Source organism: Panicum hallii, chromosome 7 (assembly GCF_002211085.1).
Source record: "Panicum hallii strain FIL2 chromosome 7, PHallii_v3.1, whole genome shotgun sequence".
Lineage (NCBI taxonomy): Eukaryota > Viridiplantae > Streptophyta > Magnoliopsida > Poales > Poaceae > Panicum > Panicum hallii.
Window position 1 is genome coordinate 43,798,729 of NC_038048.1, and position 68,490 is coordinate 43,867,218.

A 68,490-nucleotide genomic window follows, 5' to 3' on the forward strand; every position below is an offset into this window, starting at 1 on the left:
TAATTAGTAGTGTGCACCGGCCGGTGGGCAGCGTGCAAGCATGATTGCAGGTTGCAGCGAAGAAAACAATGTTATTATTGACCCGGCGTATAAACATGATGGGACTAGACTATTCGCAGGAAGAGGAGGAGCTCCCATGTGGCTCCGGCTTATCCATAGGTTCGCGCACCGTTTGTTCTTTCTGTTCTGTAGATATGGAGATATATGTGTACAATGACTTTTGCTCGAAAAAAAGAATATGTGCAATCATTTCCTGTGGATTGCATTATTGTCCTGCCAGTATATACGGTGTATTTTTCTATAAATTTTTGTCAACGTTGAAATTTTTTAACTTAGAACAAAAACTAAAACATCATATATTATTATGGAATGGAAGGAGTAGCTAACTAGTAAACTCCAAATTAAGGAAAAGAGTGAGATAAAATAATTCCCTATTCATTTTTATGATCCTCTCTGACTGTCCAAAATCATTACGATGCGAAAGTGAGTTTCAACAAAAAATTAATAGCTACCATACTATTGGATTAACTGTTGTTGGGAATGAACTTTTTTTTGTGCCTTTGATAAGCATGGACCTGAACGGTTAAAATATGCCATAAAAAAAGATCATCGGAGGGAGTAGCGAAAAGCCGAGAAAGGTCGAGAGTGGGAGCAGAGCTTCTTGAATTTTGATGGCCAGGGAGTGCATGGCCCCACCTGCTAAAGCAAAAGCTCGTAGGGCATGTCTCCTTGTTCTTCTTGTCCAGTGAAAAGAAAAAATAGGGCATGTCTCTGCGTTATTAAAAATAAATAGTGGTTCTCTGATTTTTAGCTGCTAGGCGGACCAATATTTAGCATTGATTCATATATAACTTATTCAAGAATATAGATGCCCAATATTTTCAGAAGCTCACTCACTCGAGCTCTAGATTGGACTCAAAGTAACAGGGGCCTACTCTGATATCATATCAAGCACTTTGTTAAAAAGATATCGAGTTAATTGATGAGAAAAAGGTACACAATATATGTGCAACAGCATCATATATATAATTCTTGGTAGAAAATTCCTTCAAGGGGGAATTGAGCCATTGATGGATATCGATACATGGACTAGATCGTCCACGTATGAACCCTGGATTGTTTTTTCAGCTCAACTCAATATGAAGGCATTTGAATTGCCCCCATCGCGTTGGTACGGATTAGTACTTCTTTGACGCTCACTACTTTGTCCTCATTTAACAGTCATAAACCATAATTGCAGAGAAGTATTGAACTGCATTATTTCTACGTTGATGGTGACATACGTATACTTCAGAACGAAAGTGATTTACATTTGAGAATACATGCATTATGTGCGTAATTAACAAGCAATCATTGTGTTGAATACTTAACCGCAAGCATGTGAGATCATCCTTTTATCGCGACTGATAAGCATGTCGGGTGTCGATTAATTATCATCAATCAATCAATCAGTCCAAGTTCGTGCTCAAGTCGTCAATGAATAGGTCTCATGATAGACTTCCACAATCTCGAACACGCAACTAAAAGCCTGAGTTGCCGAGGAGAGAAAAAAAAAGATAACCAGAATTAATCAAGCATCTCCTCATGCTGCAACTCCGCCGGTCCTGCAGCATGAAGCTCTTAATCTAAGCAATGCCGCGTCTCTGAGACCGTTGAAGAAAGAAACCAAACTATATCGGCTGTGTGATACTGGAATGGCTTGAATGACCACCCCGGCCCCTCTACCTCTGGACCAATAATTTGCCTAGTTTATATATGACCCGTTCCTAATCAGTATACGGAGTATCTCTCTGATCGCCCTCTGAATGATTGCTGAATATACAATCCGTACACAGCCACTCCTCACGGCAGCCAACTAGCAGTTAAGCCATGAGCTCAGCTCCTAACCCCAGGTGTCGCCACCCCCATGTGTGGGCCGTTGTGCCGCCGTGGTAGGCTGCACCCGGACCGGCCGGCCAGGACCAGGACACAACCGCCACCCCCTCCTCCCCAAGTGGATCTAGATCCTAGAACGCCTCAGCAGCTCCAGCGGGTCGCGTGACAAGATGCACCGGCCGTTGCGTCGTCCGTCCCCGTCATCCTATCCTGTTCCGCCCTTGGCCGGCCGGTCGTTCCTTCGTGCGTCCTGACGCCGCCGCCGCCTCCTGCTGCTTCTGCTTCTGCTTCTGCTTCTTCTTCTTCTTCAATCGGAGCACTCATGAAGATTCTTTTCGGCGTTTACTACAGTGCTAGATTATTGTCCTTGGTTGATCTGATGCCGCCCCCGAGGCTGGAGGCCGACCTGATCTGATTAGCACGGGGCGACTGGACAGGTAGCGGCTGATGGTCGCGCGTACTGCGTGGAGTGGAAGCACCTGGCGGCCAATCAGCGGAGTGGGAAACCGGAGTTGCCAGGGCCACATGGCTGCCGTACCAGGAGCGACCCTGGCATGTCTGCGAAGAAAAAAGGGACAGAACTCAGAAGCACCCATTCAGATTACTACAGTAGATTACTAAGCTCCATCTGTCAACGGCGAGCTCTAAATAAATTCGGCCCTGTGCGCTGGACGCGATGAAATGCTCGATGTCGGCGTAACATGCGCCCCGTTTGGAGCGTACGGTACGGATCGACCGGCGCTGCCTATGATTCTGCCACTGACACGGACTCCGATTAGTGGTTGGACTCCGATCCATCACCAGCCACACCCTCTCAATGATTCAGCTCACTTTTATTGTATCTATCCTGGAGCTACGCAATAATGCGCCTTGTTTATTTAGAGTTCGGGGTTCGTTCGGAATCGGAGGATCATGCCGGGACGATGCCACTGGCACGATCGCATCACGCACCCGCACCTGCTCTGCGCCTCTGCCATGTCCCTCCGTCCTTGGCAGGACGTACGGCCCAGCTCCGTCCTTGTGCGGCTGCGCTTGCACTAGTCTTGTTTAACTGAATAAAAAAAGATAAATAAAGATTGAGGAAGAAACGTAGAGCGCGTTTACGAGAGCTCCGGCTCCATGCTTCAAGGGTGGAGCCAGAGCTGGAGCAGATGGAGCTAATTCTCCATCTGCTCCACTATTCTATAGGCAGAGTTATAGAAACGGCTCTTACCAAAGCTGTTTCACCTTCTTTCTCCGTTTGGTAGGACTCCGGCACAAGCTGCTGAAGGAGTCCGGAGCCAGAGCCCTCCGGAAGCGCCAGTAGTCTTTCTCGTGAGGCCTCCGCGGAAAGGACGCGTCGGCGACATCGGACCCGCCGCGCCACAGCTAATTGCTTTGGAATCAGCCGTGTGGCCACGTGGCCGGACGATGATCTCGGGCTTTCGGCCACGGGCGAAAGGGGACTCGGCAAAGCCGGCATCGATCGGATTCGGGACCCAGGAGGTGGCGGGCATCGCTCAGTTCCAACACGGCGAAAGGCCCAGAGGCCAGAATGCGCCCGGCGATGCCCGTGGGCCGCGGCGGCCGAAACCGCCTTGCCAGTCGCCACCAAGGCACCAACGACTGCCTTCTCGTCCCTGTGCAACTGTGCTTATCGATCGTCGTCTGTGCCACCCAAGTAGTCCTAGAACAGGCGACCAGCTGCTGCTAGTGCCATACAAGCACATCGGCAAAAGACGAGAGATTAACCTACACTGGTAGTGCATTCCACTTCCTTTTACTCGAAAAATCTTATTGCTTCGATACCAACGCGAACGCCGCGCTTATTGCTTCGTACAAACGAATGGATCAAATGGACACCACACGTACAAGGATGCCCTGCACCCTCAGATACTATACGTCGTCCATAACTGACACTCCCAGGCCCACACGACACGAGGGAGGAGGAGCCCTCTTCACACCGCCGGCCGGCCGCCTCCGTCAGGGCCATCAGGAATGGAGACGGTCGTCGGGCAATATGACGCGCGCGGAGTCGCCGGGCTCGCAGACCAGCACGCGGCGATCCGCGGGGATCCTGAACACCAGCTCGGGCTGGGCCTTCTCGTACTCGTCAGCGACGTACGCGGCCGCCTCCTCGGCGCGGTCGCTCTCCACGATCGCCAGGCAGCAGCCCCTGAAGCCGGCGCCGCTGAACCGGGCGCCGAGCACGCCGGGGGCCTTCAGGAGGATCTCGTACAGCTGTATCATCTCTTTGCTCCCTGCAGGTTTCGGACAAACCATTGCATCACGGACAGACACCTGACGAACAACAGCATACTGGTGCCAGCGAGGCAGTGAAATTGTACCGCATTCGTAGTTGAGTATGGAGCTACGACCAGATGCAGAGATCAGCTGACCAAGTTCTTGCAGGTTCCCGCGAGCCCATGCATCTCTGCCTGAACAAAGGTCGGCAATAAACTGTCAGGTTGTTGCGCATCCATTTCAGGCGTACATGGAGATACAAAGTAAAGAGTGAAGCATCAACCATTTCTGGGCAGCATAACCAGAGTAACTGTATGGTCAACGCGAAATAAGCAAGTAATCAGTAGCCAGTAAGGAGAACATGGCAATATACCCAGCCAGTTCTCATGGAATAGATTGGGATATTGCAAACAACAGATGCAATGTATATGCTGATCATTATTTTGCATGTGCACAGGTCAATACATGTGCAAGACCAGTTTAATCATGAATAGTTATTTTTGAAATGGCATAATCATGAATAGTACAGAGTAATACTAGACTACTAGTAAGCCCACTATGCTAAGATATGCAGTGAGTGATATGATGAACTGTGAATTTGTATATATCATATATGCGCATGGAACCATATCATAAGAAATATTTAAACTGGTGAATCAAATACATCGAAATGCATATACTAAACATGTGATTAGCTCACCCTTAGCAACCCGCTTCATTTCAGAAAAGTAGTGCTCAGCTCGCCTGGAAAGATTTTCTTCCAATACACACTGCAGGAACAAATCATGTTGGGATCGCATGAAAGAGTTTAAGAAATTGGAGCTAAAAGTGATAATTACCTTCTGGGCCTCATAGACAGCAGAGTCAACTGTAATCACAGAAATAATGGATTTCAGACAAATTATACTTCTACAATGGGTCACAACAACTAATATTTCATAGATCATGTACCGTTGCGAAGTATATTTGATGCTTCTTCACAGCCTGAAGCCCTGAGGATTCAAACAAAATATAGTCAAAAAAATTGTCTGCATTATGAACATGGCAGCTATTAAAAGATACTGTAAAACAATAAATTTCAACCCTTTTATAGCTGAACATAAGAGTATTTTTTTCTATGACCAAACTCAGCTACACTAACAGAAGAACTCACTGCAAAAGAGCACGGGCAGCCTCTTTGCACTCAAAAACTCGTGTATTATATCCACGCTTCTTCGGCAGATTATGTTGCAGTCCTGAAAATGCCAACAAAATCTTGAATGGTAGATGTCCCTGAGGCTGCTGGCTTTTACTCAGCTCCGAGAAGTAGACGTAGGAAGGTGAAGCGGTCTACTCAAGGAAGAGAATCTCAGTCACAACAAATGCGAATGGAGAACACTGTAATGAACACCATCCAACAGACTTATGCATGAAAACACAAAACACGCTAGGCAGAGTTAACACAATCAAGTGTCCCGAAAGTTTAGAATCATCAAGAATTTGAATTTATGTAAAGAGATGGTACTTGAGAAAAATTTAAAAACTTTAGGAGGAACTAGGTGCCTTGACAAGGATTTGATCTAGGCGTACATCCACACCCACAACCAACTGAGCTACTAGGGCAAAATTTCATCATCCAAACATATATCATAATACGTGTTTTCTTAAATAAGTAAATAACTCAACATTAGCCTTCGAACATGATTAGAAAAGATTATATCAGATAAAGAAATAAAATAAGTATTACCTTGCAGTCCATGAAGGTGAGATAACCATACCGTGACAACAAAATGGCAGATGGATCTAGAATGCCATTTTCAAGACCCAAATATTTATTTTCAATGGACCTGACAAATAGGAATACTGAGTTAAATGGACTGCTGAAACCCTAATGCCCATTAATTTTATCCTCGTAGGATCTTAAAGGAAAGGGAAAAACTTACTTATCCAACTGAATGTTATCCACAGATGATACAACCAGATCATTTACATTTTCTAAAGAGAGCAAATAGGCAATGCCAGCCTGTTGAGCATATACAGACAATTAGCTTATGATCATATCACTGGTCAAGATACCAATTTTCTTAAAATATTTTTTGAGGGCATAGGGGAATGTAATAGAGAAAAATCAACTTCACAATCTTGCATAAACCTTCATAAGGTCTCCAAGAAACATAATGTAAGATGGGTTTCAATTTATATGCTTGTGAAGTTGATTTTCAATTTATGTGCTTGTGAAGTTGATAAAGTTATATAGCAGGATTTAGTACATACATAACATGCAAATAATTTAGAACCATGACCTATCTCCTAATTCAATACTAAATTCCAAAATACAACATATAGGTCTAAAAATAACTTTTCTCAAGTAAATGTATATAATATATCAGTTAGATTACCGCTGCAGAAGAACTAAGCCCTGAGCTATCAAGACCTTTCACACCAGAAATATAGCCTATGATACCCTACAAGAAGTCATTTGTTAGTGTTTTTAAAGTATAAGGTAATCTGGACTGTTTAAGACATAAATGCAATGGGTTTACCTTCCTGAGATCATATCCATTATTCTGCAGTGCATAAACAGCACCTCTTGCATAGCTTTCCCAGTTTATGTTCTCTGGGTTATCAATAGGCTTTTGTAAGTCATCAACTCTGGTGCCCAAAAAAGAAGATGGAACATGTATGATGCATGTTAGCTTGGTGGTATTAAAATATGAAGTAACCAAGGATCAAAGTATAAGGAGTCCTATATTTTATAAGCAATCTTTTCCATCAGATTGGGTTAGCTCACTATGCTTTTTGATGGTTAGAGTGAAAACTTTATAGATTTGTATGGTGTTACCTGAATCGTATAACACCTTCAAATTGGCCAGATCGGAGTAAAACCTGAAATAAAAAAAAAGGCTTGCTGGTTTTATAGATAATATGGCACTAAGTCGAAATCATCAATAAAATTGCACAAGAAGAACATCTACTTTGCGCATAGACCATATGTTTTCCTTGTGATGGAACATTTATCAAATATGTAAACAAGAAAATATGAATACAAAAACATAGAGAGCCCAGGAGCCAGGGCAGTGCGATCTATTAGTTCAATGCAAAGGATTTAACTTGTAATTTTTTTTAAACAAAAACTTCAAGTAAAATTTAGTAATTTACCAACCTCGGAATCATTAGAGGGCACAAAACCAAGGAGTACTCCATAGTTTATGGTCATTGCTGTGACAATTCCACCCTATCAGATTGCACACGAAAATTTAATAAGCAGAGTGTGATGATGTCAATACAATGTTTCGAGTTACAATCAATGGGGTAGCAATTAGCATAGCATTCAAGCATTCATCAGAGTGAATTTGTTAGTTCATGCACTCTGATCAGTTAGGCTGCCTTTGTCATAGTTTTTTGAAAATTTTACCAAATTGGTTAGTATGAGGCTTGTACTAATTCCAGTCAGTTCAATATAGTACGCATCCAGCACAAAACAGAACAATGCATCCTTAGTCAGTGGCACAGTTGACTTGTTATGGTGCAATCCCCACCGTTATTTACTTGTAATAGGTTATACATCTCCTGCCCTTTCTACACCCTAAATCAAATACCTGAACTGGGGACATGTTACAAATAAAGGCTTAGCTTTTATTAGCAGTAATCAGTTTTCACCACCAAATCAAGCCATAAAGTTCGTTCATCACACTGTTGCTATACCTAGCTCGATGCAACTTCCAAACATTTGACCAATAAGTGGCCTAATATTGTCCTGGAATTCTGGACATCATCTAAGGACAGGGGGCATCTAATAACCAGATTATCAGAAGTCAGTGACCTAAAATTATCGTGAAATCATCAAAGGTTGGCCAATGTTGGAGTTGCACTAGGTCAATATATCTCAAGAATAATACAACAATACATCCATTTATATTGCAACAATGTGAGTATGTGACCTGCAGAATATGACATATGTTGTCATCAGAAAATACAGCTGAAAGATGTCGACTGGCAAATTCGGGTAACTAATCACAACCTGTACTTTTAATTTCTCAATCCTAATCATGACTTTAGCTTCTGAATATTATGAATAATATAGTAACCAAAAGTCACCTGATGATCAATGTGAGCCCCCAAAGGGCATATTCTGTAAGGGCAAGCGGCAACCCTAACCTCACGTTCATCCCTTCCACTAATCTCCACAACCTTCTTTCGTACAATGTCCAACTGCAATACCAGCAACAAGATGTAAAAAAAGAGAACATTGCTATACACTAACTAATGAAATGAGCTTAAGGTCAACAGCCTGCACTAACATGTGGTTTCACTAGTGCAGCTGCAAAAATGAAAGATATTTGAGATCAAGCAATTTTGATGAGATCGATTTCCATCTCATTTATTTGGCTAGTTGCACGAATACATGAGTTCATTGGAAAATAGCATATATGGAAATAATATGCGCACAACCTCCCTGACTACCCAAACAGTCATAACCCATATGATGCTTGCTTATTTGAAACCAGGAAGATTTAGGTTTCAATTGAGACCAGATGAATTATTGGAAAACGACATATCATTATACCTCAACACAACTCATCAACGACAACACATTACCCCAATAGACACTGCACATCTTCGTTTCAGAAGGGAAAAGGTAGCACCCTTCCTTTCTATCTTCCACACATCATATGAAGCAAAAGCAGGGCAGGATCTTATCCCAAAATGCACCGTATCTCAATAACTACCACCCAGCATGCCCCCATTGATTCCAAGCTATGAAAGGTGTCTCCTGTGCTGAAACTGACACTAGCAAAAGGGAGTGCAATGTGTTTAGCTAAAAAGGAATATTCGCATGCACCAGTGACCAGACTACCAAAACAACACAGTAGCAAAAGGGCCATCAACTTAATCAAAATAGACGCATCAGCAATTGGCAGACATTGCAGAACATCCAGATATAATGCATAGAGATCAATTAACCGACAAATATATGCAGTGTTGCCAAAGCTGTCAACGGAGCAGCCATCGGTGGCCGCCCCCGGCGCCCGAGCGCAGACACAGCTTGACAGCTATACGGCATCGCACAATCTGAACCCGCGGCCCGAAGCCTCGCCCCTGAATCCCCCGAGGCGGCAAAATCTACGCCCGCGAGACCGAACCCCACAAGCTACACCCGCGATCCCATGCGAATCGCCCCCTGGTCGGCGCGCAATGCCGCCAGCCCCTCACCTCCTCCTCCGAAGGCCACCGCGCCGGGCCTCCTCCTCCTCCACCACCACCACCACCCGGCGCCACCATTGCTTGGCCGCCTACCTACCACCGCTCGCGCCCTCGCCGCGGGCGGCTCTGGCTGTGGTCCCACGCGCGCGCGCAGGTGTCGGCGCGGCCTCGAGTGGTGGTGGCGGGCGCGTGCGTGCGCGTGTGCGGGTGCGGGTGCGGGTGCGAGTGGTGAGATCGTAACCGTACGTGGTGGGGTCGGCGTGAATGTGTGATTGCTTGCTTTCGCTTCAGCATCCCCCCCACCCATTTATCCCCCGCGTCCGCTCGGCGACGGCGAGTCCTCGGGTTGGGCCGGGTTGGCCTCTTTCCAACTTCCATGGCTGCAATTAGCGATTTGGGAGAGAGTAGCGAGTGGATCAGTGAGGACGCAACAAGATGTTTAGTGGATCATCACTCCAACACTTGCTCCCCATAACACAAGTGGTAGCGTCGGCGGCTCCTGCCTGAGTCCCGCAGCGCTGGAATTGGGCGTTTTATTTTTTTTTATTCTTCGAGGATCGTGTGCACCGGACTGATTTGCTCGTTCAGATCACCGCTGCTCGATGCGTATAGAGGGGATTTTCAGGCCTTGAGGACGAGGTGCGCCGCTGTGATTTTGTTGCATTCGCAACCTGCCATCGGCGGCCAGCTAGAGTTCGGCGCTCGCACATGTCACCCGCCGGATGTACAAAAGAGCGCAAGCGATTCGCGAGGACAAGGACAGAGCAGACGGTTCCTGTGCAGCTCAGTGTTGCGCGCTTGCGCAACGGCCGTGAGCCCGTGATCTGCAGCGCACCAGACAGGATGGTGGGATTTGTTCTCTCCTTCAGAGATCAGACCAGGAGCGTCAGCAGGAGGAATTCAGGAGGAACGAACAACACACACTTGCTCGTCGCCACGGAGGCCCACTCCAGGTTTGAGTTATGGCCCACCGAGATATTTCCCGGCCGACGCAACACGCAGGCCGGGCTGTGAGCCTAGCGGCCGCCGCCGTCGTGGCCCCGACCCATCTCGCTCAAATCGTGCCAGCCCAACACAAATAGCCCACTCGCGTCAGCCCAACTTACCCTATACCTCTCTCTTCTGGGCAAAGGCAGCCCACAGCCCAGCTTGACCCAAGGTGATATTCCGTCGCTCCATTTCAGAGTCAATACAGGCGTAACACACGCAGGTAGAAGTCGCTCGGCAGTCGGCGGCAGCGGAAGCAGCAGCATCGGGAAGAACACGAGTCGCCATCGCTGCGCACGAACAAGCTCCGGCGACTGACCGCGACGACGGCGAGCCGGCAGCACTCGGCCACGTTTCCTGCTTCCGGCGGCTACTAGACGAGGAATCTTCGTTCGCGGCGCGGCTTGCTTGACCAATCGAACGATTTCCCCGGGTGGAACGGCGAATGCCGGTAAGAACACGCTGGTGGCTGGTCGATGTCGATGCGAATTTCCAATCTCGTTGTCGGAAATTATCGACTAGGCCGAGGAATCTGTGCAGTGGTCGCGTCTCCCGTGTTATGTTCAGACCTCTACCAAGTTACCCAGTCTTCGTTCTCGGTCGACATTGGCGGTGGGATGTGGTCACTGATCCTTGGGTGCAAGCAACTTGGTACTCTGTGTAGCTAGCAGGTCCTCCAAGACCCCAAGCGATCGATCTCTCTCGATCTGTCGCCTCAACTGCGACTGCGAGCTCGATCGATTTGCACCGCGCGATTATCGGACTGTCTCTGTCAGTGAAATTTCTTGGTTTCGTATGGACTGGGATTCCTAGTGCCAATGACGACGCTGAAAGCTCGAGCAGCCAGCCAAGTAGTAGCACTGTTGTAGGAAAGGTAACAGCTCAATTTCAATCACTGCAGTGAGAAGCATGGGACTGGAACCGGAGTGTCAAGTGCAGAAATGGGTGTGCGCGCTAAACGGCACTTGCTGCGTTCCAGTTTCCACCAAGAAACTTCTTGCCTGCGCTTTTCATGCATGCAGTCGCAAATACTGATGCAGTGGCGGCTCCTGCCTGCGGTCGAGCGACACGCGCGTCCTCGGAACTGTAGCACGGCTTTGGGACTTTGGGACCGGAAAAGCTGATGCGAAGCTCGATCGAGTAGAGGTCGGCACGCGGGTCGCCGCATGCTCCAAAAGCACGAGACGCGAGGGTTCCAAGCTAGATGTTACTGTACCAACGAGAAAGCTGGTAGTGGAGATAGAACAAGCTGATAAGCGGGCTCCAATATGCCTCCATGCATGCATGGATCTGATGATTATTAATTATATCAACATGCATGTGTACATGGCTAGCTTGCTGGAAATTCAGCGGTAAACAAAGCACAGCTGATGAAACTTCTTCCAGCGATGACATCTCGTATGTAGCCGCCAACCCATGCATGATCAGCGTTCAGCTTTGAAACATCCCTTTCAATTCCTCGTGCGCAACCCCCTCCTTGTTGAACGGTTGCGATGTGCGTGTGAACCTTATACTTCCATGAAAATTACTGTTATGGTGCGAGCGACTGTCATGTAGCCATGTATCATGTATCCAGACATTATTGTTTCCAAGGATTTAGGTATACAAAAATGTTCGTCCAACGAAGCAATGACAAGACGAATGCGCCTATGATGTGACGGGTGTCCACTTCTAATTTCAAAGTCGGGTCAGCGGATTGACCGTCGGTTCGCGACAAAGAGAGCCTCCTACGCAGGGCTATAGCGAGCTAGGGTTTGACCGTGCCAACTAATTTAACCGCCAGCGGTGCCACTCCAGTTTCGATGGGGCGGTAGATCGCTGCATGCATGCTCCGCACAGCATGCAGCACAGTCTCCAATTTCGATGCTTTTGGGGCCTCCTGCCCAACGTATCTTTTTGCATGCAGCGTGCACCGGCCTAGGAGAGGAAAGTCAGACGTAGACCACCAGCCAAGAATCTCTAGGACGTACAAGTACCGTTGGTACTGATGTTATACCCGTACGGATCAAATGTAAGTTACCATTGCTGCAATGCTAGTTAGCTTAAGTTAGCAGTTGAAGGCTACTATACACTACCAGTACTATGCTAATTAAGGGACCGGATCAATTAACCTAAAAAACACTAGTGCTAATTTTGAATGTTAAACTGTAACATCCTAATTTTCAATTTAGAAATCTTAATAAAGTTTGTTAGATTTATTGCAGGATCGTTAAGGTTTTATTTAATTTATCTTAAATTTAGAGCATTTATCGTGAACGATAAATTAATATACTTAGCCATAAAAATAAATGTAAGATAATATAGATTTTGTGCATCTCATGCCGCATTGCATTGTTTTATTTGTTTGAGCTCAGATGAATTTAAATTTCTAAATTTGAATTCGAATGAATTATGCTTGTCTCTTTATTTCAAAAATCTTTCTCTCCTTTTCTTTTCCTCCTCTCTTCCATTCTTTGGCCCGGCCCAACCCTCTCTCTTTCTTTCTCTCTTTTCCCTTTCCCTCTCCCCTTTCTTTTCTCTCTCGCCCGGCCCAAGCCGGCCCAGCCCCCTTTCCCGGCTTGCTCCGCTCTCTCTCTTTGCCACCAACAGGCGGACCCCACCTATCGAGGCCTTCCCCTGCCCCCGACCGAGTCGGACTCGAACTCGAATCCGACTCGGCCGCGCCGCCTCCCCATGCCACCTTGGCCCGCACGTCAAGGCTCCTGGCCGCCTCTATATAAGCGCAGCCAGGACTCCCCTAGCCCCTATCGAGACGCAGCCGCCGCCTTTGCTCTCGTAAAACCCTAGCTGCGTAGCAACCTCTTTCGAGCTCTCGGTGCCGCGTGCTGCGCCGCCGTTTCACCACCCTTCCTTAACGACCGAGCGCCGTAGGAGCTTCGCGTGGAGGTAAGGATCTTCATCGGTCTTTTTTCCCTCTTTCTCCCCCTTCCTCGGTGTTGGAAATTCCTTGCCGGAGTACCACTGCGCTCCCTCGCTGTCGTTCATGTTCACCGCCGCAGCAAAGCTCCGAGCCGATCCCGCCTTCGTGTTTGCCATCGCCCTAGACCTCTCCCAGGCCAATCGCGAGCCAAAACCATGGCTGGAATCGCGTTTACGCGATTCTCCAGCGAGCCCACCGCCGCTCGACGCCGTGCGCTGCCGCCAACCACGCCGACACCGCCGCTTGAGCCCCCAGCCGCGCCGAGCCGTTCGATCTGGATTCCACGTCCAGTCAACCCTAGACGTTTTTGCAAAATAGCCCCTACATTTTATGAAAATCAACCTGCAGTCCGCCCTAGTTCAAAAGTAATTAGATCTAGGTCCTTTTTCTTCTATTTTAACCCCTGCACTTTTACAAAATCCAACCTGTTGTCCCTAACCCATCGGTTTTCAATATAAGCCTCGAGTTTAAGGTTTATTTTTTTAGCCCTCAGTTTCTTCATTTAGAGCCCCTTTAGTTTTAAATCTTTTACAAATAAACCCCTGGAAACATGTTTAGCCATAACTCCTCCGTTTTAGCTCCGTTTCATTGATTCTTGCGCTCACGCGATCCTTGCGATGTGTACAGCAACTTTATAACCTTATTTTATTCTATTTATATTTTTTGGTGTACTGTTTCTTATTTGATGTACTTGCTTGCTTGTATGAACTTGTGTGGTGCGATAGACAGTGTGCAGTTCGAGGATCCACAAGACCAAGGCTTTGAAGATGCCCCTGACCGGCAGCTTTGAGAAATGCAAGTGGTCCATGATCATATTCACGTCCCAATAATTTTCAGTATACACATATTTACTTTAGATAAATGCATGTATCTATAACATGATGGATCCCAAACTAAGGGTATGCCTAGTTTCAACTGTACTTCCTTGTTTAAACCTAGGTTGTTTACTTTATATCATAGCTATGCTAGTTGCTCATCTATTTAGACTATGGTTGGTTAACTTGGAAGTAATGCTACACTTGTTTTACTTCATGTTCCGGAATACTTTATGGTGATAATTATAAGATTATTATTTTAATTGAAACATGGAAAATCACCTAGGAAAATAGTGCAACAACAACACTACATGGTTCTGGTCTTACCTAATTAATTAAAAAACTTAGCTTATAATAATCTTACCGAAAGGGCAAAAGGGGTTGCATCGTCGGGGTATAGCTCGATCCTCTTGAGGTTATGACCTGGTCCTGGTTAAGGCGTCTTCCATATTAAGGAGAGTTATGACCGGTTTGACTTGAAACCTTAGCAGATTGTCCTAAGTTAGGGAATCTTTATAAAGGTCTCGTAATAAACCCCTGCCACTCACCTCAGAAGTGTTTAAGGGCCTTGCAAAACCGGGCATCAAGGGATCACGAGTTGTGGGTAAAGTGTACGACCTCTGCAGAGTGTAAACTGATATATCAGCCGTTTTCACGATTAAGAGCGGCTTGAACCATCACATGATAATTGAACTTAAAGATGATCTAAATTGATGTTCTTTATTTATATTGCTGGTACTTATCTCTTTTACTTACTTAAGGGTTTATGGTATATACTTACACTTAGTTAATGCCTGCTAAATAAAATTTGACCAACTAAAAGTGCTTATCGCAGTCAAACCATATCAGCTATTCCTTGAAATTAGCCTTGCATGTCATATAATTTACTACACTTGCTGAGTACCAACCATAAGTGTATTCACGCCTGCTTTATTAAAACTAATGCTGCTCAGAACAAGATAATTGTCCGGAGTTCCTTGAATATTTCAAGCAGTTCTAGGCGTATGTCTCCCAGTCATCTGCCTGTGAAGTTAAAGCTCCGCTGCTAGTTAAAGACGCTCATTTATTTGCTTAAGATTAAGATTTTCGGTCATATAATAAAATACTTTAATACTCTCTCTCGTTACGATATTATTTCGGTTATACACTTATATCGTCTATGTATGTATGTGTGTAAACTTGATCCTGCCGCACATATAAGATACATCCGGTTTCTTGTTAAAACCGGGTGTGACATAAACCTTGGTCTCCATAAAGTTTTTGACATCCTTTATCTGAATTCTGGTCCTACTAGGATAACACTCAGAGGTCAATTTGTGTAAATGTGACATTCACTTCCATTTCCATTTATGATTTAGGACTGCCGCCTGGGATCGATGGGGCTACTGCAGTTGTTTCTCATTATCCACACAGATTTGAGGAGATACTCCCTCCTCCGTTCTCTTTTGATAGTAAAAAAAAATATAGTAAGGAGATCGTAGTAGAAGAACTGAAGGAAGTCCTAGTGAATTACAACAGCATGCATGACAGTTGATCGCGTTGACATCTAGGTGTAAGAGAGGAACAAAGTACATGCATGCGCATCACGAGAGCGGTTGTTAATTCTGTTTCAGCTGCATCTCAGAGTTTAAAGTACTACTACTTCGCTAACTGTTGGCTAGCTAGCGGAATAACTGCATGTTCTTTTTCTTTCGAAATTGCTGTATCACGTTTCCGTTCATAAATGTCTCGAGCAAGGCCGGCTACTAGACAAATATAATTCAGAGGCACGTACGTACGGTAGTGTACCCGCTCCAGCAGAGATCGTCGTGATGCCAAGGAGGAATCCACATGATCGACCTGCATGTTGCCGAGCTAGGGGTAGAAATTCTATTCAAACTCCCATTGGGTACTAGTGACTGCTAGCTGTTTATTTGGTTTATATATTATAGGAAAATAGAGTAAAGGGCTTCCATGGTTACAGTCTCACAGGGTGTGTTGGTTACTTGGTCTATTTCGATCTGCCTAGGAGTTATGCAGACCAGCCCAAACCAGGCTGTAGTATTTTGTAGGTTTGTTTAGTTGGTTGCTTATTTTAACTTGATCCGTATAAAATTTTGTTTGGATGGCTACATTGCTCCCTGGGCTGCACTATTGTAGCTAGACTAGGACCAAAACTTGACCGGTGGGGGTACTGTGTATAGCCTGCACAGCCGGATACGAGTCTGGGCCGGGTACACCCTTACGCAGCCTACCAATCACAACCATATACATGCATGCCAATGCTCGAATGCTAGTGTCTCTCCTTCCCTAGGGCATCTGGATGTATGACATCCGTGTCTTGTGATATGATCACACGATTTGAGTCTCGCCACGTATCACCGGGGCTTGCTGTTATCCCTTTTTTTTCAAAAAAAAAGAGAGAGACAAAACAGGCGTTGTTGTGGGGGTTTCAACGTTTCACCTCCTGGCCTGTACTTAAAAACACACTTGGCCTGTGCAAATCAAACTGCAACTTTAATTTCTAGAGGCTACGATCGCTTCTGAACAATATTATAGCAACATTATGAAGTGGAGGTACTTCCACATGTGTACTACTTAACGAGTGAAAATAATTGCGTTTGCTTAGTTGGTTTAGTGATGAGAGATGCTCCTATTAGTGCCGATCTTACTGGAGCTTCAAGTGTGTCACGTGCATCACCGCAATTTGCGACTAATTTACAACGAAAAAGGAACCGTAAAAAAAACCCCAAAAAATGTCGTTGCACATCGGTTTGTCACAAGTCACAACCATCTGGCCGCTGACTCGCTGTGAGGACTCCACATGACAGAGTGCCTAGGGGAATACATACGTATTAACAGGAGCTGCCACAAGTGTCAAGTGTTTTTTTTTTGGTTGGGGGGGGGGGGGAGGCACGCCAGGGAGCCACATGTCAAGTTGTCATCAACCAAGTGTCGATCATGTTACATCTCCAGATCAAGAGCACAACACACAGATGCTTTCATCTGCGTCACGGGGTTCATGAAACAAGTTGTAGCTAGTAGGCTTTGGAAAACGAGGAACGGGCCAAATTCTCAGAGCAGACACTACTACCACCTAGTAGGCAGTAGCGACGCAAGAAAGGTGAAAGGGAATCCGCCGCTACACTGACCAAAATGATTGGTCTCCTGCCGGTTCGGTTTCCCCGTCGTGATCCCGAGTAATAATAATCCATCAATCTTACCAACCAAATAATGATCATCAGCCTAACTCACCCTTGCGAATAAAATCAGCCACCAACAACTCCGGCAGGGAGACGACGACGATGCAACGAACCCCCGGCCTCGCCATGAGACACTTGCCCCCGCGTTTAACCACCGCAGTAGCGGTGTTCAGACTTTGGTTAAGCATTCAGACTAAAAAACACGCAGCCATCATGTGGTACGTTCGTACAGGACGACACGATCGATCGGTAGCGCCGGTGCAGGAGAAGAGATGGACGACGCCGTAGATCCCGAAATCTGAGGGGGCGGGGGGGGGGGGGGGGGGGGGAATGCAGGCCAGAATACTCTATCCAAGTCAATGCTGCCATTGCCAACCGCCAAAATGATTAGAGTCAATCACAGGCAGCTGGCTGGCTGAGCTGAGGAAATTAGTGCTAGTATAATGCCTGGCTGGTTCATTATTCAGTGTGATCATCACATGTTGCTAGCGCCTTCGATTACCTGCCATGTTCTGAACTCTGATCCCTCTCTCTCTCTCTCAGTGCGTGCATCCAGCAGCGAATCCAGAGGAGGAAGAAGGAGAGCGTGCCCACCGGCACGCATGCAGGTCTCGCTGGATTCCTGGCCGCCCAAAGCGCTGAGGCTCTGACGCCCGCGAGCTGCTGTGGATCTGCAGTAGAGGCTAGAAAACTTGGTCAACTGGTGGTTTTGGAAGCAAGGCTTTGTTGGTAAGGTAAGGTCTCCTTCAAAGGAGATAAATCAGCTAGCTCGTAAAGGTGCCACATTAGAGTTTTACCCACGTGTAAGAGAGAAAGAAGAGGTATCTCTTGTTTAAAAGATAATCTCATGCGCACGTATCTAAATTAGTAAGATTGATATGTGGATCTTTTTAGATGTATGAGCTGGTGTCTGATTCTAATTGTTGAAAGATATATCTTTTATACTATCTCTCTTATATGAGCATCTCCAACACATTAATCATACCTCATACCCAAAATACACACTCTCTCCATTACCAATAATAAATTTTGTATTTTTTATAATGGTTGCTACAACATATTACCAAAATCCAATCATCAAGATTAGGGTAGACGGAAAAATTCTTTGCCATTTAGGTGAGAGAGATGTGTTTTGGTGATTACCAAAAAATACTTTTAGGTAATAGGGATCAGAATGGTAATTTGCTGGAGTAACTCCAATTACTAAAATATTAATCTTTTGATTAAGGATAAGTAATCCGTTAGAGATGCTCTAATTGTTGAAAAACATCTCTCTTATATATGTATGTGCTAGCAGCTGACTGAATAGGTCATAGGGTAAGCTCTGCAGATCGGCGGCACTTCGTTTGACTGAATATTGGGTGAGCGCAGGTGACGGTAGATTTGCAGCGGTTTTCGATCCGTTTTCCCTGGATCTGAACCGCCTTCGGTGCTTGAGCTCCTCGACAGAAAAGAAACAAAATTTCAGATAAGTTTGCACATTGCCAGACTGACGCAGAACGCCGCATTTTGCCCTAGATGGCATAGCCAAGCCTATTCAGATTCCCCTAACTGGCATTCTCTTTCCTGCAGAAACCCCGACTTCATTATACCAGGTAGTTAATTGGAATAGAGAGATAGAGAGAGAGAGAAAACCACAAAGAAAAATACAAAGTGGGACCCACCGGAGAAGCCGGGACCCACACCCCACTCCTGCCTTTAAATCCCCCTCTCCATCGGCGCCGCAGAGCTCCCATCCCACCAGTCCACCACAGCATCCCAACGGAACCCGTTGAAAACGCACCAAGGCCACCATAATTTCCGTCCCCCCAAGTTCGTAGCCAAGAGAAGAAGCGGAAATGGAGCAGTCCGGCGCCAAGAAGTCGAACAAGATCACCGAGATCGTGCGCATGCAGCAGATGCTCAAGAAGTGGCGCAAGCTCTCGGTCGCCCCTAAGCATCCCGGCTCGCCCACCGCCGGCGCCGGCGCCGATGGCAACGGCGGCGGCGGCGGCAATGCCGGCGAGAGCAAGGCCAAGAAGTTCCTCAAGCGGACGCTGTCCTTCACGGAAAGCCCGCCCTCGGGCTCCCCGCCGCCGCCGCCCAAGGGCCACCTGGCTGTGTGCGTGGGCCCCGCGATGCAGCGGTTCGTCATCCCGATGGAGTACCTCAAGCACCGCGCCTTCGCGGCGCTGCTGCGGGAGGCCGAGGAGGAGTTCGGGTTCCAGCAGGAGGGCGTGCTCCGCATCCCCTGCGAGGTCCCCGTCTTCGAGACCATCCTCAAGGCCGTCGAGAAGAACAAGGACGCCGCCTTCTGCTACTGCAGCGTCGAGTACGCCGCCGACGAGGTCGCACGCGGCACTCCCAATAACCCGCTCTGCAGATAGGTGGAGCTCAATAACAAAACAAAACAAAAGAAAATGTTCTGTTTTTTCTTTTACATTTTTCTTGTGTTTTGTAAGCGTGGTGTGGTGAGGGATGAATCGATAGTATCTCCCCCCACGGAGTAGAATTACTGCCTGATTTTATCGCTGTTGAGCTGAGCTGATCTGGACTGGGTAATGCAGCCACCATGGATGCAACTGAACTGAACTATGGAAAGATTGATTGGAAATGAAGGATTTTTCTGTGTTCTGTTGAAAGACAATGGGTAGGAACTATCCCTAACAGAAAGTTTTTTTTTCTGTTCATCCTTTTGTCATCCTTGATTTGCAGTAATTGATCTTCTAACTTGAAGTGCATCACGGATGTTTATAAAGAATCTTGACTAGTTGGGCATACTATATTGTACTTCATCAGTACATTTGTGTATTATTCTAATGAAACAGTTGCAACTTTGGAATTAATTTGTGTGTAGATTGATCAGACGCTGGAATATCAGTTTTTATTAAAGAAATCACTTGTTTTTTTATTCAGCCGAGAGCCTTTTAACTGATACTCTCCCTGTCTCGAAATATAAGGTGAATTTTGTTTCGATAGGACAGGACTTTGACCTACAATTGCTCTATTAATACATCATTGATATAATTCGGAATCATGATCATGATTATGTTCTTTTGAATACAAATTTGATAGCATACATTTTGGGTCACAAAATATATGTTCTGATAGAATAATCATTGGTCAAATCTTGCCAAAACTCCTTAAAGAAACAAAATATGCCTTTATATTTTGAGATGGACTACTACTCATTAGGGCAAATTATGTGGTAAGGCTTCTTTTTTCTTTTTTTGAAACATGTGGTAAAGATTGATGAAGACTTGCCTGAACGAAGGAACGAGCAACAAGCTCTGATACTGATACCCTGGAAATTAGCAGCCAGTCGTTTGGTGGAAGAACTACAAGGTCAACACAACCTTCAAATTTCTGTAAAAGGTTACTGGTCCTAGAGCAATGTACCAGCACATTTAGTTGATTTTTTCCAATCAACACCTAAGTTTCCTTGAAACAAAATATGGAACCACGAGGGAGATTCTCTCAGCATAGTTGTAAGAAGGTGACATGCTTTAAACAGGGTTGGGATAGGAGTTTCAACGGCTTCTGCTCTCACCAGTCCTCTACTTGAAGCTTGGCAACTTACGAACAAGCAGGGAATCAACACTTGAGTCCTTTCATCTCCTCTCTATAAAGTCCATCGAGGCATCGAGTCTATATTTTCCTGATGAAATTCAGATTTGGCTCTCGTTTGCTGCATCAGGTTCTGTATATTTCATGGTTTGGTTTTTCAGATTTTCATTCTATCTTGAAGGAAAAAGGTTGGGACAATATCTTCAGACTTCAGCTCTCAGAGCTTCATGTTTCTCTGAACTTACCATTTCGTTTCAGTTTCATCTTTCATTTTCTCCTCTTAAGCAATACTGTTTCTCTAATGATCTCTCTGTACTAATTTTCCTTTTTTTTAGGTCAATGTTTTGTCCGCTGTTTCCCACCTTTTTCGTTGGCTTGAACGCAAAGGAAAAGTGAAGTGCCTTTTTCTCAATTAAAAGGAACAGCCTAATGATTTCATCTGTCATCTTACCAGTGCATTTCCAATAAATGTTGCGAGAAAATTAGTCCTTCAAGCAGGAAGAGATCTCCATATTACTCCAAGAAAAGTGGCGTCAGACACCTGATTGCTCGCCGACCATTCCTTCTCTCAAAAAGGTCCATCGGCTGGTCCAACAATTCATCTCGATAAGGCGCCGCAGCTTCGCCTCCCAATGCAAACGCATGCGGCACCTCGCGGGAGGTCTACTGCGCCTACGTTGAAATTCTGGTTAGGAGCACAAGGTTGTCACGCCCGAGAAGCGAGATGCCGATCCCCTGGAGTCCAGCCCAATTATGCATGCTTCTTTATTTTGAAAGCTTCAGAAGCTTCAGCCCAACTCAATTATCCAATGGCAAGGATACGACATTGTGAACAGATGCGCCATTTGTCAAGAAATTGGCCTCGACTACTTCACACACGCATCTCAGTGATCAGGAGGGTTTCACCTTCTGGAAGGAATGGCTTGAGCTGGTCAATTGTCAAGACTGGAAGCTGAGATTGACTGTTCTGAACATTCAGACTGTTGACAACTGCAATGCAAATTCTCTCTTATCCGGTTCTGAAAAATGAACTGCCGCCATTTTCAACCGTTGCACATCTGAACTCTCTTTCTTGGATTTCATGCCAATCCCCAGGAGCCAGCGAGCCTCTCGAACCGCAAGAGCCGGCCATGTGAGCCGGGCGGCCGGCGAGTGGGCATGTGCCCTGCACGTTGCGAAGTGCCAGGCAAGTCATGGAGATCGTCCCCGTAGGTTGGGGGCGGATTAGTTTTATGGCCATCGATGGGTCGCCTCCAGCAAGCCATTGCCCGAGTACCTGCAAGGACGGTCCTTCTGATGCGGCTCCAGTACTTGCACTGCGTCTGCGTTGGATCCCACGGATCCATTGAATCGCGGTTACCAAGGCGCGCGCAGCACATTGCGTCGCAAACTACCAGTGGTTGCCTGCTGCCGCCGCTTGTTTCTCGGCAGCCGGGTCGCCGCATTGTGGGATTCACGCGACTGCGGATGAGGAGAACCGGCCTAGGCAATCATAGACAGTAGGATACTGATTGATCTCCTCTTGCTGTCGTTGAGTATGCTGAAAAGGAAATAAGGCTAATCACAGTGGGGGTTTTATGGCGAGTTTCATAGCATTAATTACTACGACACATCAACATTTTTGATGATGTGGCACTCATTTAATGAGGGAAGAGAAGGAACCAGTTTCGTCCCTACGACACTCTGCTAATTTGTTTCCAAGACGTTGGAAATGGCGTGAAACGACCACTATGACCGTCGTTGTTTCATGGGGGATCCCGTACCATACTAGATCAACTAGCATTTAATTACACTGGTTAGCTTTAGAAACAGTGAAATAAAACTCTCCATCGAGGCATAGTGTTTCATTCATTCTCCAAGCTGATGTGGCATTCTTGAAAATAGGGATATGAAACCTTGATGAGCCTAAGAGCAGAATACAAGCTTTGCTAAGTAGAATACGTATTGCAGATGATTGAAAACTTTTTTTTAATTCCTTCCGCAGAGAAAAGAATTGACATTGAAAATAAGGCTGAATTCTGAGACATCAGTGACATGTGAAATAGACCTCCTTTTCCTTTCACATGTAAGGCGCAGAATTTTCCAACAGAGTTGGAGCTGCAGGGAAGTAATGAAAGCAACAATTTGCTGAATGGCTTATCATGGAACTAAAGAAATATTACTGAATGGAACACAAAGGAAATTTTATTCAACTTTTCGTATTTACTTCACAGTATAAGATTCCTTTTTTTTGGAATATCAGTGCAAGTTTGAATACTGAAGAAATCAAAGCTTACAGTTAGGCTGCATATTTGGTTGTTTTCTGAAGCAGTTAATAATTAATTGAAAGTAAAGAACGGCGGATCACTATCGTTAATTGACAGGCAAATGATTACCTTCCTTCATCTTTCTGAAAAGAACTTTCTCGTTGTTGCATGCAAGATGGGGCACAGCAAGTTAGCAGCAACAAACAACCACCCTGCTCACTGCTCCTGGCCTACTGACAGTTATGCGGCTGAATCAATAAGTTGGATCGGTTTCATTTCTCGCAAACATCGAAGCGTGAACGAAATGAGCTTGCCATGCAAGGGCATGTGACAGGGCACCTCGATTTGAAGGCAACAAACAGCTCGCATTACTTGTTCTGCCCTGCGGCTGGATGGCCAAGGAGATCTCGTTCATGTGAAGTTGTTCGCAACTGTCAATGACACAGAAGCATGAGAACCTTATGCAAGTTGTCGTTGTTTTTGCTGTTGATTTGCATGTGTTGAGATATGGAGAAGATTTTTGCTGGTGTTTTTTTCCCCCGAAGTTGTGTCTGAGTTGCCTCCTGCACAAGAGAACTGATGTTAGAAGTGAAGAGAAGAGGCACGTGGTTCTACCAAAGAAAGAAGATATGGAAGAACATATCCTAAATCCTTGGACATTTTGTCCCAAGTTTCATGTGTGCAAGGAAGAATAAAAAGGCTTAATTCTGATACTTATCATGTGAGAAGAGATCAAGGTTTCTTTCAGGACATGTTCAGCATGACTACTATATCTCTGAAAATGGAAGAGAAACATTGATTATGATTTATGACGGCGGTACCCTCGATGACTCTGTTGTTTTTTAAGGTACAATGTCTTCCTAGACTAAATAGAGCTACCAGCATACATCACCTAATACTGATATCATGCATGCCACAGGATCTCATCTCATATTTCCTGCATCTTGTTGTCGTAAGGATGTCTAAATCCTTGTAGCCTAACCGCAGCAATGCAACAGACGAAACTGTGTAGTTTCAGCAGTTTCCCGAGGAGTGAGGTTTCAGGTTTCTTCAGCGCGGACAAGATGACTTAGCATGACACGCTATCAGAATCACCGTTTGATACCGACGGAGCAACGGGGACAGATGAATCACTGACAGATCAGCACCTCGTTCGCAGCTGCATCAATTCATGAACACGCATGGATTCAGACATCGCGTCCATGCTATCCACGTGATGGAAGTACTAAAAGGTTTAGGCTCCATGTTTTGCTGTCTTCGGTGCTAGCTGCCATAAGGATCCTTTGAGCAATTACAAAGTGTACGGGAATAAACAGGCAAGAGAAGCAATTCAGAAATGTTCAGTACAGCTGGTCGGCCCTACTGCCAGGAATCGGATGCATTCAAGCTGCAAACTGCAAAAGCGAGCATCGAAGCATATGAACCTTTCCACAGCATCTGTTTTGAGCAAATGAAGGTGCCCATCATCGCATCATCGCGATGTCATGAAGGTGAGTGACGGAGGCGCAAATGGTCAAGGAGAGCCAGAAGTGGCGCTGACAGTCGCTGCTGCTTCCGTTTCCATTTCGTTCGTTGCCGTCGTGTTCCCTATGGAGCTATGCTCGGCGTGTCGCGCTATTCTCCATTTGGGCCGAGTTTCTCAATGGGCCTACATTGGCTCGATAAGGCGTTTACTAGATGGGCCCATTACAGAAGTTGGGTCTGTGTTGTGCTGTGTGGCCTTGTTGTTCCTTTGGGGTCGGCAATCGAAACCTCGGAATCAAGCCCAACACCATTTTGCTTCCGACCGTTCCACTGCACTCGCCCTCGTCGCCGTCGATGACTCGCATCACCGCGCCGCCGCCGCCGTCCTCGCCCCCGGGGTCCCCGCCGCCCATCCGCCACTCGCCGGCACCGGAGACCCCGCTCTCCCGCCGCCGCGGCCGCCACTCGCCGTCCCCGTCCCTCGCGCTCACCCCCTCCTCATCCGCCTCGACCTCCGCCGCCACCTCCTCGAGGCCGAAGCTGCGCCCCACGCCGAAGCGGGCCTACGCGCCGTCGCAGTGGGTGCCACTGTCCTCGCACCCCGACTTCTTCAGACGCGACGGCGAGGGCGGCGGTGGCGCCGCCGCGTGGGACGCCACAGCGTCGCGGCTGTACGCGTGGGACCCTTCGGCGTGCGGCGCCCACCGGATAGGCGTGCGGATTAGGGACCCGGAGGCGGAGAATGAAGGGGAGGAGGTCGCCGTGGAAGCCGCCGTGCCTTCCGAGGTGAGGCGTTTCCCTTTGTGCTCGCGCTTTTCTTCTAAGGCCATGTGAAAATGCTAGGGATCGCTTCTGTTCTATCTGCAAGTTCGATCTGATAGGGACGTATGTTTGAGAAATCGCTCTAGAGACGACCTCAGTATGCAATTCACTGCCACCTTAATAATAACTTTTAGAGCACCTTAGTACTAAATTTGCCAGTGAAGCTTCTGTTGCTAAGCTGTGCAACAGTCTGCACATTGGGATTGTTAGTGCTGCGAGTGTTAGGTAGTACTTTTTGCCGTACAACCTTCTGTGATGGCAAAGACTAGAAGAGGCAGGAATTCCTTCCAATCTCTAGTTTGAAGGGCCTTTATCCCTCTTTCCATTCTGTTGAGCCTGTTATGGAAACAGGTTAGTATGCAAGCCCTAGTATACAAGATTGAAGCTTCTATACATGAGACTGAAGTTGAGCACCAACTTAGGTGCACATTTCTATATTCTGGTGATTCTTATGGGTATCATATTCCATGGTACCTCATTCTGATTTATTACTTTTGCTGTACAGATGTTGATGCCAGAGACTGATCTTGGTTATGTGGTCACTCATGTGTCACTCAACACTGATGGTTCATCACTGCTACTTGTTGGATCACATAATCTAAGTGTCCTGTATGTACATGAGAGGGTGTCTGAAGATGGTGATACAATCATATGCAGGTATATATCTGCTCCATTATGGATTTTATCATGTATTGATGACATTCACTTTTTCCTTCATTTCCTGACCCATTATTTAAGTTGCAAAACTAAAATTGCAACAAAATCAATGGGAAAACATTTTCCCGACGTTCCATTAGTCGTGCACCTGAAGATCATTTTTCTACTTGATACTGTTATAGCTAGATTATTAATTATTGGAGAAGGCGCCCCAAAAGTTTGCATTCTTGTACCCTATAGAATAATGAGCTGTTTCACTATATCTTAGCTTGTTTTTGGTGTCTTTATTGCACTACAATATTTTCTTTCCCTACATTTGACTTATACGAAATTCACAACAGGATTGCACTAATTGCTTCCCAGATCCTACCCAGTAACAATGATGGCATAAAAGTTCTGCAGGCATCTTGGCATCCTTTTAGTAACAACCATTTTGCAGTTTTGACATCAGATGCTGTTTTCAGGTATGCTAAATGAACTTTGGTTCTATGTGGACAAATGCCATCATATTACTGTGGAAGCTAGGCTTCTTTGTCTTCAGTTTATTAGTCCGTGGGACTGAAAAAGATGAGAAGCATGTCTCATGCCAGTTTTCCTATATTTTTCTGTATAATTCTTTGATAGAAAATCAATAAATCATTATGCAGGTTATTTGATCTATCATCCGATTTAGAGCAGCCAGAGCAGGAATTTTATCTGCAGCCAATACTACCTGGAAAATGTCAGAATGCTTTGGCAATTTGTCCAGTAGCATTCTCTTATGGGAGTGATCATCTATGGGACAGATTTTCGGTATGTCACATAAATAAGCTTATCAAGATAAGGAAAAACTGAATTGTTGATATTGTCTATATTAGGTACCAAGGAGGGGAAAAAAATCAGAATTGGTTTCTTATTCATCTGGATTATTATGGCAACTAGCAACAAAGTATAACATAGTCATTTTCCACTTAAAGGAGATAATGTGGTCTTGTTCAAATCATCCTTGGGCAATTTACTTATATAATGTACATGATTTGCGCTAGTGACATTTCTGTACAATGATCATGGGAATGACATGCTATTTTTTGTTTGTTTGTTTGTTTGTGTGTCCACACTGTACATATAGTATTTTTGCTGTGGGAATCTACTCCTGCACCAAGTCATAACAAAGTTACAGAAATACATGGCATGGTTAGTGTTTATCGAATTTGTTTTGAAGTTAACATTTGGACATTGCCCACACTTTATAGTTACCATTTAAAAGTGTTTGATGGCTTATTCTTCTGCTTGATTTCACATGCAAATTAAAGCCCATCTTTATGCAGGTTTTCATCTTATTCAGTGATGGTTCAATTTTTGTGCTATGTCCTGTTGTTCCATTTGGAAGGTAATATGGCTTCTTTGTATCTAATTGTTGAACTATTTTGATTTTTCTATAATGCCTGACATTGTTGAGCTACAAATTTTTATATTATTTGTATTTTGCAAAATGAAAATATGGTGCATCTGGTAGGCAATTATGTTGAAATTTAGTGCCACAGTATAAATCCACATGCACTTTCTCTATCTGTGAGTTGATCTTTACTTTTGAGATTTGCTTTTCTATGATGCAGTGACTATAGCAAGAAACATATTCAAGAAATATATGAAGATGTTAATGCATTTGGATTGAAATCTTCAAATCCAAATGTTGTCACTAACTCACATTTGGCCATAGCTTGGTTGGAGGCAACATTTCCTGACTTGTTACATCAATCAACAGATACCAGCTTGCTGATGTCAAAAGCTCATCCGTATGCGCCTGTAGATGATTCTCTAACTTTACAGGTCTGCTTCTACCTCAACTTTGTGATATATTTGTCTGATATTTTCTTACCTTTAGTTTTAGTTACTTTTTATGAAATGCTGGGGCGTGGGATGCTAGATTTGTAACTTGTCCTATACTATTGCATCTATTTGGTCACTGTAATATCAAGCGAATACCTTTTTAAGGAAAGAAGCGGATGGCTATGTTCAAAAATGAGATATAAGACTCAGTTGCGTGCCAAAAAAAGAAAAGAACAGCGTGTTTTCCAGTATATAAAAATCCAAACTTTTGGGGTCTGTTTACAGTGTTTATTTATGTCTGAAGAAAAGGAAATGAAATGTACCTTACTTTCAATATGTAAGCAGCTTCTACAAGTTAATCTATTATAAGCCTTATGTTTCAAGGAACAAGTGCAGTTACATACTAAATAACTTATCTGTGATTGCCATTTATTTATTTCAATTTTTTGAAAGGAAAGTCACCAAATATTTACTGAATCAAGAAGTGAGCTTGGAGTGTTGTTCATTTATTTGGCATTCCAAATTCAAATTGCTATTGTCTATGCCACTATTGTTCTATGCTTTTCAATATGACGCTCATGAATGACCTACATTGATCCGGTTGATCACTCATGCAGGGGCCTCTTTGTAGAGTTTGTGAGGAAAACAACGAATCTGAAGGTAAGAGCAGCAGTTGTGAAGGCAAAGCTGTAGGTTTTATGTACAGTTCTGCTGGCAAAGATTCAGTTCTTGTGACAGCATGGGGTAGTGGACAGCTCCAGGTTGATGCTCTTGCTGATGAAATTCAACCGCAGTGGAACATTGGGATTCCTACTCGCCTTAATGTTGATTCACATGGACATATAAAGAGTGTTGCCATGATATGTGACTCCAATTCACAAGATCCGTTGGCCTTGAGATCGCATCGACCATCCAGTACGGGATCCAATGTGAAGAGCAACATAGAAGCTGTTTGGATGGGGCATTCTCCTCCTTTGCTAAGGCTCGCAATTGTGGATTTGGCACTACCAAAAGCTCCCAGTGATAGCTCTTTGTCCTTGTTTCCGGATCCCCTTGTTCCAGAGAGATTTTATTGTGCTCATGGTGGGGGGCTTGACATGGTCACACTGCACTTCCTACCATTTTCATACCCTGAAATGGCTTCAACGCCACCCTCCGTGCATCCTATCCTCACGACAGGCAATAGTGACACAAGTTCTCCTTTCCTTTCTGGATTTGTTACCATAGCTGATGCATATGGTCATGTACAGTTAGTTGGCATCACATGCCTGGGTGAGTGCTTTGTGGTGGAGATGAAGGGTTGGAAGGAACCAACACCTCTTCAGCTTGACATAGATAGCAAGAGTATTAAGGATGTGGAGCCTCCTGCAACTGGAATGATCAGCAAAGAGCTTATTGCTGGTCCAGACCCACCCATACTTCCATCTTCATCAAGCCTGAAGTCATTGACCCCTGACTCTATTGAAGGAAAATCCACACTTCATCACTATATTAAGGTCTTCCATGAGTACTATGTGGAGTACGGACACAAGGTATGGAATTTTTACCATGATAGTAGGCAGCCATTATGATATTTGCATATTTTTTCAGACAATAAAACATGCTATTTGCTATTGTTGGCCTATGTGTGGTGGACAACCGAAATCACTCAGTTCTGCAGATACCTGAAATTGTTAAATCCATCACATCATTACTGATTAGATAATAATAATGAAGGGATGAGAGGAAATATGCTGATCAAGAGTTTAATGATAATTAGGTTTTCATTGAGCTCAAGGAGCATGCAGACTATGTGAAGACAGAACTTGAAGACAAACAGAAACGCTTACAAGCAGTGAAGAAATCACTTCTATCCATAGAAACCAAAGACCAAGAAATTAACAAGAGGATAGATCGGGCTTTCAAGGTGTACGAATTGTTGGAGAAGCGGATAGATAGCTTCAAGATGCTTCCTGCTGCAAATAAGAAACCATTATCTCAGGCAGAGCAGGAGTTCAAGGCACAGCTTGGTCTGTACATGTGTTAGCTGACTTCGCATTCTTTTCCTGCAATTTCATGTGCTAACAGAATTTGTATCTGCTAAAACCTTATGCAGATAGGTTTGCTAATGTGGAGCTTGATGCTTTACGTTCATCTATTGCCGCCCTTAGCGCGAGGATGAAGCGGTTTGCTCAGCAATCCGCGGGAGGTGTAGCTGGCACACGAGTGGTACCGTGGCAGGCACCAAAGACGGGACGAAGCCATATTTCAGAATCCCAGATGTCACTGCTGAAATCTTCACTCGAGAAGCTCTCGCTCCTTAATGAAGAGAACAATCTGAAGCTTCGGATAATCGATAATGAACTCAAGAACAAGGAGCAATAGGTGATATGTTGACTGTTGTTGTCCAAAGGCAAAAGTGCAGTTGTGTGCACAAAACTAACGATCTTTTGGTTGGCAGGTCTTGGCAATACGTGAATTTCATAGAGACGGCTTGCTATCACACTTCTATGTGTTCAAGGTCTGGTGGACCTGTGAACTCGCCTGAATGCAGCAGCAACAATTGGTTAAACTTTTCAAGGGAAGGTTGCACACGACATGATGCGAAGTGTTAATCAGCTAGCACTGCAAGTGGGGTATCAGGGTGATGTAACTACCAGAAGCTTGTGTTGATAACTATACTTAACTAGTCCCCTGTAGTTCTAGTTCTTGCATATCCGCGAATTGTGATCACAGTGTATTTCTCGTACAACGTTACGGAATTACAAACTGCTAATCCAATGCGTTTTGTGGGTCGTCCAGTGGTACAACCGTACAGGTTTAGATGATCGGTGATTGAGGACGGGTTTGCCTCTGCCAGTGCGTCGGGCAGAGTTTCGGGTTCCTCAGTTCGTCGAAACACCATCAGAATTTCACATCAGTCTGTCACGTTCGCATTTCCCCTTCCTCATACCTTGAAAAGTATAATTTTCAGGCAAATGCCAAAAAAAACTTTGCAAGAGTATACTTGGGTCAATCCATGTAGAAAAATAACATCGCATGCTCTTAGCTTCCCAGCATTCGGAAATTGTGCAATATCAGCATTGCAACAGAGAATTAAACCGTGGTAAAAACGTGTTCCAGGCACATATTACATCACAGGAAGGAGAAAGCAGGAGGGAGGGTGGGGCACCCAGGCCCCAAACATCGATCCTATAACGCCAATTCAAGTAAATTCTCTACTCATGATTTTACTAAGGTCTTCCAACCAACAACAAATTTCCGCACACTACATACTCAAAAAGGGGGGGAAAAGGAATAAGCAAAGGTATAGCAGCAACAAAGGGATTTGTAAGTTCAGGCCACCAACACAACCCCTCTCTACAAACCCAGGCATCTACGCTTACGAGGTGTACTCGAAGGGTTGAGGTGGCTGCGGCTCCTCATCGACAGCCATGGCGGATGATCCTGATCCCTGCTGGCCTGCAGCAGCTGCCGTGTTGCCTGTGGTTGCTGTGACTGTTGAGGGGGCATCAGTCAGTGCGAGGTCCTCAGCCTCCGTGGGTTGCAGGTCCCTGAGGAGGATGAATCCAGAGGGAGCAGGCTTCACCGGGACGTATCGGCTACCTTCGATGAACCTGATGAACTTCTCCTGGGCAGGAATCACACGAGCCGGGTTTGTCAGGTGCTGGAAGGTTGCCTCAGGTTCAGGGGCCTTCTTCTCTGCGGTGTTATCAACCTTGGACCAACAAGAAATACAGTTAAGTCGATGGTATCCTTAACTATACAGCTCTAAGCCAGCTTATGTAAAACAGCAAATTCATCACGACCAAGTAGGTTTACTAAATGTCCAGTAACAAATTATACTGACTAGTTGTTTATGAGCTTACCTCAGCTAAGCATTTGGGAACACCATTTTTTAATACATGATTATTGATTACTGTTGCCTAGTCTCACTCATTGATGTCAACACATAGAAGAAAATGTTTTTATAATGAAGGAAAAAAGTAGATATTTATTACCTGCATCGCATCAGCATCCTTCTCCTGACTTTTAGCCGTCTTGCCTGAAGTAGAACCAGAAGCCTCTTCCGTGGCCTTCTCCTGGTTAGCTTTGCTTTCTGCGTCCTTCTTTGCCCTAGATTTCGCCTTGGCATAAGTTGACAAAATAGCTGTTGGCAGCTTCACGGTTGAAGTGGTAGTCTGCTGAGTTGTCGGTTTGGGATACTCAAAAAGGGACGGTTTAGCATGTGACAAGAACTCAAACTTTGGCACTTTCAGATCAGAGTTGAGCCCAATGAAGGCTGTTGGTGAGAAGGCCAGGCTGATGAAATATAAGAGAGGATACCAGTACCAGAACTGACTGAAAACAGCGAGACCAACCACAGCAGTGAGTTTGTCATGCTTGTTCCTTGAGAGGAGCTTGATTGTGACATTCCTACCACCAGCATCAAGAATACCAGAAGCTAGTATGGCACCCATTTTGCTCATGGTGTCCTCATGCTTGTCAAGAATGATCTTTTCCAGCTGACGCCTGAATGCTCCAACACGAGAATCGAAGGACTCATTGGTCTGGATCATTACCATAGCCATAGCAATGAGAGCTCCCTGACGCACGAAGTCAACGACATCTGATGTAAGAGGCTCCAGCAAGGAGATGGCATCACTTAATCCGGTTCCTGCACAAGATATCCCAACAGCTAAGGCTGCACCATAACGAACATGTGGGTTGTACGACTCAGAGAGCAGGGACACAATCCTTGGAGTCTGCAGAATCACAACAGTAGGTGTAAAGCACCGATTAAAAAAGATGTATTGACGCTTATGAGTGAAAGTTCATGTATGATAATCCACGGCAATATAACTACACAAAACACATCCACGTCAATATAACTACACAAAACACATCTAGTTAATCATAAGGTAACCAAATGAAACCTAGCAACTAATTCCACAAACCTGCTCGGGTTCATTGTATAGAACAAATCCAAGAGCCATAACTGCAGTCCTCCGAACATCATCACTGACATCCGATACAGCAAAATGCAACAGCTGGTGGATAGCTTTGTTGTTTGCAGTTCCCCTGTAGGCTAGAGCCAATGCATACATACCACCATAACGAAGTATGGGATCTTGATCTCTAGTCATTTGTTCAATCAAGGTGTCTGCTTCTTCTTCCCTGCCATATACTGTCAATGCAATGCCCAGAGACAAACCCCTAGAGAGAGTGTGAGAGATGTCAAAATAGGTGCTTCTTTAGAAATACTGTGCAGCTATTGAACAGCACTGACCTTATAATCTTTTCATGTTGGGTATCATGTGCATAAGCAAGCATCTCACTAGCCTTCTCGCTGGCAGTCCCAACCATGAGCAAGCCCATGCCAATACCAGCTGCCTCACCAGCCACAGCACTGTCTGTGTAAAGGACATTCTTTATGTCCTCATATATCTCCTCATCAGCAGTTCCCAAAGCTGCAAGGCCAAGTCCCAAACATGCACCATGTTGGATGACCTGTAATGCATTGGCTTGGAGTTAGCAAGTATGCATGAAATGAATAACAAGAGAAAAGAACAGGAAGAAACAATAATTACCTCAGCACTGGTGTTGCGAAGACTTTCACGGAGGAACTGTTTGATTCCTTCACCATGGTTGGCATGAATCAGACCTAACGCATAGAGGGCACCACCTTCTGAATATGGACTGCCACCACCAACTGCACCGCTTTGAGGTAGGTAGGGGGCCATCAAAGCCCGGCCCTGTTGAAGGTGGCCTCTATGAATGACACCTAGTCCAGCAGTGGCACTGAATTTCGCCCAATTGGTTGCTCTGCTTAACCACTCCTGCAATATAACACCAAAATGAGATAGTGCAATGGCTAAAATCTCCATATGATGCAGAGACAGCAAGTAGAAGAATAGAAGTACCAGGTTCTCTCTTAGAAAGGTATCTACAGTAGTTCCTGCATGCATGATTGCATTGGCACATATAGTTGCACTGTGGCAAACACTGTTCCTCATTTCCACAGCCTGCTTAATTGTTTTCAGAATTAAAAGATCGGACCTGTTGGCAACCGCATCAAATCAGTATCATGTGGAAAAGCTGTATTCCCAAGGCCAGTTGTCACCATTTAACAAGTAATAAATCACTTTACCTATTGTGGCTATATAGAAATTGCAATGTCAGCTGAATAGAAGTCTCCCCTGATAGTATTCCTTTAATTTTCGCAAGCCTGTCGGCATGTGCTATCGCATTTGGATCCACAGTGTGAGCATTTCCATTCGGCGCAGTTGTGTCATCTCTCATCTGAACATCCCCAGCTGTTTCTGTGCCTGTACCCGCACTAGCAGTTTGATCATCTTGTAAAGCTGACCCAGTGTCAGGGTCAGATGGCACAGGAGTCGGCGAGGTCAGACGATTTCTCACATTCAAAAGGAAGGCCTGGTTTTCATTCTCAACAAGATCGAACGCAATTTGATACGCGAGAAGAGCATCATCCTGGAGAATGAGCATGATATCTCATGTAAGCAACTGCAAATGCCATCAAATAACGCAGCAGAACAAAGAGCAAAAATGTACCTTGCTTCCAGAAAGCAGCTTGTCCAATATGCTTGCGACAGTTTCTGGCTCACCCAAAAACATCAGACACTGGCAAATGCTCAGATAATCTGGATTTGGCAAAGTTTGGTATATTTTAACAAGACAACGGAGAACCTGCAAAGAGAGTGAGGAATTTGATCGGTCAGTCAAAATACTATACGTCAGAAATAGTGACAACTCTAAAAGATCCATGCATTTCCATCCAACAAAACTCTGTGTGTGTTAGACATGCTTTTACCTCAAAGCGATATTCACGGTGATTAACATATTGATGAGAAAGGTTGATGCAATACGATAGAGCCCCTTGAATATTATCACACCGAACAATTGCTTCCTCCAGCTTATCCAGCCTCCTGCATTCAACAGCCATACCCATGGCCTGTTGATATTTTCCATCAAGGATACACCTGAGATAATGAATTAACATTAGGTTCATAACCCATCTGATGAACTGACAGATATCACAAAACAATAGGATATTGTTGTACTTTTCAAGCATCCTCTCAACAATGGCCTCCAATCGAGGATCAATGTCCTCTTCCTCCTCTGTAGCTTTAGAGGCTCTGGTCTTGATACTGGCATACTCATCTAATGCTTTGGCTGAAAGAGAAAAAACAAAAATGCAACATGATGACCAAAAGATATTACGATAACAGTATCATCATAATAGCTCAACTCAAGACCCTTCTCACCTAAAAGAGCATGGGCATAATCAGAATCGTCGGAAACATCAAATAGGGGTCCAGCACCAAGTGCATATGACAGCGAATCATTTAACTCTCCCAGGTAGTAAAATACCTACATGATATAGAACAAACTTCAGCATTGACAGTGAAGAAGAACGGCCTTTTCATAGAAATATAAAAAATATCGAGACATAATACCTTAGAAACGACTAGTGCTGCAAGTTGCCTCTGATCAAACTCCTCATCTTCATACAAGCTCTCACTGCAAGAAAAAGAAAACAGTTGGAACCTAATTAGTGACTTGAATTATTGGAACTACAAGAAAAGGGCACACTTTGTGCTTCCTCAGTCATGAACTAATCACCGAAAAATATAGGGCCAGATGGAGTTCATTGTTTGTATGTTACCATCCTAGTATCTAGCATTCTAGCTCCATAAATCAAAATCCAAGTAAAATTATAGCTACACTGTATCAAAAGGTCAGATAATTTCCATGAAGCAATCATAATCATATAGTGAAATACTCAGCGAATACAATAACAAACAAAAATTAAAGTCAGATCACATACACAAGGGCTCTCCATGTGGAACAAGCATTCCAGAAACAAGAAATTTGTAATATAAAAGAAAACAACAACTATCACGACACATAACCACCTAGAAACGATAAGCTTATCATACTGCAACCGAATTGTGCATTTACTGAACAGAACAGGGAAAGTCCTTATTGCATGAAATAGATTTGATAAAGGAAATGATAAACGTGCATCATCATCGGTTGAAACCATGCCGATACTTCCCACCCCCAGTTCACAAAATATTTCCCTTATATTTTAAAACATAATGGAAGTCCAAAATTTTATGATCAATCACCACTTCTCAGTTCACTCCTACTGATATCCCTTCTCTTGAGGCAAATAGCTAAATCTCCCCACCAAAACCAATACTAATCCAAGCAGGGGTAAAAGCTGCAGAAGGTTGGAATTTTTACTTTGGAGTACCAATTCAGCTACAAGAACCAGTATATGTAGGTAGGATATCACACTAACGAGCATATGAACGGGAATTGGGCCTCTAGAATCCCCATCTAACAGATCAGAACAGGCCCATGACCCTACGGTTCTCTTGCACAAACGCCTGATCGAACTGAACGAATCGAGCAACAGCTACAGAATCTAGGGCAGCGTCCCCTCCGTAGTCCTCATCAACCAGTGAGGCAGATCGAAACACTAAGAAGTCCAGCTAAGCTGCGGCGGGCGCCCGAACGAATCGCACAAACACAGCAGCTACATCGGCGGAAGCTAGGCACGCGCAGCGGAAGGGAACCGGGGGGACGAGGCAGTAGCTACTGGGACTCACATGGTGGGGACGCTGGTGGAGATCTCGGGCCAGAAGAGGTGGACGACGGAGTTGAGGCTGGCGAGCGCGTGCAGCTTCAGCTCCGGCGCCGGCTCCTGCAGCATCGCGAGGAGCCCGCTGGCGGAGCTCACCGTGGCCACCGCCGCCATGGCCGCGCTGCCGTCCGTACGCCGCCGCCGTCAAGGAGGTGCGAGGGTTTGGGCGTCGCGAGTTCTGCTTGGATGAGTCGGCTCGGCGACGACACTATACCCTGTAGATGGCAACGGGTAAAATGCGGGATACTAACTTTATAAATCCATACCCGCACCCGCAACCCGCCACGGGCACGAAATGACGCCCATAACCGCTATCCGCGGATATCCGTATACCCGCGGACACACCCGTATACCCGCAATCTTTAGGAAATCAAGCACACGTTACATTTCAACAGCAAATAAACACCATTTATTTAAGAAAATAAATAAATCTGAGCAAATAAATGAACTAGTCTCATACATAATGAATACATGATACATCACACATTAACATAAACAAAACGCCTGATTTGAAGGAGGCATCTATATAGCCTGATCTGTTATGAAATATATTCCATATTTTGCTTTTTTATGTTACAGATGTTAATGCTCTTCTATATAAATTTGATCAATCTGAATATAGTTTGGCATAAATTTGATCAATCTTAATATAGTTTTACTTTGTACAACTTAGAATCCCGAATCCGCTGACAACCTGTCCACAGCAAAGTTAAACAAAAAAATTGTCCCCGATCCAAAGATACCGAATGGCATCGCAAAGGATCTGGAGCCGGTATAATCATTGCTAGTAGAGCAAGCTACTGCTGCTAGCCGTGCCAGGAATCAGGATAGACTGCAGTCTTCAGAGAAGATGCAGGTCTGCAGATCACGTCGATGAGCCTCGGCGGTCACGCACTCGTGTTGGGCAACCTGATGATGGCGAGAGAAATTTGCGATTTTGCTTGCACAGCTGATTACCTAGATCTGACGAGTATAGATGGCAACGGGTAAAATCCGCGCGGATACTAACTTTATAAATCCGTACCCGCGTGCTAAAATCCGTACCTGCACCCGCGCCCGCAACCCGCCACGGGCACGAAATGACGTCCGTAACCGCTATCCGCGGATATCCGCATACCCACGGGCACACCCGTATACCCGCAAGCTTTAGAAAATCAAGCACACATTACATTTCAACAGCAAATAAACACCATTTATTTAAGAAAATAAATAAATCTGAGCAAATAAATGAACTAGTCTCGTACATGATGAATACATGATACATCACACATTAACATAAACAAAACGCCTGATTTGAAGGAGGCATCTATGTAGCCTGATCTGTTATGAAATATATTCCATATTTTGCTTTTTTATATTACAGATGTTAATGCTCTTCTATATAAATTTGATCAATCTGAATATAGTTTGGCATAAATTTGATCAATCTTAATATAGTTTTACTTTGTACAACTTAGAATCCCGAATCCGCTGACAACCTGTCCACAACAAAGTTAAACAAAAAAATTATCCCCGATCCAAAGATACCAAATGGCATCGCAAAGGATCTGGAGCCGGTAGAATCATTGCTAGTAGAGCAAGCTACTGCTGCTGGTCGTGCTAGGAATCAGGATAGACTGCAGTCTTCAGAGAAGATGCAGGTCTGCAGATCACGTCGATGAGCCTCGGCGGTCGCGCACTCGTGTTGGGCAACCTGATGATGGCGAGAGAAATTTGCGATTTTGCTTGCACAGCTGATTACCTAGATCTGACGAGCATATAAACAGAGTCGAACCAACCACGGCGAGGCTCCCGGTGCCGGATGCCGATGCATGCAGAGATCATCCCTGAGTCTGACGATTTCAGACCTCGGGCCCTCGGGTATGAGGAGATCAGCGGAGACAGAGGAGAGGGCGAGCGGTGGAGGGTGGGATCTGCTCACCGGTGTCGAAGTTGGGGATGGCCGGTGGCGGCGGGGATGGGCAGCGGATGGGCGACGGACGGCGGTGGCGATGGGCGATGGCGGCGGCGACAGGGGTGGGCGACGGCGGCGGCGGGGACGGCCGGCGGATGGGCGACGGCGGCGGACGGCGGCACGGCGCTTGCGGCTTGGGTCGCTGGGTGAGGTGGCCGGGTGGTGGGGTGGTGCCATGGGCCGTGGCGGGCTGGCGGCTGGAAACCCTAAAATCGTGTGTATATATATAAGGGTACTCAGGCCCACGTGTCACCGAGTCTGGCGGGTTTGCGGGTTCGGGTATCAATTTTTCAAATCCGTTAGAAAATATCCGTTGGGTTTAGAGTTGTACCCGCGCCCGTGCCCGCGGGCACAGATCCAGACCCGTATCCGCGCACACCGGGTTTGGTATCCACGGGTACGCGGATATTTCGTACCCGTTGCCATCTTTAGACAACACGGGAAGCCCGAGTGAAAACAATTACGAGCGCAAGGTGCGGTATGCAAATATAGAGACGGTACGAGGGTTGAGTTGTCAGTGTAATCGGATTCGAGGATAAATTAAAGTACTTCTTTCGCTACGGAAAATAAATTCGGAAATTTCTGTATTTTTTCAATATATCTGTAGACAAACTTTTCTATGTAAAAGATAATCCATACACTTATTTAAAAGATAACAAAAATAAAAATTTGTTAGGCAATATTTTCTAGTATCCAATAAATAATCTTTCCCTCAGCCTGTGTGCGATTGGTTACTTGGCCTATTTCTGGCCTGGCCAGGAGTTATCCAGAACTAGCCTAAGCCAAGCTTATAGTATTTCATGGGTTTATTTGATTGGCTGCGTATATTGTCTTGGCCCGCGTAAGATTTTATTTGGATGGTTGTATTGCTTTCTGGGTCACACTGTTGTAGCTAAGCTGGGCTAAAACTTGGCTAACCGGGGCGATGTGCAACCTGCACAACTGGAGACGAGTCTTATTTATATTTTCCAAGCCATTTGCACACCTGCAGTCTGCCTAACGGATCTATTTAGACTACCAAATATCCAAATCTATGGGGCTGTTTGGAGTGGCGCCTAACCCGCCACAGCGTGCCTAACTTGTGGCGCTCAAAACGGCCGCCACACCTGTGGCGGAAAAAGTGTGGCGCGCCGTGGCGGGTTAGGCGGCACTCCAAACAGCCCCTATGTAAGCCCTGTAACCCTGTAACCTTGGGTAGACTCTTATGCGACCTACCGATCACAATCTCTATGAATCTATGAACGATACTCGTCTGCTCACCGTACTTGCGCATCATATCACTCCACTAGTTCTAGATATGCAATTTTTGTAAAAGTGGTGACTTGTAGAAAACGACCTATAATTCATGGTTCGTAATTTTGCATATCGAGAGTGGGAATGTGAGGAGCATGTTGATTTTCTATCTGCATGAATGTTCCTCTATTCATTGTTGTTTTGGGCAAGCTAAAATTATCTTACAATGTTTCTAGGGTCATTTGAATTTACAATAATTATACTTTCTTGTAAAAGTAAGGCTAATATAATTGTTAAGTGGACTTATTCTTTTCAAAATCAACAACTTTAGTACCCGGTGTAAATAAAATTTTGTGGTTTTGTTGACGTATATTTGGATTCTTCTTTCAAGTTAACTAATTGCATCTAACTTGTTACAAACCAATCACTTGATAAATTTTATATAATTTTTACAGCTAACTTAAAGTGCTAATAAAATGCACCGTTTATGTTTTGCTTGGAGGTTTGTCGCATTCTCATTGCAGTTCATCGTTGTCTTAGCTTTTCACCGGCGAACAAAAAACAGAATGTGTAGGGCACAAGTGATTTGTAACTAAGTAGAAGGGCAAGCAAATCAACGAGCTATTATTTTCAGTTTTGTAGTGTTTCAACCTTTGGCTCTGACCGAGGTTAACATCGAGTCGCTATTAAGAAAAAGAAAACGACCTGGTTAATATCGAGAATTAAAGACTGTTTCATGTAAGGGCCTTTGTAAAAAGTGCACGGGCGCATCTGCCATGAGAATTGAGTGACGAGGAAATTATCCATGTGATCTAAATTCTTCGCCCTCTTTTTACCCTGTCCCCCTGAGTATTCACTGTACAGTCCGCACCTCGATTTCTCCTCCGTCAGATCTGTCCAACAGCTACTTGGAGTCAGGAAAGGTAATTCCTATTAGCACAGAGTTCTCACGAAGCTTCCAAATATTGCCACGTTTGGTCAGATAAGTGTTAATCGTTAGGCGATTTCTGCTATCATGATACGCTCCTTTCTTTGCATTCTTCAAATTTGAAGCCGCCGTTTTTCCTATGATCCCGCTGCCGCTTGGTCGGCTTGGAGCCCATCATGCAGCGCCATTAGAACACCGCACCTATATTACTGATTCCTGGAAACAAAGGTGCGTCTGTCTTAATGTCAATGGCTGCACGCCATATGTTCGGCGAAATAGCTGCATGCCTTAATGCCTATATGAGATGTTCCATAGGGGTATGGACCAAGTACTCCTTGCTTTGATGCGAATATAACAATGTTCTTACAAAATCAGCATGTAAACATGATGTTGTTCGAATCATTAGAATTAATTAATTATTTCCTTTTACCAAGCAGTTCTTGCATTCAGCACATAGGACTCTTATCCATTGCTTTCATGGAGTCCAAGTTTATAGCATGATATTAGGAGCATTTCGTTAGACCACATTGATGCTAAAACTGCGTAGTTTTGCTGTACACATATCTTAGATGCTGTCTTCGTTAATTACTTTCTTCCACACAGGAGGGGTGAAGATCAAAGTTACACTGCTTACAAGAGAACACCCAATGCCTCCCCTTCTGCAGGCATTCATCACAGATGTAGGCCTTGGCCATGTCCAATTCAAGCTCATGACTGTGTCGTGGATCGTTCACTTGGCGAGGCAGCTTGTCTCCTTCCTTCCTGAGCGCTTCATCCACCTCAGAAACTCTAGATTCCGTGAATGGGAATGCTGTTGCACCATAAGCTGAAATTGCTGTTCTGCCATCTGTTTTTAGAACTTTACCATCCAAACCAAGTATCAGGAGTGCTGGGATGCCCTTGATAGCGAAGACTCTTGTTAGCTCTTGTGTGGCAGTGTCAGAATAGGGAATGGCAAGCCAAGGCATTGCACTTAGGCTTGCTTGGAATTCCTCTTTGCTGCGGTCTATGGAAATGAAGATAACCTCAAAACTTCCAGGTCTCAATATCTTCAGCTCATTGTACACCTCCATCAGCTGTTTCGTGAAGGCGCGGCAAGGTGGGCACCAGTGTGCCCCAAAGTACAGGCCGATAGTCTTCCCAGTAAGGTCAGCTATAGAAATCTGAAAAAAAACATTGTCATTGGAGGTTGAAATTTGAATAAATGATTAGAGTGAATAATGCAAAGTAGAAATGGATGTAAGCCTAATGTATGAGACACTTAATATGGCATCACTATTATCAACAAGTGCACATTACTTTGGAAGTGTTGTTGGTTAATGATGTTCTACAAGAAAATTATCTGAAAATTTACCCCGGTGGTTGCTACATTTTAACCCATTTAGTTTGCTTATACAGTATTAAGAAGCTACACTTATTTTTCATCACTAGTGTGTTTTATGCTTTATATGGCAGGAACTATAAGATAAGCATAGATTTACGGTATCTATTTATCTTCCATTTCCAATTAATTTGGTACCTTCTCTTGCACAACAAAATTAGTAAGATCCTGATGCATAAGATCACGCTCTCCTTGCTGTAGTGCCTTTCTATTATCTGCAAAATTGTGTTATTACCTGTCATGGATATGCCTACTGACATAAGCCTGTATCTTTTTTTTTTCTCATGTATGTATCTAGACCGTTTTCTCACCTGAATCATGCGCTGGTTGTTTCACTTTTTTTTTTAAATGCAGTATCAAACATATTACTGATTAACATAGGCAGTTGATGAGTTTTTTGTTCACCTTTATGCCATCTGCACTTATGACATAGTCTCTGTCCTTGCAGCCAAGAAGCTCCTGAAGCTTACCTCCTTGTCTCCTGGCATCATCCATGGCTTCCAGCTCCCCTCTCCTCTTTGCACTGAAAGGGTATGCATCTACTCCATACTCCTCAACCAGCTTCACTACATCATCTTCGAATCCCAATCCACCAGATGGTGTTTCTGACAAAGGAATCAATGCGGGGATATGCTCAATGCCGAAATGGCTGCACAACTTTCTCCTTAGGCTAGTGTTGAATGGCAAAGCGAGCCATGGCATGCTTTTGAAGTGATTCAAGAAGCTGGTCTCGTCATGGTCAAGTGATATGAAGATTATTTCGATATTCTTTCCAGTGTTCCGGAGCATTGTGTAGATTTGGACTAGCTTTGGGGTGAAGTTCCTACATGGCCTGCACCAGTGAGCTGAGAAGAAGAGGCAGGCCATCTTCCCTTCAATGGAGGACAGAGGTACTTCCTGCTTTTTCATGAAAGATATCAAATTCCTTCAGTCGGACATACTTGGCTAAAGAAGAATTATTTTTCTTTTCGAGAACAAGCACAGCAGAATTTTAACGCATGGTTAGACTATAATTTAGTTTCAAAATGAAACAGTGAGTGGTATTATTTTGGAAGAATCATGCAGGTACGTATGTTTGCAATTTAACCTCAGCAAATACTTCCTTTTATACATGATGAGGAAGTAATGACCACAATGACTTTCTCCTGGAGAACAGCTATAAAATTGATGTTTGTTTACTATGGTAAAAGCTTGCATGCATACCGACATGTTTCAGAACAGTACAACCATAAACTTGCATAGGAACTAGTTATGCAGAATAAACTGAAAAGCCTGCACTTTATTTCCATGAGAGAACTATAATAGAAAACAAACTTCATTTAGGACATTGGGACAAAACCAGAAAAAAAAATTGAAGATCAGAGTTCTATAGCAAATCCTATAATTCCTCTCACCTTTCCTCCATTGGATAGAAGAGATTCAACACCAGGCAGCTGCAACATTTTCACATGTTTCTTCGCCTCTTCCTCTTCTTCCATCCCTCTTCCTTATGTCGTGTGTGGCAATAACAAGGAAACAAGGAAGAACGTTTGGTTTGTCTTATGGTCTCGTCGTAAACACCGATGCTTCAGGTTTTAAGGATGGCCGTTCCTAGGAATGGCATCTTTGGCATGTTGTGTGCGCAATTGGTTGAGTAATATTCTAGCCATATATATGTGCTTTCCAATATCCCAGCGGAGGGTGCCGCAGCCGTGGTGAAAAACAGCGAGGTCGGTCGGATAAGGATAAAGAAAGGCGACGGGCAGCCGGGCACCAAAGCTGAGCGAGTGCGCATGGGACGGCAAGCAAAGCAGAATGGTGTGCTCATCCTCCAATCGGCATGGATCCTGATGATGTGGACGGCAAGCTGCTGCTTGCTCCGGCCCGTGCAATTCGCCTTTGCCGCAGTTGCTGTCAAATGTTCTCCCGTAGAGAGAGTACCCTCCTGTTTATAGTATTGCAAATTGTAATCTGGATACGCTCTGTAAATGCAATGCAGTTTCTGAACTCTGCTGATCTTGGATGTCTGTCGTTCAAACGGTTGTCCAAGAACTGGCACCTGCTCGCCTATCTTCGTTGAACCAGAGAAGCGGCGTACTACTACTGGGCTGCTGCGTGTCCTTTCGGCCCAATAATGATGGTCCTGATACAGAAGCCCAGTTGGCCGCCAGGCGTCTAGTAGCCCAATGGCGGCAGAGGCCAGCAATCCTCCGTCCACCAACTCGCCCGTCCGCGCGCAGTAGCAGAGGCCACCGGGCGCAGGCGCCGCACCGGAAGCGATCAGGCGGCGACGCGGCGCCCACCAGCGCGGCCGCGGAGCGGAAGCGCACGCGCCAGTCGCTGCCGCCGCACCCCGCAAGCCACGCCGATGGCGCCTACCCCCACTTGCGCGAGCGGCCAGACTCCGCGTGCCGTGGCAACTGCTGCCGCCGCCGTGCTCCGCCGCGCCGCGTGCCGGTTCCGCACGGCCCCGCGACGCTGGACGCCGGCCGGCGCCTCCGCGCCGCGCGCCGTCCCCGCAACGAAATTTACGAGCCCCCGAGCTGCTCAGTTCTCCGCCCAAGGGTGTGTTTATTTCCTAGGATCTAAAGTTTAGACCGTCACATCAAAGAGAATCTTATCATTTAGAAGTATTAAATAAAATCTAATTATAAAACTAATTGCAGAACCCCAGGGCTAATTCGCGAGACGAATCTAATGAGATATATTAGATCATGATTAGCGGATGATTACTGTAGCATCACTGTGACAAATTATGGATTAATTAGGCTCATTAAATTTGTCTCGCGAATTAGCATCCATCTGTGCAAAAAATTTTATAATTAAACTTTATTTAATACTTCTAAATGATAAGATTTTCTTTAACGTGACGGATAGAGAGTAGAAAAGCAGCGGCGCCCGGCCAATCGCGTGATCCCAAGGACCCCGGAGAGGCGACGCCCAGTTTCCTTGTCGGGACTCGGGAGCCGAGAAGCATCCTCGCAACCGCGCACAGGTCTCTCGACACTCGACAGACAGGACGACGACTCGCGGGGTCGTTGGGCCGTTTGCGAAAAGCACAAGGCCTCCCTCTATCATTCTGCCTGCGTCCGCGTTGCCTTCGCCTCGAATCAACCAGACGCTGCAGGCGCGGCCTGGACGTGTTCTCTACGTCGCGAGGAAACCGCGTGTACGCGCACGGTCGCTGCTCTGACTCGGCCGGCAGCCTTCACACAGCTTCCACACTGGGCGACGTGCACGTGCGGAGCCGCCTCGCTTTTTCAGCTTCGTCCAAACTTCCTTCCCAAGAATGAGGTCCACATCGTCACGTCGTCGTTGTGACTGCGTCAAGATGGTTTGGCAAAGGGGGGATGAGAGCGACCGACCGATCATGCATCGGGGGATAGGGCCGAGCAAGCAAGGGGAGGGGATGACCATCACCAAGTACTCGCAATCTTTTTGCAACTCGATGTCGACCTCGCTCCGATGGTTTTCACATGGGGTCATGAGATCCTTGTCCCTATTTGCAAAGCGCTTGCTCGCTTTGCCACCAAAATGCAGCTTCTTTTCTTCTTTTGCCAATGCAAGTATACAACCCACAGAAATGAACATGTCCGACCACCGCAACACAGAGAAGTCTCATACAAAATCATCATTGAAAAAAAATCCAAATGAAAAATTCTAGTTTTTTTCAACAATGTTCATGGGATGGTTCAATTTTACTCACATATATTCACATATTTTTAAAAGAAAACATACGAAAATACACCGGTCTGCTAGGCTTATGGTCGTCACAGGCGTGGCATGAGCACGGTAGAAAGAAAATAATAATAGTATAGATAAATAGTAATGGCAGAGTTCTGAACTCAAATAATTATAATAGCACGCATCCAATTAACCCTGTATTATACCCGCTTCTTCTAAAAAAGTTCAGTACTGCAGCTACCAGCCTACCACTCAGGCTGGTGCCAATGGGGGACGATACCGCCCCCCTATCGCCCCAGCCCAGGCGAGAGACGGGCGAGAGACAGGCGAGAGGGAGAGAGAAGGCGGTAGTGCTACCGCCGGGCGAGAGCGGGCGCTCTCGCCCACGTTGGCAGGCGCGGCGGGGCGGTAGGCGGGCGAGAGGCAGGCGGTGCGTTGGCGCGGCGGGCCCCGGGCGAGAGGACGTGACGTGGCGCGTTTTGATTGGTCCATGCGGACTATCCGTTGAACTAGCCGTTATTTGACCGTTTGAACTCCAAAAAATTCAAAAAAAATTGCAAAACATTTCAAATTTCATCTCCAGCCCCTATAAATACCCCACCCGGTTTTCACTCCTTCCACACCCCATTTGAGCTCATTTCTCTCCTCTACAATCCGAAATCTCTTCCACCATGACCGGTTGGTCTCCAGATTTTTATACCTTCACCAATCTCTTGCAGTCCGACGGGTCACAATCATCTCCCCAAGATGACCCTTCTCCGATGCATCGCCGTTCCGATGTCAATTCTTCGCCGCAACCCCGGGCATTATTCCCCCCTGCTGCACCTCCGGCTCCGGGGGCACCTCCACCGCCATATCATTATCCGTACGGTCCGTACTCATACCCAATACCTCCATATGCTCCCCCTCCGTATGCTCCACCTCCACGCACAAGTAGCGGGACTGAAGGTCCGTACCCACCACCTTCGTACGCTCCACCTCCATATGGTCTATACCCACCACCTCCGCACGCGGCACCCATGGTTCCAAGCTCCGTCTCCGTTGAGTCTCAAAACGAAGGAGCGGGAACGATCGAACCAAAGCGTCCAAAGAGACTTGACTGGACGATTGCGGACGAGGAAAAACTGGTAATTTAATTAGTGTTAATGTATTTAAATATCGTGTTTTTTTATATAACTAACAATATATTTGGGCTAGGTACATGCTTGGGTTTTTCACTTGAATGACTCTATCACCGGCAACAACCAGACCGGTTCGAGTTTTTAGGGTCAAATAGCGAAGACCTTCAACTCTACCGTGGAGCCGTCCCATCATCGCACCGCAAAGCAACTGAAGGATCATTGGACCGTGTGCAACCGCGAGGTGGCCCTGTTTAATGGATACTACATCCAAGAAGAAAGAGTACGTCAGAGTGGAGCAGACGATGCAATGGTCATGGAGGGGGCAATGGCGAGGTACGAGAAGGACCCGAAAGTGACGACAGCATTCAAGCACCATCATTGGTGGAGAGCTGTTCGCCACGAACCCAAGTGGGCTGCGAAACATGGTCCTGACAGTGGATCCGATGTGAGTAGCAAGAGAACCCGCCTCGGAGTTTCGGGTGAGTACAGCTCCGGCGGAACAGAAGATACCGAGCAGGACAATGAGACTCGTCCAATAGGCCGTGATAGGGCCAATGTGGCTAAGCCGAAGGAGAAGGCTAAGGGGAAGGAATCCTCATCAAGCAGTGCGGTAGGAAGTAAAGTATTTGCAATGAAGAACACGTGGGGTGGGTTAGTGAAGGCTAAACTATTCGAGCAATGGAACATAATGAAGTCCCGATCAACCGCGGATATGGACGAAGCAGAAAAACGCACTCATTTCAAGGCTATCAAGATGGTGGAAAAAGAGTTTGGACTAGACGAGGATTCGGAGAAGGATTAGAATTTTCTTTTAGTTATTATGTATTTTGCTATTTTTAATTGCGATGTAATTTCCTTTTTTAATTATGATGTAATCGGTAATTTTTTTAGTTGAATAAAATTAGTTTATTAAATTATTTTGCGTACGCGAACAAAATAGAGTGAAATAATTAAATCTGGAAAAGAAAAGCTGACGTGGACGAAAGAGAAGTGAGAGCTAACACTATAGCCTCTGCATTGGAGGAGTAGGGTGAGAGTGGGGGCGAGAGCTGACGCGGCGGGGCGAGAGTGAGGCGATGCACTACTCAGCCCTCACAAGTCACAACTCGTCACCCTCGTGTCCTCCTCCACTCTTGTGCAGGCCCCTCTTCAGCCTCCACCACGCCACCGCCCTCCGCGCCGAGCCCGTCTCCACCGCAACTGCGCTTTAGTCCTGTCTTCCTTCTCTCGTTGGTCCCCGTCGTCGTCTTCCGCCGCAGGAGTGGAGTGGGCAACTGGGAATCCACCTAGGCTTGGATTGACTTCTTCTGCTGGTACGGAAGCCCTTGCTAGTAGCTTGTCATCTGCAGAACCTTCTCTTTGCTGTGATCCCTTAACTCCAAACGTTACTTTGTTGGATGGATGCTCGATTCCCTTCGGTTCGTTGCGGCTTATTTGCTTGGTGGAGTGCTAATTGCAGTTTATTGTTCCAAAATTTTTCAGGGGTTCAACTGCCCGATGCTAACTTCGCCCATGGTCAGTTTGTTATGTGCTCCAATTGCTTTTTAGGGCATTTTAGTTTGAGCAAATGTAGTTGCAGAACTTCTGCCGTTTATAGCGCTTCATGATGTATCCCTATTCATTGCTCTTCAGTCTCCCCTGAAGAAATAGCATTTGTTTGCTGTATAGTGTATAATGAGAGCTTGTTGCCGATGTCCCGATCACATGAAATTTATGTAAATTTAACACACAGAATCTGGAACGGTATACATATATTTATTCAGTATGATCAGAGCCGCTTGTTTTAACTAGTTAAAGCAGCCGTTTATTCAGTATGATCAGAACTTGTTTTAAGTTATGCTGCTTTGCTGAACTCACATATGATTGTTCCTTTTGAATAGATGTTATGGTGCTATCGGAATCACAGATTGTAGTTGAGAAAAATCCTTCCACGAGTGTGGATGCCAAAGATCAGGTTATGGCAGTAATGCTTGTTCGTTGTTTTCCTCTTTTTTGCTGAACATGAAGAATTACTAACAGTAATATTGCTGTTCTATCAGCTTGTTTTGAGCAAAGATAAAAAAATATCTACTACTGTGGTGCAAGGTGCAAGCTCCTTAGAATCACCAAAAAGTGCCCAAGAGGAGTCTAGCCTTATGGGTAAAGGTGGAGAACAACAGTTCGGCTACCAGCCCCATGTGTATGCCTCTCAGCCACAAGCACTCTTTTCTGGAGGTTAGACTGTATTTTTATTTCTCTATGTTGATGCTTACACCTACCGGTACATTGTTGCACCACATAAAGCATGCATTGGTGGTGCATAGCATAGTTTAAAATCTCACCACAACTCACTTTTCTTTGGAAAAAGTTCTGCCTTTAGCTATTAGCTCTATCTTGGCCTTATGGAAGGGCAGAAAAAAACGTAGTTAGTTCAAATTTTCTTTTTTTATTTGTTTTTTAATAAGGCAGCATATTGTAGTTTCGTGATTTTCTAGCTTTTTAGGGCCGTGATTTTTTTTCCAGATTTACTTGATCTAAGCCTTTTGCTTTCTTCTACAGGATATTTAAACCATTTGGGTCAATGGGAAGAATATCCATATGTTGTGAGTGCGGAGGATCTTGATGCTGCATACCTTGTAAGTATTGGACCGTTGATCTTTTCCTGCTTCTTAATTTTTCTTGATCATGATTGAAGTGATTTTACAGCAAAACTGATTACTAATATTTCTCCTCAATATGCAAACAATTCACAGGTGACATACGGAGCTTATTCCCCTCTGTCAACCTTTGGAGACAACCAGTCATATTTCTCGTTGCTCTACCCCTTGTCAAGTCCTTACTACCAGCCACCTGCTTCTGCAAGCATGGGATATTCAAGTTCCGCTACTGGAATATCACAGTTTGATCCTTTGCACCAGTACTACCTTCCTGATGAGCTTTACTACTCATCAACTCCTGGCTTCCATCAGCCTTTTGGTTCTTTTGATGGAGGTATGATTTCATCTTCTTAATATATATGTGGCTCCTCATAATATATATGAATTTAGATTTATTTTCGGTGTTGCTTATATTTTACTATAGTGTACACATGCCATTTTTGTACTGATTTTGTGAAGTTGTTGCAGTTCCGATGCATCCTAGTGGTATTCCTGAATTTTTTGGGCAAGGAAACGTACCCCTAAATTCTGAAATGGTATGCAGTTATACAATTGTATTTTAGCATGTTCTTCATTGATTATGTTAGTGGTATGGTCCGTGGTTGGTTCTATAACTACATTGATTTTAAAAGACAATTTTTTGTTTTTTTCTTTTACTGCACCTACCGTGCCAGTTGTGTTGTTTTAAAACTGATAGCATGCATTCTTGCAGCACCAGGGTTCCATGTATAACTCTGGATCATACACTGCATTAGAACAAGGTGGTAAATATGGAGGCAGTATAGCATGTTGCAGTGCTAGTGGCAGATCTGGCACCTTCAACAAAGGCTTCAGGCATGAGAAGGGCTCTCTTGACTTTCTGTACGAGCAAAGCCGTGGCCCAAGAGCCACCAAAACAAAGAAGGAAGTGGAGAGCTCTTCAGCTGTGGATAAAAATAAAAAGGCACTGTTAATAGTTGATCCTGATAAGTACAACCACCCTGATTTCGTCACTGAGTACAAGGATGCCAAATTCTTTGTAATAAAGTCCTATACTGAAGATCACGTTCACAAAAGCATAAAGTATAATGTTTGGGCCAGCACTGCCAGCGGGAACAGAAAGCTAAATACTGCTTATCGTGAGGCAAAAGACAAAGAAGAGTATTGTCCTATTTTCTTGTTTTTCTCGGTATGATCATTCCCTTCACTGTTAGTTTCTCTTTTATCTTTTGCTGACAAAACAGAACAATTTTTTTAGGCCTACGAGTACCAGGTTACAGAATTATTTCTTTGCAGGTTAATGGCAGTGGTCAGTTCTGCGGTGTAGCTGAGATGATTGGACCTGTCGACTTTGACAAGAACGTCGATTACTGGCAGAATGACAGATGGAGTGGCCAGTTCCCTGTGAAATGGCACATTGTTAAGGATGTCCCAAACAACATTGTTCGGCACATCATCCTGGAGAACAATGAGGACAAGCGTGTGACAAACAGCAGGGACACCCAGGAGGTACAACTAATGACATGATCCCTGATCTTAGAGTTAAATTCTTGTGTTGATGGGTTCTCTTGGTATCTTGCAGGTAAAACTAGAGCTAGGTGTCCAAATGTTGGCCATCTTCAAGAACCATGACGCCAAGACGACCATCCTTGAGGATTTCGACTTCTATGAGCAACAAGAGAAGGCTATGCTGGATAATAGGCAGCAGCTGAAGGTACAGTGTGCTGATGCCAAGACCCAGAAGCTAGTGGAGGCCAGTGTAGCGGTAGGCATCGTAACTCAAATCTCAGACACCTTTGCACAGGCTGTCCAGCTAGAAGGAACAAGGACAAAGAAATCAGTCTGAAGATTGAAGATACCCTATCTGCTGAGAAGGCATCCGCTGCTCCTGTGAAGACTGAAGAAGCCATGCCAAAAACGGCAGAATCTGGCAACCTTTTGAAGGAAAGTGGTTGAATTTTCGTTCACCTTTCATTATTAATTCTGAGGAGCAGCGGGATTATATATATGATGATATGTCGTGGAGGCGAGATGGGCAAAGGAGTAGCCGAAAATGGGAGTTGCTGCCTAGTTTGTACAGCATGATAGGCTAGAGTTGAAGGCTCTGTTTCACCTCCGGTTAGGCAGGCTATAATCTATTTTCGTAGCTTCCTAAGCTACTAAGCTCTTCCTATTTTCCTGCACCTCATCTGTTTTCTTCTCTGACTGACTTTCACTAAGCCCCCTCAAGATTCCGTACCCAGTGACTTAGCCATGAGGGTGAGCAGCGTATATATATTAGCTTTTGTATAGCTTGCAGTTGAATCACTACTACTCTATTAGCCATTTCATTGCATCTCCCGAGCAACCTGGTCAGTGGTCACCTCAGTCAGTATTGTTTATGATGTATTTTATTTCAGTGGCACATTGCTTATTCCATCAACAACTATATCTCAGTACCAAATACGTGAAATTGCTTTAAGCTCTGATCAGAGTCTGCAGATTAGCTGAAGGCAGTTACTATCAGAACTGTTGCCACTGGAACAGAGCCATTACCAGGAAATTATATATGCTATATATACTCTGAAGCAACACATGTTTGTGCACATAAGCATATTTCAGCAGGAGGGTTATAACACATGAACAAAGCAACAGGGACACAAGGCCGTTACAAGAATAGGAACCCTGCATGGTGTTTTGACAACAGGGCATAGGCTAGCCCTAAAACATCTCAAGAGTCTGAAAACACAAACTAGGTATATTCTAAGGAGAGAGGAATATTTGGGAGACAACAGGCTTACACCTGAGTATACACACACAGCCATACACTCAGGTGGGCTTTCTACTTCAGCTGAGCAAAGTCTTGACATATGATAAATACACTCAATTATGCTTCCACAGAGCTTTTCAACTCTCCTTTTGTCGGATTCAGTCGGTAGTCATCGGTTGGGAGATGCAACACCGAAATCGGGCCTTGCGGACGGTGCTCAGTATCTCCATCTCAGCATGCTCCAGCATCCGGACAACTTCAGTGAACGGGGGACGGACATCAGGGTTTGGATCCCAGCACCTGGTCATGATCTCGCCAAGGGTGGGCAGGCAGTCCTGGGGTACGGCTGGGCGGACGCCCTTGTTCACCACAGCAAAAGCGGCTTGTACTGCTGTCATGTTAGCGAAAGGGAGCATGCCAGTTATAAGCTCCCACAGCACAATGCCAAAGCTATAGACATCAACTTTCTGGTCGTATGGCCTGTGCTGAATCATCTCTCTGCAAGATGAAAATTAAGGTGTCAAGAATCCTTGCCATTTTTAATGTATATGCCAGAATGACTTTAGATTTAAACAGCACAAAAAGATAACCATAAGCAGCTGGGCATGTAAGCCTGCCATTAACATCACAATGGGCCACCATTACAAGTAAGGAACAGAAAGACATGAGCAATAATACACAATACATGTTTCAAAACATTGGTTCAAAAGGTAATCTTTTCTCAAACTACTGTGAGATCCAGACCAGTGCTAACTTGAGGATCACGTTCGGAATACTAGTTGGGTTCAACTCTCTATATATGAAAAACCACTGTTTTGAATTGGGTTTGAAATGTTTGTCTCTAAACAATGTAGGCCAACATGCTATCATCACAAAGGATACAGCAAATTCACACGCCAGGCATGACAAATGAAGTAGTTTCCATTTGATCATTTCCCTACATGCCAGAAATGGTAGCTGAAATGTTTCAGTATATGCATATAGCAATGTTTCCTGTTGTGTTGTGTACCGCACATACTGTGTTTGGCATACTTCAACAAAACGGCATATAGGTAGAGCACTTCATATAATTCTCAATTCTAAATACTTGGAACAATACCGCTTGACCACAACCCACAGCTCTTTACATCAGTGCACACCCAATTGAAAATTTCTAACACCGTTGCTTGCCCATGAAAATAAACCAAATACAAATTATGGTAGTGCAGGCCCAGATGGTTAGATAATCCTGCCAAACCATTGAAAAATATGTTGATAGCTCCAAAGATAAGGTTACAGTTTGGAACAACAAATCTAAAGAGAAAAGAAGTACCAGGAAACAATAAACATTAGTTTTGTAAAAGAAGGGTTCCCATATCGGTATGTCCAAGTGACATGCATGATGAAAATTTTTGGAGAGCATCTCTTTTCCTTTCTTTTTGGAGAAAATGGTCACTCTGATATTTCAAGTCTGAAGAACTAAACATTATTCCAGATGAAAGAGAAGATGCAAATTTAGTTTTAAGTATGCATTCTAAGTTATTACATATGGAGATAACAATGCAGTAAAACAACACCTAATCTGGGATCAAAGCTTCTATCAAATATCCAGACACAAAAACCTACTTGCATTCCTTGCCATTTTGCCTATGCACCCTTAAACAAGTAAATAAAACCTAAAATATTCAGCGAAGATGTCAATGAAGTTAATTCCTGGATAGCATCGTATGACACTATGACCAACCCATTATGATATAATGTCCAGTATCAAAATATGCAATTGTGCGACTTTTATAATGTCTAAAAATGAAACAGAAATCAGCTATCTTAAATGGCATCAGTAGGTCAACTTACGGTGCCATCCAACGGTAGGTTCCTGTTTCAGGTGTCATCCCCTCGGTTTTGACTTCAATCCGAGCTACTCCAAAGTCTGCTATCTTAATAGATTTATCACCAGCAATCAAGAGGTTGTCTGATTTTAGATCCCTATGAATGAACCCAAGACCATGAACATAGGCCATCCCCCTTGCAACATCTAATGCTTGCTTCACTGCCAGTTTTAGTGGAACTGACCTATTCTGCCTCTTTGTCAGAAACTGCCTAACTGATCCACCCTTTGCATACTCCGTCACAATGCACCAAACCACTGGCTTCCTGCATGCTCCAATAAATTTAACTATATTCTGGTGCCTCAGGGTTGCAAGCATCATAACTTCTTGCACAAACTGCTGCTCCATTAACCCAGCTCTCTCTGGATCAGCCTCTGGCCTCTCCAAAAGCTTAATGGCAACATCCTCACCATTGTAGGTACCCCTGTAGAGCTTTCCAAAGGCACCCTGTGCAAAGGGCATTCCCATGTGGAGCTTAGCCAAATCAATTGTCCACTCCTCATAATCCTTGAGTGTCTCAGTTGGGTACCTTGGGTCCATCAACGCTTGTGCTAGCGCATCATCACTCAAGGCATGAGACACCCGTCCATGGCGGAAAATACTGTGCCCGCCGACTGAGTAATTGCCTACAACAGGTCCCTTCAGGCCCGGATGATTGAGCATCCTAGTATGGGAGTCACATGACCCTACACTACTGTTGTCAACAGACATTGCAATGGAGCCACCATGTGTGCTGGTCTGCATGCTGTTAAGACTGTCGATGGACATGTTTGAGCCCTCACCAAGCTTCCGGTAGTATGCCATGTCGCAAAAATTCCCACCATTGTCATGACCACCAATACCACCAATCATGCCAGCGAAATTGGGACCTTCGACCATCGTGCAACAATCTAAGGTTCTCCCTTTTCAGAAGTCCACCTGTCGTCCCTGATATGTTGTAGGAACAGTGGCCGCCTGCACAGCAAGAATACATCAGAAATAAGAACTATTAGGTACATCAAGCAGCTGTAACTAGGGTACTGTACAAGTTAAGAACATGTGAACATTCAAGAAAGGATTAAAACAAGGGGAGCAGCCACCGAACCTATCCCAAATGGGAACTACACCTCCTGAAATGCTCAGAAGCCAACGAATTTGAGTAAAAATGCATTATGCATCCCCAATCCCCAAGAAAACCATGCCACGCCTGACTAAAGCTGCAGGCTTTACAACGAATCATCAAGCCGACAAGCCCCCGACCCCATAGAAACAAAGGAGAAAAACAAAACGCGCAAAACCAGGGCATCTTTCGTCGCCCGAGAACCTAAAAACCAAATCAAACACCGGGAAGCAAACTAGCACCCCCAGGAGAACCCAGCCCAGACCAAATCCCAAGCTCAAACCACCTCCAGCAACTAAATCAAGCTCAAACGAACCCGCAGGAAACCCCACCTCGCGCAGCTCACGGTTTGGGGCGATTCGGGGGCCGATCGGAGCGGCGCGGCGGCGCGGAGGCGGAGGCGGCAGCTGGGGGCCGCGGCGCGGGCGGCGGCTGCGGCTGGGGACGGAGTCAGAGCGGGGAGACGAGGGCGATGACCAGAGACCAGAGGAAAGGAGGGGGGGGGGGGGGGGGGGAGGAGAGAGAGAGGGCCTCGGGAGGGTGAGGGGAGAGAGAGAGACGAGACGAGTGGAGTCGCCTCTCACTTTCTCTCTCTTGGTAAGTGCGGTGTGTTAGCAGGGGGGTGAGCTGGTTAACTGCTCGCGCCAGTGTCGGTTCAGATATTCTCTCATCAGCCGAGGGCCTTTACGATATTTTCTTCTCCGCTTTCTCCGCGGATCCGTACCGTCATAGTTTATATAATCCGGGGGCTGATCCGTGATTCCGTACCGTAAGGAGGGCCAAAATCGCAAAACCGCCCCCCCCCGGTAACAGGCAACAGCAGACGCCCACGTGACGTGACGCGAGTGGAGGCCATTGGTGTCGGTAATTAAAGAGGGAACGCGCGCACAGGCGCAGCAGCGTGCTCCATTAATTTCGGCAGCAGGCGAATGGATATTAAATAATCTCGATGGCACGAATGATTGATCGGGCGGGGGTTGGAGGGGCTTTTTCGTTAACAAGGTGCCAAATCCGTGGTACGATCGGTGGGCGCGCGCGTCTCTGCACGTCACCGGCCAGCCGGCCGCCGGGCCTTGGCGCAGGCGCACGCCACACTGCCACTGCCGGTGGGTTGGCCTTGCCTATCTCATCTGTTACCAATCATCTTTTCATCCATTCGGTGCGATGAGGTTCAATGCCAATTCCATCCAGTGTTTTTTATCCATTCAATGCAATAGCTTATTTGGTTCGAAGAATTGGCCACTTCACTCAGTTATGTTTTTCTTCTCTCTCACTTGACGTGTCTGTTTTTGGTTGGTCAAGAAAGTGAGTGAGAAATAAAAAGAAAAATCACCCGATAACTTGTTACTCAACTTACTCGTAGGCAAAAGAAACACAGCACCACCACGGTCGTCGGTACTCATCACGTGGGAGATTGTTTTCGGTATGGTCTGATCACTGTTGTACGGGCCAAGGCCCATCGTATGTCCAGCTTGGGGGGCCCGTCGTTATGGGCCATTCTTTTAGGCCTGAAAGCAGCTAGGCTTATTACTTTCACCTGGTGATCAACAACGGGAAATTTTCAAACACAATAATATTGTTTTAGAAGAATTGGAAAAAATAGCTGTCACTGTCATGACCCAAAAATTAAATCACGAGGTTAAAAATTTAAACAACATCATCGTGAGCATCATCCAAGCATCAACGGGCATCATGTGCATTTAATTACCTAGTGATCATCCATTTTCTTGTGTGGTTTAAGTGAAAGTTGTGAAGCAAGTTTAAATTTTTCTATGTAACTGTGCCCCAAAGATTTTATTCAAATACTAGATTTCAAATGGTGAATTTTAGATATTTATATTCAATTTTTAGATGTCTTTTCCGAGCCATAAAATTCTTGAAAATTTAGAAAACTGCAATTTTGGATGAATTATTGTGGGCAATACTTAATGGATTTTTGAGTGTCTGTTGTTGCATTATGTTCTTGGTAGTGTGATCTTGCTTCGGTAAAAATTTGGTGAATTTTGGAGCCCAGGAAGTACCAATTTTAGATTTTTGAATTTGGGCCTTTATTTTCGGGTATTTTCCCTCCACCCGGCCCCACCTACCAGCTGCTCCAGCTCTCCCCGCGCGCCCGGGCCTGCGTGTCAGCCACCCCCTCCGTCTTCCCCGCGCCTCCGCGCCCGCCCGTTGGCCGGCCGCGCGGCGGGCGTCGTTTCGGTGCCCGCCGGTTGGCCAGCGGCCCTGGGCGAGGCTTATCCCGCGCACCCGCCGCCCTCCCTTCTCTCTCCCCGTTCAAACGCGCCGTTTCTTCTCCTCCCCGAGCCCTAACGCCTCCCCACCGCCGCTTCACCTTCCGCCCGTCTGCCAGCAGCCGCCATCCACCGCCGTCGGTGACCCTCGCCCCGATTGCCCGCGCCCACACCACCTCCTTCCCCTCCTCGTTCGATTCTGGCCGCTCGCCGCCTCCCCCTCCGCCCGCAGCTTCTCCCCGACACTCTCTTCCCTCCGCCGCCGCCGTGCTCTGCCGCGCCGCCGCTCACCACCCCGCCCCGCTCGCCCGTGCCGCCGGCGAGCACCCTTGTTGTGTCGCGCTGCCGGTGCGCGCGCGTCCCCGCCCCCTCTCGCGCTCCCGCTGCCTCACCGCACGTGGCCCGCGGTGGCGTCGCGTCGTGCGTGCGCGCGTTCGCGCGCGTGCCGCGCGGCGTGCATGGCGAGTCAAGGCCACGGCTGGCCTTGACTCCGCCTGGGGCGTGCGCTAGCCGCCTGGGCCCGCCTGTCGGTGCCCAGGGGCGCTAGATCCGGGTGGATCTAGCGCTTGCCGCCCCTTTTTCTTTTAGTTGTTTATGCTGTCAACTTGTAAAATGCATAGAAATTTTTGTAGATCTCCAAAAATGATGAAACTCATTTTGTTTGTCTCCTCTGTGATAGAAATATTTAGAGAAATTAAGTTTGAGCATGTTAAAGTTCTGTACATTTAGTTAAATTTTATCCTTTCTAAACCGAGTTAAATGCTTAACTTATTTTGTGATGCTCCAAAAATGCTAAATCAAAATTTGTTAGAATCCTCACTAAAAATACTAGTTGATGATGCAGATTGTGCAAGTATTTGCAGGCTGTTTGCTAGAGTTTTAATGTGTTTACCTAAATTCTTCCTGCAAGTTTGTTTAATATGTAACTTTTGATTGAAAAATGATAAAATGATAAAACCACTTCTGTTACTTCTGTTATCATGTCCTCTATCTCCAGTAATTCTTTAAGAATTTGTAAAGATGTTTTGTGTACCTTTTAAGGTTTAACTTGAGTCTAGCAGCTGAAAATTATAAATAACATAAGTAATTCCACAAAGATGTTTTTTCTGCATTTTCAACTCTCATGAGTTTATTTTGAGATTTCCCTATGTGCACAATTTAAATCATGATTTATGCTTGTTAAATGCCTTGTTAAGCAAATTTCGCCCTTGGCCCTAGAATTAAAATTAGTAGTTAAGCTTGTTGTGCCATGATCGTTTTGCTTCCGTGATTGGAGTGACATTTTTTCTTCCATTGCCATGTCATTGCATGTCATCTCATTTTCATATCATTGGCATCACCCTAATGCATACATCTCATTCATACATTATAGTGACCGAGACGCCGGAGGACGCACCCATTGAGCCCACCGAGACCGTTGAGACCGAGCCGGGAGCCGAGTTTGTTGTGGAATAAGAAGAAAATCAAGTCAAGCAGCTAAGCATGATCCCTTGACCCATTTTAACTTGATTCGATTTAGTCATCTCAATGGGGTGTATATATATATGTATATGCTATATGTTTATCTATTGCATTGTAGATCCTAATTATATGTTATGATCTTCCTTGCTTTTACTTTCACGTCCTTGTCACGCGTAGTTAACAACTAAATGATCTAGCAAATGCTTAGTCATGCTTAGAATTGAATTTTAGTTTGCAATAAGCATCGGAATAAGGATCACCTTACTCACTACACTACTTTTAGTATATTCATGCTTATTCGTTGATTGTCGGAAGTTTGGAAAAAGAGGTTGGTTGGATAGTTATGTCATGATTCGAGCGGCAGGTAGGGCCTAGAGAAAGGAGTCTCGGAGGCATAGTCCGCTCGAGTTGGTTAAGGACCGTCCATGGATGACTTCGGAAATTGAGCACTTATCGTACTACCACATATCCATTCATGGGGTGGATAAACCAATTACCCTCTAGTCCTAATCGTTGATGCACGGTCCTAGATGCGTGGCCATAGGGCTTTGTAGAGAGGCTTAGGGGTGTCCCCAGTGGACCTAGGTAACTCTCCGCGCAAGTTAGGCATGACGTTCAACGGTTACAACTTGTCGGGAAAGGTTGATGCGAGTACCCCCTTGCCCAATGTGATCGGTTGGGTGAGTCGCATGGTCCTTGTGTCATGTGGGTAAAGATGTACACCCTTGCAAGGTTCTTGAATCAATTCGAATTGCCGCGCTCTCGGTTATGAGCAAGCTCTTTATCTTACGAATTCTTCGTAGAAGTTTTGGTCTTGTTGGTTGGACATGTTACCTCTTGATGATGCATAGGGTTTGGTTAACTTAAATAACTAAAACTTGAGGTGGGTTGGGAAAGTAAAGTAAAACGCTAGGAGGCTAGGTGGTGGAATTAGGGAGCTCATGCTTATCTAATATTACTTAACCCTAAAGCCTCTTTGTGAGTCTTCATATGCATACTCCTTGGTTATTAATCATTCGTGTAAGTCTTGCGAGTACCTTTGTACTCATGTTGCTTTATTATACTAAGTTGCAGATCAGCCGGAAGTGGTGTTTGGCTATTTCTACCCCGCCGAATCCGGCACGGGTGAGGAGTAGACCGATGCGGTTAATGGTGTCCTTGAGCAAGATGCTATTATTCTTTATTGTTATGTTTTCCGCTGCGTATCGTACTTGGGATTATCATGATAAACATTAAACTCGATGGTTTTATCCCTTTATAATGTTATTTGTGAGCCTGAGGCTTGTATCCCTTATTTGAACCTTTAAATTTTGGATTTGGAACCCTCTCTTATATTAATGTTGTAATGGCTAGTTGTTTAACTTTGTATTAAAACTTGCTCTTGTGGATCATCGGTGATGTATGAGCTTGTGATGGTACGTGCTTGTGCATGATCTTGGGCATATATTGGAGCATATACCGGGACTACCGGGTTTAATATCATTTTTGGCGAATAATAAGTTGGTCCTTGATAGTTTAGATGTAGGTTAACCCGTGACGCGCTATCTGTGCGAGCGCGTGTTAGCTCTCATCTTGATGATAAGGACTGACGGTTTCACTTAAAATGATGTTAAATTGGGCGGTTCTCACAGTCACGCTTATAGAACTTAAAGCGTGCTAGCCAATGAAAAACCAACATGATGGCTAGCTGGCGTGTTTTGAGGGGAAAGAAAGAAAGTAGTAGAGGAATCATCATAAGAGTCGATTGATCCGGTCATGAGGTGGTTAATTTTTTTCTGCAAGTATTCTCTGATCTACTAGTCATCTTCTCTCTCACAGCAGCGAATCTCATCTACAAAAGGCATTCCAGAGGAGGACAAACAAGAAAGATGCGTACGAGCGTACCAGGATCTCGAGGTCGGTGCAACCACTTGATATGCATCACTTGTTACTTTGGACGGGCTTTCTGACGGGAGACAAAACAAATCACGTCGTTCGGTAAGCCCTAGTAAGCTACTATCCACGTACGGAGAAGCGGCCGTTTTGGCAGCTAGCTTGCGGCTGCGACTGATGGAGGGTAGGGCACAAGTGTCTTGGGGTACGGTTCTCATTTTGGCCCCTTGGAGCACAGCAGTTTCTTTTCTCAAACTCGCAGAACTGAATCGTGTTTTTTCCTTTTTCTTTTCTAAACCATTTACATGAAATCGTGCCTCAGTGCCTGTCATGTTCCAAACAGGCCCTTTACATTTGCTGTTCTCTGCTTCTGGCTTCTCTCTGTCTCTCAGTCTGTTCAAATTAATTTGATTTACCTTGACTGTCTCAATTACCAAATGTGAAAAAAATCTTTTGAACCACCCAAAAAAAGAAATGCAGAGTACTCCTATACAACATCTCATCGCTGTATATTGACGATTGATTATTGAACTATACTGAGTTTTTCAAAAAAAAAAATAAATTATTGAACTCTACTGTGAGTCTATAATATTTTTTTAGTGCTCTCGAGCTACACCTATGGATGCGCTACAGCAAGCAGCTAGCTCTCTGTCCATCGATCTATTTCGCGTTAAAAATAGCCTGCGGGCGGTATGCCTTTTTCATGGCCAACCCAACCTAATATTTGGCTTGAATAATGCAAGATTATATGTATCATCTGTGCTTTGAGGATGATAGCCAGCTTTTGATTGATTTTGTGGATATAAATGCTCATTTGCTGTAACCAACTAGAGTTTCTCAAGGTTAAAGCCCGGCCCGGCCACTCCTTAACTAGATGAGTGAGGCTGCTTGTTGATTTCAACTTTGCTTTCAGGTCTCTTTCTTTTGACAAGCTCTTAAGACTCCTTTCCCCTACAGCACCGGACCGGACCGGAGGAGGGGAAGATCACCTAGTGAACACCTGTGGCTTTGTACTCTTTTGTCTCCATGCGTTTAGGTGAGATAGAGATTAGCTCAAGCATCACTGTGTGTAGTAGGTAACCACCAACGTATATATGTATGCGTGGGAGAAAGTGATGCTACGCTGTGTAGTAGGTGACATAGAGATTAGCTCAAGCATCACTGTATGTAGTAGGTAACCACCAATGTATATACGTATGTGTAGTTAGGACTGTTTCAGTTCATGAAACAAGCAACGGGAGAATTAAAAACATTATATCATGAGTGTACTCTAGCGTCTAGCAGCCTCTCTGTGATTGACTTAGCAAGCATGACGACTGCTAGCAGGGTAGGTGTTCTTCCCTTCCGTATGTAATACGTTTTTCATAACCATATCTAGCAACCTAGCTTACTCACGATGTGGGCTTGGTTATCTATAAACTTTGTCCAGAATATTTGTCCGTTCCTCTATCTGTTGATGAGTAGCATCCAACAAACTTTAATTACTGAACAAATTACCGGGAGATGACGACACATCTTCAGTTCTTCAGGGATTGGCAAGACCTCCAAATTAAAGGAGAAGCGTTACAAAAACAGATTGGTTCAGTTGATCTAATATGAAGAGGAGAGAAAAGAAACATCTTATTAATGGACGATGTAGCTAGGAGTGAAGATCGAAGACCCCCATAAGATCATATCGCCTCGCAGCAACCCTCATGATAGATCACCACCAGCTAGCTATATATCCCATTCCCAGGAGCGCAGTGCGGGGAATTTGTGTCAGATAAAAACAGACCCAAGTATTAATTAACCCATGCGCTGACAGTCAGTAGCTGATCGACTCAGCGACTTGAACAGAGTCCACGTTAGCTTGCTTGCTCCAAAATGTGTCCATGTTAGAATTTTATCAATGCGGATAAGAGAATAGATGGGAGAGAAAAAAAATTGTCCCTACGACCATCCGTACGAGCAGGGGACGATCGAATTCCAGTAAGAACATAGTGCAGGATTACAGCACGCAAGGGCCGCGGGGACGGATCGATAGGGAGGCCACGGCTTCCCTTGTTCAGTCATCCAAGATAGGCTTTGGCGCCTTCCCGTGCCGACCTCCCCCCACATGCCTATCATCCAGTGATCCAGCCATGCGTGCCCGCATCTCTAGCTTCGTCGCTTCGTCGTCAATACTGGTTGTGCTCCATTCGCCTGGTCGCCTGGATCTGCGTCAAGTCTGAACGCAATGCATGCTTATGTATACGTATATATGATACTTCCTCCATTTTAAAATATATGTTATTTTATTTTTTTTAAATTTATAGAATTTGCTATGTATCTAAATATAATGTATGTCTAGATGTATAAGCAAAAGTTATGAATCTAAAAACTTAAAATAACCTATATTTTAGAACGGATGGAGTACTATACTACACCATACATCACGGAATACGTGTCATGTTCTCTGAATCATGCTACGTACGTACGTAGACCTTCCCTTAGTTCCTGAATTGCATTGGAGAGAAGAATTTTGCCAGATTTTGAGAGAAGATTTTGCCAAGATTCGAGGGAGATATTGTTTGAGTTGGTCGGATAGCGTGTGCTTTTGTGATGCTGGCATATGCTGCCATAGAATTGCTTACTCAGATGCTAATAGGATTACAGATATAGAGTGGCTACACACGTGGGACTAGCAGCCAAAGTGTCACACAGTCATATTTTGTAAAACCGTATATCTAAATCAAAATTCGATTGCACCACTGTGTTCCTTGCGACAAAATCTTCAAAACAAGATCACACTTGGATAATTTTTTTGGAACATTTTTTGAACGCGGAACTATTTTTTTAAGCTGGAAAAAAATATTTCGCCTTGTGTGATGGTTTGACTGGCAATCACACGTATGACTCCTAATATTTTGGCAGATACACTTGCGAAATACGAGTACTTCCGCCCAACCGTTTTCTTTGAAATAAATGCGGCTGTTATTACATTCCATTTGAATTTTCTCCAACAGCTGATGCGACCTTCCTCTGCTTAGTTCTGGTCTTGCATGAGAAATCGCACGCGTTGGTTGCCGTGTAAGCATCTTTCTCTTAGATCATTTAGTATTTGAGTGGATACAAAAACCACCTTAGACTGATGGTCGTGGCCATATTTGATCGTCTCCGCTGTTCATATTCAAATTCTGATGAGGACAATATAGGCACGTCATCACAGTTCTTGACTTTCAGAGGTTTTAATCCGGCGCGTACGTACGTGTTCCCGATGCAGATGTGACAATTAATAAGCATGCACTGCACCCAGCACCCTGTTACAATTACAGAAATAGTGTACATACGTGTGCCTACATCTAGCAGACTAGCAACCCCCTCTCCTTTATAAATCCACCCCGTGGCAGGCATGATCTGCAGTTCAAACCAAAGCAAGTGGTAGCTCTCCCACTCCCAACTCCCTCTCTGCTCTCTCTCGCGCGCACTCACGTCAACATGGTCAAGGAAGGCACCACCGGCGGCGGCGCGGTGACTATCACGGCCGTTACGACGGTGGCGCCGGCGCTGCCGGTGCAGGAGCACCGCCTGCCGCTGTCGAACCTGGACCTCATCCTGCCGCCCATCGACGTCGGCGTCTTCTTCTGCTACGCGGCCCCCGGCGGCGTCGCCGCCGCGGTCCTCAAGGCGGCGCTGGCCAAGACGCTGGTGGCGTACTACCCGCTGGCCGGGGAGGTGGTGGCCAACGCGGCGGGCGAGCCGGAGCTGCTGTGCAGCGGCCGCGGGGTGGACGTCGCGGAGGCCAGCGCCGATGGCGGCGCCGTGATGCGGGACCTACGGCTGGGCCGCCCCGACGAGAGCGTCGAGCAGCTCGTGCCCAAGAAGAAGGCCGGCGTCATGTCCGTGCAGGTCCGATCAATTCAAATTTTCATCTCTAGAAAATAAAAATAAAAATGAACCATCGATAGTAATTAGTAACAAGCTAACATGCACGGCTATTATATTACAAACATGCACAAAACTACTTGGAAAAATAGAACCGGACGGAACTGGTTATATCTAACCGTCTGATCATGGTGAAAAGCGGTAGTAAGATCGATCAGTTTCTGGTGGCTCAACGTGGACGATGATTTACGTTCGTAGATAGAGAATGCACTTGTCAGTAACCATGCAAGTGTTTCCTGCACGGCTCCGTCTACGGCACAGGGTTGCTGAAAAAGAGAAAACCTACACGAGAAACTGATGACGCGGTAAGAATGTGCGTGCATGCAGTACACCTGCCTACCTGAGCCAGCTGGTTACCAGCGTGTACGGTTACAGAGTTTTGTGGATGACCAACACGCACAAAGATTCATCTCGACCCAAACAAACTTCATCTCGTAAGCTAAAAAGGTGATCTTTCACAGCTTTTTGGAGAGATTCCATGTTGGCAGTCAACTACCTCAATCATATCCGCCTCCAAGGCTCCAACTACACATTCTTTAAAAATATGTTACGCCATCACTTCACGAAGTATCCGATCCGCTTTGCACCGAAACCTTCATTTTCCTATGTCCACGACCGTAGAATTTTCTACCTTGCATTGGTACGTATGCCACTTTCAAGCTTCACCAATCATCCTACCAACTTTTAATATAAATTTCTACATTGCCCTGTTTGTCTGGTAGCCTAGGATCATCCACGTGTGCAGGATATTTTCTTCTGACTAGCTAACTAGACTAATAACTTATGGACATGAAAAAACGACGCTAGAACTCCGTGTATGTATGAATGCAGTATACACATATATACGTAACTTGGTCAAGTTTTTGTATCGAGCCAAAGTTAGATTCGGTCCGGTGTTTAGATTATGCTACGCATTCACTATGTTGCACCAAATACACAAATGCACACTCACAATTACGAGCACCTTCGAAAAATTGGACTAGCAGGTTTTAAGATTGACGAACCACACTTATCTAGCTAGCTATCGAAAAATAATGCAGATCATTTACCACTATAAAATAATATAGTTAGCCAGTATAATAAAATAAGAAAAATGAGTGTTCGTGCTGACTCGAGGACAATAATCTGCTAGGTGGGTAGGTTCCGCCACTAGAATTTGTTCACAATTTTACCTAACTTAGTTAAACTTAATATAGAGATTTGCAGCTCGCGACCGTGCCGAAGCATTAGGTTCAGTTAACACTTAATTAAGGTCACTGTTAGCAAGCACAATTATTTGCGACCATGAACAGAAACAAGAGGAAGCAAGCACCGTGCTAGCCGACTAATTCTTATGAACTATTATTGCAAATTACTAGTACATGAACTAGCTATAATCATGACATCATCATTCACCACTGGTCTGCTAGCACATGCACGCAGGTGACAAAGTTCAGGTGCGGCGGCGCCGTCGTCGGCTGCACTTTCGACCACCGCGTCTGCGACGCCTACTCCTTCAACATGTTCCTCGTCGCGTGGGCCGCGGCCGCCCGTACTGGAAGCCCCGCGCCGCCGGCCCCGTCCTTCCGCCGCTCGTTCCTCGCGCCTAGTAATCCAGCGCCACCGTGCGCCGGCACCCTCGCAGACCGCCTCTTCGTCCCCATCAGCCGCGCGCCGGCCCCGCCGGACGCCGCCGCCGCCAACCGCATCTACCGCGTGGCCGCCGCCGACGTGGCGGCGCTGCAGGCCGCGGCGGGTCCCGGGCGCACGAAGCTGGAGGCGTTCACGGCGCACCTGTGGCGGCTGCACGCCCTGGCGGCCTCCCGGCGCGGGATCGGCTCGTGCTGCATGGGCGTGGTCGTGGACGGGCGCGCCCGCCTCCGCGGCGACGGCGCCATGCGGGGCTACTTCGGAAACGTGCTGACCATCCCCTACGGCGTCCTGAGCGCCGGCGCCCTGCGCGGCGCGGCGCTCGCGGACGTGGCGCGCGACGTGCACCGGTGGGTGGCGGAGGCGGCGACGGGGGACCACTTCCGCGAGCTGGTGGACTGGGTGGAGGCGCGGCGGCCCGAGGCGACGGTGGCGAGGGCGTACCTGGGCCGCGGCGAGGGCGGCGAGGGCGCGACGGCCTGCGTGGTGTCGTCCGGGACGCGGCTCCCCCTGGGGGAGGTGGACTTCGGGTGGGGCCGGCCGGCGTTCGCGTCGTACCACTTCCCCTGGCAGGGGGGCGCCGGGTACGTGATGCCGATGCCGAGCGCGCGCGGGGACGGCGACTGGGTGGTGTACGTGCACGCGGCGCCGGAGGTGGTGGAGGCGATGGAGGAGGAGCCGACGGTGTTCAGGGCGCTGGACAGCGGCTACATGTTCGGGTGAAGCGCCTGGCCGCCGGCGCCGGCTGGGAAGATGTCGGAAGAACGAGGTGGCGCCATCGTGACACCGTGCGTGTGTGTCTAGTTCGTGTTATTACGTTGCTGTAGGGCTCCGTCCATCAGTGTGCGTGTGTGCTGTATGTGACTATGCCGTTGTGACTAACTAATACTCCAATTTGGCAATAAGCGTGGTATATATTTGTATCACATTACCTGATCAATGGGAGCACCTTGCCTTGTGTCGGGTGATTATTTGGTTGTCGTATTCAAAACCACATGCATGGGCACGCGAATTCTAGTTTGCTCCGAGGTATTTGGGCCTCGATTGTTCAGTCGGGGATTGGGTCATGAGCGTCTAAAGGCCTTTGGGTTTGCGGTTTGCCCAGAAAAAAAAAGGGCCTTTGGGTTTGGACGTAAAGTATTTTCACTATTATATTTTTTTTGCGGAATAATTTGTTCTTGAAAAACTAGGGTGTCTGGAGCATTAAACCTTGTATGTTGTTTTTTTACTAAACTCTTGTCGTTTTAAAATTTTATAAACTCTATACCCATGCTTTTAAGCCATGAACGGTACACGTTCTGACATTAAATTGTAGCTTCTTGATAGCATACTTTTTTTTTCTTTGTTCTAAAGCAACAACATCCAAATAGGCTCTAAGCTGCCGGTCCACCCGGGCTTACCTCATAAGCATGGCTTTGTACTTTGTAGACCTGCGCTTGAACGTTATAGCAGATTATTTGGCTTCTGGTCAGAGAAGCTTAGTTGTTCTTAAGAGACAAATTGTTTTGTACTCCTTATTAAGAGACATTGACTAACATCTACACATTTCATGATCTATTTCAATGTAAACAAAACTACAAGGATTCTACCGCTCCCAAAACAGACTCTGCAAAAAATAAACGTGAGTTTAGAAAGTTCTAGGACCCATCCATTTGCAAACCAAAAACCAAAGGTGTTTCAGTGGCCAACATGGGTACCCGGTACGCACTAATAGAGCCGTTGGATGGGCCATTTATCGATGCTGCCCGTTGTTGTTGCACCTAACGTTTCTCACTCTCTCTCTCAGTGTGACCATCATCTCTGCCTGCGCAGTGCGCGCGCACGACGCAACGATCTGCCGATCAGACGAGACGTGACTGATCGACGACAGTGCGATCAAGCGAGCTAGGTAGGCTCCCTCGCTCGCTGATCTCTGCGTCCCCATCCCATCCTAGGCGGATCAACGCAGGGGACGCCGCAACGCCATTGCTCGTGGGCTTGGGGCGGCTCTCCTACGATTCGGCATCACTGCAGCTGAAAGACGCTGCCGATGATGGTGCTCGATCATCTATATCAGGATCTCGCACGAATTTGGTTGGTGCGGGGGAGCGATCTGCTGGAGTGTGCCTGCACGGCTACGCCCCATCGTCTCCCGAAAGCTAGCTCCAAGCCCGATCGCGCGCGCGCGTGGCGTGCGTGCATAATTGGATCCGAGAACTGCAAGTAGGGTTGGTGACGATGGATCATCAGAAGTTCATTACCGACAATAATCGCGTGCTTGGAGTCGTCTAGGAAACCATGATCGGGCAGGGCCACTCACAGCAGGCACAGCGTACCTAAGTTGATAGCCCCTGGTCGATGCGACGACAGTGCAGAAGGCAGGTGTACACTTGCTAACATTAGTACACAGCATCCAGACACGTTGAGGGAAAAACTTCT

At 45.7% G+C, this 68,490-nt stretch overlaps 7 protein-coding genes, 1 long non-coding RNA gene and 1 pseudogene across 15 annotated transcripts; 4 read left to right on the forward strand and 5 right to left on the reverse strand.

The window, feature by feature from the left end:
* Positions 1–2,470: 2,470 nt before the first annotated feature.
* LOC112901355 lies at positions 2,471–3,207 on the reverse strand. Its single transcript, XR_003230270.1, has 2 exons — positions 3,089–3,207; positions 2,471–2,926 (listed from the first exon to the last, which is right to left on the reverse strand). It is a non-coding gene; the product is annotated as an uncharacterized LOC112901355 (long non-coding RNA).
* A 394-nt stretch (positions 3,208–3,601) lies between these two features.
* LOC112898755 (galacturonokinase) lies at positions 3,602–9,567 on the reverse strand. 5 transcript variants are annotated; one of them, XM_025967036.1, is made up of 15 exons: positions 9,292–9,567; positions 8,176–8,289; positions 7,241–7,312; positions 6,920–6,963; positions 6,621–6,729; positions 6,477–6,542; positions 6,021–6,100; positions 5,825–5,924; positions 5,252–5,427; positions 5,050–5,090; positions 4,938–4,966; positions 4,799–4,868; positions 4,382–4,408; positions 4,203–4,292; positions 3,602–4,115 (listed from the first exon to the last, which is right to left on the reverse strand). In XM_025967036.1, exons 1-15 carry the CDS (start codon positions 9,358–9,360, stop codon positions 3,847–3,849), a joined length of 1,356 nt encoding a protein of 451 aa, XP_025822821.1. In that variant the 5' UTR covers positions 9,361–9,567; the 3' UTR covers positions 3,602–3,846. The 5 variants fall into 5 exon arrangements, with proteins under 5 accessions (XP_025822821.1, XP_025822825.1, XP_025822822.1 ...); XM_025967040.1 differs by lacking the exon at positions 9,292–9,567 and adding an exon at positions 8,677–9,264 and having other exon boundaries at positions 6,621–6,694; XM_025967037.1 differs by lacking the exon at positions 9,292–9,567 and adding an exon at positions 8,645–9,264.
* Positions 9,568–18,930: 9,363 nt separating this feature from the next.
* Positions 18,931–19,799, forward strand: LOC112901080. The gene has a single exon (XM_025969913.1). It carries the CDS (start codon positions 19,025–19,027, stop codon positions 19,550–19,552), a length of 528 nt encoding a protein of 175 aa, XP_025825698.1. The 5' UTR covers positions 18,931–19,024; the 3' UTR covers positions 19,553–19,799.
* A 4,945-nt stretch (positions 19,800–24,744) lies between these two features.
* LOC112899059 (nuclear pore complex protein NUP88) lies at positions 24,745–30,510 on the forward strand. The gene is made up of 10 exons (XM_025967389.1): positions 24,745–25,228; positions 25,770–25,921; positions 26,263–26,385; positions 26,569–26,713; positions 27,229–27,290; positions 27,517–27,730; positions 28,348–29,262; positions 29,490–29,739; positions 29,826–30,094; positions 30,171–30,510. Exons 1-9 carry the CDS (start codon positions 24,797–24,799, stop codon positions 30,092–30,094), a joined length of 2,562 nt encoding a protein of 853 aa, XP_025823174.1. The 5' UTR covers positions 24,745–24,796; the 3' UTR covers positions 30,171–30,510.
* Positions 30,511–30,768: 258 nt separating this feature from the next.
* Positions 30,769–36,572, reverse strand: LOC112899058 (26S proteasome non-ATPase regulatory subunit 1 homolog A-like). Of its 2 annotated transcripts, XM_025967388.1 has the most exons (13): positions 36,331–36,571; positions 35,170–35,233; positions 34,978–35,083; positions 34,774–34,885; positions 34,524–34,692; positions 34,265–34,399; positions 33,840–34,183; positions 33,613–33,748; positions 33,280–33,528; positions 32,979–33,199; positions 32,647–32,905; positions 31,711–32,454; positions 30,769–31,427 (listed from the first exon to the last, which is right to left on the reverse strand). In XM_025967388.1, the coding sequence occupies exons 1-13, from the start codon at positions 36,477–36,479 to the stop codon at positions 31,092–31,094; spliced, it is 3,024 nt and encodes a 1,007-aa protein (XP_025823173.1). In that variant the 5' UTR covers positions 36,480–36,571; the 3' UTR covers positions 30,769–31,091. The 2 variants fall into 2 exon arrangements, with proteins under 2 accessions (XP_025823173.1, XP_025823172.1); XM_025967387.1 differs by having other exon boundaries at positions 34,524–34,885; positions 36,331–36,572.
* Positions 36,573–40,925: 4,353 nt separating this feature from the next.
* LOC112901507 (probable nucleoredoxin 3) lies at positions 40,926–43,811 on the reverse strand. 2 transcript variants are annotated; one of them, XM_025970436.1, is made up of 4 exons: positions 43,256–43,811; positions 42,332–42,758; positions 42,000–42,076; positions 40,926–41,643 (listed from the first exon to the last, which is right to left on the reverse strand). In XM_025970436.1, exons 1-4 carry the CDS (start codon positions 43,337–43,339, stop codon positions 41,062–41,064), a joined length of 1,170 nt encoding a protein of 389 aa, XP_025826221.1. In that variant the 5' UTR covers positions 43,340–43,811; the 3' UTR covers positions 40,926–41,061. The 2 variants fall into 2 exon arrangements, with proteins under 2 accessions (XP_025826221.1, XP_025826222.1); XM_025970437.1 differs by lacking the exon at positions 42,000–42,076 and having other exon boundaries at positions 42,267–42,758; positions 43,256–43,797.
* Positions 43,812–47,742: 3,931 nt separating this feature from the next.
* On the forward strand, positions 47,743–51,658 carry LOC112899290 (annotated as a pseudogene).
* Positions 51,659–51,837: 179 nt separating this feature from the next.
* On the reverse strand, positions 51,838–55,491 carry LOC112899291 (serine/threonine-protein kinase STY13-like). Of its 2 annotated transcripts, XM_025967700.1 has the most exons (3): positions 55,309–55,491; positions 53,843–54,831; positions 52,168–52,507 (listed from the first exon to the last, which is right to left on the reverse strand). In XM_025967700.1, the coding sequence occupies exons 2-3, from the start codon at positions 54,754–54,756 to the stop codon at positions 52,168–52,170; spliced, it is 1,254 nt and encodes a 417-aa protein (XP_025823485.1). In that variant the 5' UTR covers positions 54,757–54,831; positions 55,309–55,491. The 2 variants fall into 2 exon arrangements, with proteins under 2 accessions (XP_025823486.1, XP_025823485.1); XM_025967701.1 differs by lacking the exon at positions 55,309–55,491 and having other exon boundaries at positions 51,838–52,507; positions 53,843–54,756.
* Positions 55,492–63,879: 8,388 nt separating this feature from the next.
* LOC112901741 (hydroxycinnamoyltransferase 2-like) lies at positions 63,880–67,044 on the forward strand. The gene is made up of 2 exons (XM_025970711.1): positions 63,880–64,407; positions 65,866–67,044. Exons 1-2 carry the CDS (start codon positions 63,997–63,999, stop codon positions 66,793–66,795), a joined length of 1,341 nt encoding a protein of 446 aa, XP_025826496.1. The 5' UTR covers positions 63,880–63,996; the 3' UTR covers positions 66,796–67,044.
* Positions 67,045–68,490: the final 1,446 nt, after the last annotated feature.

Excerpts from the sequence above, each read along its gene's own strand:
- LOC112898755 (XM_025967036.1), bottom strand. The coding sequence starts at position 9,360 with ATGGTGGCGCCGGGTGGTGGTGGTGGTGGAGGAGGAGGAGGCCCGGCG. Across the intron at positions 6,730-6,919 it reads GAAGGTGTTATACGATTCAG|AGTTGATGACTTACAAAAGC; the intron begins GTAACACCATAC and ends TTTGGGCACCAG. Across the intron at positions 5,428-5,824 it reads TCACCTTCATGGACTGCAAG|ACCGCTTCACCTTCCTACGT; the intron begins GTAATACTTATT and ends TTCCTTGAGTAG.
- LOC112901080 (XM_025969913.1), top strand. The coding sequence starts at position 19,025 with ATGGAGCAGTCCGGCGCCAAGAAGTCGAACAAGATCACCGAGATCGTG.
- LOC112899059 (XM_025967389.1), top strand. The coding sequence starts at position 24,797 with ATGACTCGCATCACCGCGCCGCCGCCGCCGTCCTCGCCCCCGGGGTCC. Across the intron at positions 27,291-27,516 it reads CCTGTTGTTCCATTTGGAAG|TGACTATAGCAAGAAACATA; the intron begins GTAATATGGCTT and ends TCTATGATGCAG. Across the intron at positions 29,740-29,825 it reads GGAGTTCAAGGCACAGCTTG|ATAGGTTTGCTAATGTGGAG; the intron begins GTCTGTACATGT and ends AACCTTATGCAG.
- LOC112899058 (XM_025967387.1), bottom strand. The coding sequence starts at position 36,479 with ATGGCGGCGGTGGCCACGGTGAGCTCCGCCAGCGGGCTCCTCGCGATG. Across the intron at positions 32,906-32,978 it reads CAACATGAAAAGATTATAAG|GGGTTTGTCTCTGGGCATTG; the intron begins GTCAGTGCTGTT and ends CACTCTCTCTAG. Across the intron at positions 31,428-31,710 it reads AGGATGCTGATGCGATGCAG|GTTGATAACACCGCAGAGAA; the intron begins GTAATAAATATC and ends TGTTGGTCCAAG.
- LOC112901507 (XM_025970436.1), bottom strand. The coding sequence starts at position 43,339 with ATGGAAGAAGAGGAAGAGGCGAAGAAACATGTGAAAATGTTGCAGCTG. Across the intron at positions 42,759-43,255 it reads TTCTATCCAATGGAGGAAAG|GAAGTACCTCTGTCCTCCAT; the intron begins GTGAGAGGAATT and ends ATGAAAAAGCAG. Across the intron at positions 41,644-41,999 it reads ATTTTGTTGTGCAAGAGAAG|ATTTCTATAGCTGACCTTAC; the intron begins GTACCAAATTAA and ends GTTTTTTTTCAG.
- LOC112899291 (XM_025967701.1), bottom strand. The coding sequence starts at position 54,756 with ATGGTCGAAGGTCCCAATTTCGCTGGCATGATTGGTGGTATTGGTGGT. Across the intron at positions 52,508-53,842 it reads ACCTACCGTTGGATGGCACC|AGAGATGATTCAGCACAGGC; the intron begins GTAAGTTGACCT and ends TTCATCTTGCAG.
- LOC112901741 (XM_025970711.1), top strand. The coding sequence starts at position 63,997 with ATGGTCAAGGAAGGCACCACCGGCGGCGGCGCGGTGACTATCACGGCC. Across the intron at positions 64,408-65,865 it reads CCGGCGTCATGTCCGTGCAG|GTGACAAAGTTCAGGTGCGG; the intron begins GTCCGATCAATT and ends ACATGCACGCAG.